The sequence below is a fragment of the Herpailurus yagouaroundi genome, unplaced genomic scaffold (genome assembly GCF_014898765.1).
Source record: "Herpailurus yagouaroundi ecotype Mexico unplaced genomic scaffold, PumYag 100, whole genome shotgun sequence".
NCBI classification, from domain to species: domain Eukaryota; kingdom Metazoa; phylum Chordata; class Mammalia; order Carnivora; family Felidae; genus Herpailurus; species Herpailurus yagouaroundi.
The window spans coordinates 62,300,953-62,361,900 of record NW_024412391.1 but is presented as its reverse complement, the minus strand read 5'-3'; the positions used below and the strand labels follow the sequence as shown (position 1 = coordinate 62,361,900).

Sequence of the window (60,948 nt, the reverse complement as noted above, 5' to 3'; positions counted from 1 at the left end):
GAAAAAAAAGAAATCCCTCTGTGGAAAAGCCGAGTGAGGAATGACAATTATTGAATAGCTAAAGAGAGGAGGAAATGCACAGTTTAGTGGTGGGTGCTGTTTAATTTTTCATTGCTTTGCCGGATAGACATTCACCAGCCTAGTTAAGTTGTGAATCCAGGATGGGATTCAAACTGAGCAAATCAAAGTTTAAAAAACTTAAAAAAAATAAAACCCAAAACTCCTTAGAGGAGTTAATCATAATTAATCCATATATACAATGAGAAAAAAAGCACTGTATCACCGCTTATATTTAATTTCCCTTGTTCGTGTATTAGGTGTTCACGTTCACATTTAGCTGTTGAAAAAGAGCTCAGGTTTTGTGAAAAACCAAAATGATATCTATTGTCACTGCACAGGATGTCAGATTAAAAACAATGAAAACACTCGCACTCCTATGGGCCCTGGATCCGCCTAGTGGTGACATATCCTAATTGCAGTTTCAGTCTTTTTGAATGACGGCTTCTTAATAACCCACCAAACTGTTAAACTCAATATATGATCACAGTAAGATTACCATATATAAATGCAGCCTTTGTGATTAGATAAAACAAAATCCCTGGCCCACACAGGCCAAAATTGGAATTTATTTTAAAAATTCTCTTTGTATTTCTAAGATAAATAATACATGAGCTTATTCAATTATATTTACTTTTGTCCAAATAAGATTTCTAACAAATACAACAGAAAACAAGTATATTTTATGCCTACACTATTCTACTTTTCATGAATGTATATTTTTAGATAGTCACTGTTATCACCCAAAACACATGCTTCTTGGTTTTGGATCTCTAGTGAACAATATTTAATCTTGCTTTATTCATCTGTTGACTTATTTTTTTTCTTATGGATAATGAAAACAATCATTATTTTAGCATGAATTAGTTCCAATACACGTGAGTAAGAGACTACTTTAAAATGTAAATAAAAACACAGGTCAAGTAGACAGAGGCCAAGGTTAAGAATAGTTCTGCAGTTTACATTTAAGTCATTAAGGGGCACCTGGGTGACTCAGTTGGTTAAGCATCTGACTCTTGATATCAGCTTGAATCATGATCTCACAGTTTGTGAGTTCGAGCCCTACCTCGGGCTCTGCACTGATGGCCCAGAGCCTGCTTGGGATTCTGTCTCTCCTTCTCTCTGCCCCTCCCCAGTTTGTGCTTGCTCTCTTGCTCTCTCAAAATAAATAAATAAACTTAAAAAAAAATAAAAGTCATTAAAAGATTCATTAAGAAGTATAACTCAAATTGATACCTAAAAAAAAAAAAAAAAAAAAAAAAAAAACAGAAGAAACTGTACAATAGGTAAATGAGTAAATAAGGAGATCCCCATTAGTTCCATGGCAGTAGCTTCCTGTAGTGGGTAACATTTCTATTTCTTCCTGTAGTACAGCCTCTGGCATCAGAAATAGATGGGGAGCCACCCCTCACTAGGTGTATGACCTTGAACACCTGTGAAATGTTAATAGTTATGTAATAACAATACCTACTCCCTCAGGACTGTAATCAGGACTCAATGAGATAATGCACATACAATTGTTGGTGCATTGTCTGCCAAATTTAAGTAACTGCCAAATAGTTTGATGACAATGATGCTGACAATGGGAAAAAAGTATGAGAGGCAAAGTGCCTTGGTAGGGTACAGTGGGTAGAAACACATGCAAGTCTCTCTCCAGGGCTTAAGATGATTTTAACCGGACATTTACTGAGTGGAAAGAACTCTCCTCTGGGAGGCAGACACCCTCGGTCCTGTCCCTAGCATTTCTAGGATTGACCGTGTGGCTGGCCCTGGATGGCTGACTTCATCTCTCCCAGTGAAGTTCACAGTGGTGTTCAAATGGGGAGGTGCCATGACCTGCCAGCTCCAACCTCTCATCTCTCCTTTGTAGGCATGTGTGCTCCCATTAAAGAAGAGAGCTGATGAAATACTCCATACTCACTGAGAATTCCAGCTGCAATATTTAGTTAATTCTTTGTTCCATTTTATTCAAAGAAGGAGCTCATTTACATTCAGCTTTCAATGAAAGAAATTAACGTTGCCATGCCTGCTGATCCCAAGGAAACCCCATAAGGAAGCGGCCACTTTCCCATTCTCCTCCTGCAGACATGCCTTGAGAATTAAACAACAGGCAAAACTTGGATTTCAGTTAGCCTTTAATCTAACTCCCAACTTGTTAATAGTATACAAAGATGTAAGTAGAAAACATCCTAATGTTATCTGTCAGTAGTTCTGAACAGTCACAGTGGTCACACTGTTGGAGCTGAGGTCACTCACATTTTAAGGAAATGCAGTCTACCCTGTTTTCAGTGGACAGGCAGAGAGATGAGGCTTATTTTGTTCAGTGTATCCAGTTGACTGGAAGCAGCTGTGTTCTCTCTCCTTTACTCAGCAGTTTTGAACACTGTCCCTTTTCCTTTTATTTTAAAAGTGCTATTAGAACTGAAGGGGGCTTTCCTTGCTAAAATAAAATTAACTATACGTGTCATACATTTCTGGGTCCGCTTTTCATGGTTAAATCCCCACAGAATTAGCAATTCATAGAAACTTAATTGTTAAAAGAAGTTAGCACACTTGTATCCCAAAAGCACAATTTAGAGTTCGCAGTACAGGGCTCTGTGGTATAAAGTGCCTATGAGCAACTTTCTATCATATACTGAGGCCACGGAACTTCCCTGGAGAACAGATCCGTTGTTGGCATAAACAGTAGTCACGGTAGGCTTCTCAGATAGAATATTCTGGATGCGGAGAACCTATTCAGGGGATACAAAAGATTAATACAGAACCACCATACACCCATGTCACTCAATCACCAATAATCCCTGTCTTCCACAATGACACAATGATTAAGAGGACATGCTGTTGAAAATAGCAGTTACCAATCTTTTTAATGTTTAAGTGAAAGTACTTTTTTTTAAACCTTCAAAGAAAGTACTTTCTTAAACCATTTAGTTGCGCATGCCAACACAGGATTTACTGTTATTATAGTAATTGAGCATTAATGGAAATATTTCCACACCAATGTGAGTACTTTCGCACTACTTTAGCAGGAACAGAAGTCATGTCATGGGGTGAGCTGACAATAAGCTAGGTATTTGAAATTGCCAGTATACCACACAAGGAGGGCACATGTCTTTATAGAAAATGCCTTTTGACCAGTTTCCACCGTAATTTAGTACATCAAAAGATTATCTTTCTGAAAGTATTTGAATAAGTGAAATTCTGCCAATTATTGGCTTACAGCACTTAGAAAATCACTGCATAAGTTTATTGAATTATTGGTTTAAAAGGGCTAAACAAACCATCCCTGTGACAATTTACTGTATTATTAGTTCAAAAGGACTTGAGTCATTAAAGTTGAAAAATTAAGGTTTAAAAAATATGAAAAACCTCTGACGACGGAGGATTATTTGGGTCATAAACGAAGAGCTTCTGGCCATTAGGATGACAGCCTACGAAGATGTCCCCCGAGGAAGGATCAATAGATAAATTATCCACTAGTGTATCCAACTTGAGTACCTTCCAAATGAAAAAACGTCAATATCTAAATGACATGAGAAACTTGATTAAATAATTTAGGGCTAACCTTTCTCGCCTCTTTACACGTGGGAAAATTATACACAGCTCCCTGCTTCCACCCTTTTAGCACCAATATTGCCTAAAATAAATTTAATAAACTGGCTTAGAGTCACTTTTCATCTTCCCTGAAATTAAGAAAGTTAGGGCGATAATCCATCTCTCTAAAAAATGGACTCCTTTTCCCTTAAAAGATGCACAATGATCAGTTAGCTCTAGGAACTCATTCAAAGCAAAATAGGAAATTCTTAATCAATCTAAAATATGTGTTGTCAAGCAGGAAGAAAATAATAATGGTGTGGAACCCAATTTCTACCTTCATTTATTATTGAAAGAGCTGACAATGTGCATAAATCTTCATTGTGGAATCCGTCTATTAGTCTTTTCAATTGTGAAAATTCTTATTGGAATTCATTGGGTACTACCAGTACTGCACGGAATGGGCTCTAAATCTGATGCAAATATCACTCCCAACCCTCTGCTGCGTGTAATCACTCAGTCCTTGTGATTGCTGGGGACAGGAGACTTGCCTGGTTTAGGCAGGAAATATTTAAAAACCCAGAATGGCAACACTGGCATCATAGTCTCTTCTAAGTGAAGCATTGTGGCAATATAGTATAACTATGTAATTACAAAGTGTAATAGATTAAGGTCTACTTATTATATGTAAAATAAGTATTTTACCTTCAATTGAGTTAAGTTCATATTAGGGTGTTTTTCCAAAACATGAATTTCATGAGCCAGTATATCAGCAACGTAGATGTACCTTCACAGAAAGGACACACTAGTTAGAGTTCTGTGCCAGTATAAAGCTTCGTTAACACAGTATGGAAGAATAAGTCTTAATAACCTGCCAAGAAGTTAATCAATGATGGGCCCTCAGGGACTACTTGATAAAGGTCAATTTTTATTTAAAAAGTACTCTTTCAAAATCAATTCATTGTTGCTACAAAAAATCCCGGAATTGCTTAAATTATTTTTCGAAAGGTTTGTAAGGGGGAAAATAATACAGGACATTATCTTGAATATAAAATCTGTGATATTTGCTGCCGAAAGGACAACAAAACAAATGTTTGACTTCCAGAAAAAAGTTTTTACATCCCACAATATAATTTGATATTTCTAGGTGTCATTTTCATGTAGAAATATACAAAGCAGGACACACTTTATTATTTATTAATAGTCATTCACATTTGATAAAATATTTATTAGCATATTGAGAATTTTAAGAGTGAGAGATAAGTATCTATTCAGAACAATCCGTCTACATCTAAGGACGGTGAATTAATGGACTCCTTTACGGTAATTTTACTCGTTGAATTGACTGTTCCATGGCAACTGTTCTATTGAGCAATTATCTTGTGTAAAGCCATGAACTCAGTATTGTGACAGACATAAAGAAGAGGCAGACTCTTCCTAAAAAGTTCATAGCATGTGGGGATGATCAGACTGGTTTGTACACATTAAACAAATAATACAACATGATCGGTACCGTGAAAAATATTTCAGGTCTAGAGACTGAAGAAATATCTAACTCCTGAGAACATAGGAGGCTTCACAAAGGAAACGCATCTGCAGTGGATATGGAAGGAGAGACCGGATTTGAGGAAATGAGGACAAAGCACCTTCTAGGCAGAAAACATGTGAGCAAAGGCACAGGGGCAAGAAGCAGAGAGGCATATTTGCAAAATAATGAGTTCTTTGTCTAAAGCAGGGAAAGTATGAAAACAGTTGAAAAGCGAAGTTGAAGCTCGCCTATTAAAGAAAGTCTAACCCTTTAGCTTGCCTTGATTTGATAAGCAATTGGGTCCCTCTGAATTTTTAGAATAACAAAGTGGCATAATAACAAATGGTCAGTTCCATTCAACAAGTACTGTGCATTTGATCTGCACCTGGCAGTGCTCAGCAGGAGAAGTCAAAGAGGAAGCACACAGAACCCCCTGTCTTGGAGGGCCTCAAAGGCTAACGGAATACAGAACAACAAAACTAACAACAATGCAAAAAATGGAAGTAGACTGAAAACAAGTTGGAAGGAAGTCTAATACGCTAGCCAGAGAGGCTGAGAACCTAAACCAGGCAGGTGTCAGAGGGAAAGAAAAGGGGACTCGAATGAGGGCAGAAGCCCCAGCGGATAGGAAGGTGAAAGAGAAGGAGTTAGAGCTGAATCCTCTTTTATTAGTATTGTTTGTAGCTTGGGTGCTGGAAAGTCTGATTCTCATAATGGAAAGATAAGAGTTGGGGAGAACAACAGATTTCACAGGAGAGTTACAAAGATTCCACATTCATTTTCTGTAATCAAAAGCAGAAATTGTGTCATGAAAAATGACATTTTAGTTGCCAAGGAATGCCAAATTTCTTTCCTGTTATATTTGTAGTAAATTGTTCAGTGTGCTCAGGGAGTAAATGGGAAAGTTAATAAAACTTACTATCCTTTCTGTATGTGATGGTTAGACACATAGAAACAGTGAGATAACTCGGTGGAGGGGGGGCGATTTGGCAAAATCTATACAAGGTAACATTTAAAGGGATCACTCCTTGAGTAAGTGGTTCTATTCTGAGGGGTTTGTTCTATAGAAACACTTGTACAAATGTGGAAAGAGGAAGGGTTCATAGCACTACATTTAGCCAGTGCCCAGCTGGCATTTGAACCCAGGTCTCTCTGTATCATCCCCAAACCTGAAGGTGGATCTTGCTGTAATGCTCACTTAGGGGGCTGTTCCTTAAAAATATCTGGAGGAATGCTGACAAAGTGCAGCCTGCTTGGGATTCTCTCTCTCTCTCCCTCTCTCTGCCCGCCCCGCCCACTCATGCTTATTCTCTCTCTCAAAATGAATAAATAAACTATAAAATAAATACTTAAAAAATAGCTAGAGAAGCTTCAGTGGTAAATGAGAAATACAAAGTACTTTTTATTTAAAAAAAAAAACAACAGAGAAAAAGCCTCCTGCATATCCATTAACAGATAATTGGTTTAATCAGTTTAGGATCATGCCTATAATGGAATAATATACAGCCAATAAAACAAAGACATATTTATTTAAAGGAAACACATACCTCATACTTTAATATGTTTATGTAAATATGGTCCCACTCCATAAAAATTTGCATTTAAAAAATTAAGTTCTACAATGATATATACCAAAATTTAGATATTGTATGTAAACACATAATACACACACACACACACACACACACACACACACATATGTATATAATATACATACATATACCATACACCGAAATAATATCAAGAAAGCTTTTTTACACTAGGGAAAAAACAAAAGCAAAGTGAAGAATTTGGCCCAGCACCACGACTAAGGAGAAATGAAGATACTCTAATAAAGAATCATACTTTTTATCAGGTGAAATATTGATCCCATTTGCTGCATCAAACCCTTCTGCTACCACTTTAACTTCATCTGGACTGTAGTAAACGACATTTGCCCAGTGTAAGTTCAAGTATGTTTCCAAATACTTTAAGAAAGGATCAGAGAAATAGTGGTCATTGGTGGCATAGAAATGTGCCGGTCCAACAGCTATGATATCATTCACACTGAAAGAGAAAAAATAATGTGTGAGAGAAAATAACAAGACAGTTGGTCTCCATACTAAAGATTAAGTCTCTAGAAGGTGTACACAATATGTGCTTCAAACTTTTTGGTACGAGCCTTCCCAGGAAAAGCTCAGCTAAAATCAAATGGCTGTAGTCACATGCAATCTACTATAATATCATTTTTTCAGAGAACAGTTTTGTATGATAACAGGTAATCTGAAGACAGGTCATTTAGCAATTATGGCAGGACTATTATAAAAGAAAAGAGAACTTGGTGCCAACAGGGTATGTTTTTTGACAGCAAGAAATGTAGGGTTTAACAACAGTATGAAAGGACACGGCTGTCTATGGTACAGAGCTGGGTAGAACCTCATTGGCTGGTGAGCTGGTTAGGCCATCAATAACATTTACCTAGCTTCCATTTACTCAGTTGCTAGATTTTCCTGTATTGCTCTGCCTAGTGATTAGTCAAAGTAAAGGCCGATTGTTCAATTTCTACCTGACTCACAAAGCTGACCTGCCGAGACTAGTGAGCACTCGATAAACACTTGCAGAGAGGCGGATGATGAAACTGCCATAGTAAAATGCTTCAGGTGAGAGATTTATACGTGAAAAACAATTACATTTTTAAAACTAGTTAGGCAAGGGTGTTATTAAATTTAAATTCCAATTACCCTATGCAAAAATTTCTGAAAGAGCCTCTTTCTTCTTTGTTAAATGGGAAACAGAGCTACAGGGAAGGTGAGTCCCCTCTTTCTGAAAGAGTACCGTGATACAGAGGCTGCCTGGACAGTATTTATGCTCCTACGTATCATGAGGTGCATTTTTGGAAGAATGATTGGAAGTTCCATGCCTAAGTCCTAGACAGGGATGGAGAAATTAAAAATATGCATCAAGTTCAGACTTAAAAGAAGCAGTAGGCTAAGGCACGCTGAGCTGGGATGATACACATGATTCTCTTTTGGCCACATTATCAACTGGCTGTATCTTCAGGAAGTAGGAGCGATGCACTCCCAGTCTGTACCCCTCCAGTTCTGTGGAGCCATTAGCCCACAGCTAGCACTACCCCTGTGAAAGCACATTGTATCAGTCCCATACAAAGCACACAGACTTCATTTAAACCAGGCCACTCCTCCTTAGCAGGACAACTATTAGTATTTGGACGATGAGTCATCTGAAATGGAAGGTGACAGCAGGAAAAACAGTGAGGTTTGTCTTCTACTCCCAAGATGGCCCTGAAGAGCATCTCCCCTGTAATCCAGTGTTTTATCATTTCTCAAGGGAATCCTCACAGAGCACTGATTATTATGAGTGCCAATGACTTTCCCTGCTCTACAAGGAAGCTACACACGCACATATTTATGTATGCGTATATATACATGTATTTTACCTCTTCTCAAGGCTGAGAAGGACCATTGTGGGGAATATATGGAAATGCCAGAGATAAATCGGAGAATGAACAAAGGGACTGAGTACCTTGGAAGAAGTTCATGTTTGATTGTTTTTAGGTGCAAAAGAGAATTTTCTTCTTCTTCAAATTTAAAAATTTCCACTGTATTCTTAAATTCTGGGTGGTTTACAACAAAGAGATAAACTGTGTCATCTAAAGAATTGAAAGAACAGAGTTAATTTACAAGACATAACCATAGGACCTCTGGGCAGACACTGACATTTAAATACCACAGGCGAGGAAAGGTTGAATGTATAAACTGTTAGACGACCTAACATCATTCTTCTTCCCCTTCTTTCCCATCACTGTCTGGCTGGTGTTATTTCTGATCGTTGGTCCCCTGACCTTTAAGAAAGAGTGTTTCCCACTCCATATACAGAATTCATGAATAATCTGTTTATAGTTTAATTCAGAAATATAGCTCTCTTTTAATGCAATAATCATAGGTCTGTGAAAAAGGTTATGAAATCTAAACATTCTCTCAGGTGTTAACTGTTAGAAATTTCAAATGTAGCCTAAGTTGCTGCTAGCTGGAGAGGCAAATGATCAACTTATTTGTATGAAGAATACAGAAATAATTCATGAGTTAATTGTTCTTCTCTTACTATAGAAATGATCCAAATCTATGTTCCACAGTCATTTGCAAACCATGATAAGTTTCTTAATGTGGGTAGCTCATCAGCTCTTACCGCGGTCTATGAAAGTGCTGATACCATGTGGATTAAACGAAGCCAAATTGAACCCACGGCTGATTCTTAATTCCAGTGCCCTCGGGTTTTCTTCTTTTAGATCCATCATTAGTATCCCTCCAGGCTTATCTGGGGAAAAGCTGTGGAGTCCTGGACACTTTAAACCCTTTTCAAAACAGAGGAAAAAGTTAAATATAGAGGCTTAAGTGTGTTTATGGGCTAAAATGGGCAGTATAAATAAAAGATAAGTAGATCCTTTGATTAAAGGTGGTGGTATTAAAGCTACAAATGGCAAGAAAGCAGCGAGGAGACAGTAGGAAAAATAGGAATTGGAGGCTGGTGAGCTGCAAGACGAACAAGAAATGATTTTTCTGAGTTGAAGCACAAGACCGGGGGTATAGTCTCTTAAGTGGATAACCACAAAGTTGGTGGCCCGGAAGATACCAGGCAGAGTTGAGGATGGGAGAAGTGAAAGTTTACATATGGACTGAAGTTTTGGTGAATGGCTGCAGTCAACACTCCCCTCCTTGTCTCACACCCCAGATCCAATCTGTCAGGAAGTCCTGTTGACTTTACCTTGAAAATATAACCCTTCATAAAGATGTGAACATTCCTCCTGACCTTTTTTTCCGTGACTGCTTTGGCCCAAACCACCACCGCAATTGTGGCAACAGTCTCACAACTGCCCTTTCTGCTTTTTTCTGGCTTTTCCCTATGGAAGACTGGTCTCCCATCAGCATCCAAGTTATGCCGAGGATGTCATGCCTCTGACCAAAACTCCATCTCACTCAGATTAAAAAGTGGACGTTCTTATGATTTACTAAAGACCCTGTATGATCTGCCCTGCTCATCCTCCTACACCTTCCTCGACCGCAAACACTCTAGGTCTCTGCTCCCATCTCCTATTGGCCACACTGGCTTCCCTGATGGTCTTTGAACAAACCAGGCACATTCTCGCCTCAGGGCCTTTATATCCATTGCTCTCTCTGCCTAGGAACGCTACCCCCCCACCCCCCACCAGATACCTAAGGCTCCTAGATTCTTTATCTCTGTTGTCAAAGGTCACTTATTGCCATTTGACATAGATACATTTTTACACGTACATAAATGGCAGCCTGACCACACCCTCAGCATGGCTGTCCCTCTCCACTGCCCCACCTTCCTTTATTTCTTGTAAAAGTACTACTACATCTGACACATATTCATTCTCTCCCCATTGGAACATGAGCCAGGACTTTGCCTCCTTTGTTTGCTGCTAGATCCCAGGGCCTGGAGCAGTGCCTGGCAGGTAGTTTGTCCTTTTCCCACTGATTGCAACTATCGCCTTTATCATGTACTAGACCCCTCTTTATATATTGATCTGTTTGGGGACTCATGCCTATTCCTGTACCAATATACCGCTTTTTAATCTCTATAGCTTTGTTTATAACATACATATATACATGACTATATATATATATATATATATATATATATATATAATTTATTTTCCTGTATAAAATTTGAAAATTAAGTTGCTATTCTGAATGGAACATTATTTTTATTTTTATGACTATTGCATTTTCTATTTGTTTTTTCCTAGTGCATGAGAAGGCGAGGAGTTTTACATGTTCATTCTGAATAGTCTGATCCAACCATTTCATTGAACTCTCTCTCCCCTTAGGTCAAACAGTCTGTTAGTTGAATCTCTTGGATTGTTTAAAAAGCAGGTAATGACAATGTCTGAAAATTATGGCAGTTTTGACTTTTTTTTCTACTTCCTATTTTTTTCTTGTTTTATTGGGTTATTAAGAATTCTAGTAGAGGGGTGCCTGGGTGGCTCAGTCAGTTAAAGCATCTGCTCTTGATTTCAGCTCAGGTCATGATCTCACAGTTTGTGAGTTCAAGCCCCGTGGGCTCTGCGCTGACAGCACAGAACCTGCTTGGGATTCTCTCTCTCTGCTTCTACCTCACTTACGTATGCTCTCTTTCCAGATAAGCAAATAAACTTAAAAAAATTGTTTCAAATTAAAAAAAATAATAAAAAGAGCTCTAGTAGATTACTGATGGTCACAGTATTTGGGGGCACTGTGTCCCTTTTTTAAACATTTATGGGAAGGTAGCACCAGTGGTAATGTTACACCACTGAGAATGATGTTTGCTGTAGGTTTCAGAGAAATTACCTTCTATGTCTAGTTTTCTGGGATCCTTCAAGCAGGAATGAACTGTTGCATTTTTATTCAGTGTTTTCTGGGGACCCCCTGAAATGACCTAGGTCTTTTCTCTTTCAAATCTTTTCAGTCATATTTTATGCAAGTTTAAAAGAGTGTACAAAAATGAAGTCCCACTTTGTGTACAAAATTGAACATAACAGGAATTCTCCCCAATTAAAAAAAAATCTATCAAAATGCTCTAACTTCAAGGCTGGCAGGCTCAGCAAGCAGAAAACTGGAATTGTACTATTGCTACATGGGAGTGCCACTTCTATTTTGGAGCACGGTCCCATAAACAAGAGCATGATTTCAATGCACAGAAAGCAGGGATGGTGATAACTATTCATGATTATTTTAATATTGCCCATCACATAAATCTGTTTTTTTCCTCTTTTTAAAAGTTTTACTTATTTTTACTTGCAGCAAAATATACGTACCAAAATTGATCACCTTCACCATTTTAAGTGTAGAGTTCAGTAGCGTTAAGTGCATTCACATTGTCATTTAAATCTTTTTTGTATTCTATTCTGTGTCATACAATTCTTCAGTAAGGGTGATGTGGGGCTGGAGGTAACCCTCAAACCCACAGCTGTGCAAAGTGTGGAACAGGATGGGTTACATGGGCTAACATGCTTGGAGGAAGAACAAACAGCTGCCAGGAGGTACACATTACTCGTTACTCATTTAGAAAGAAGTGCATTCTGAGAAATAGTAGAGACAATGCTGAGTAATTTTAAAAAAACAGCAGTTAAGTGGGATTATTTCTAAATCTGAAAAAAAGAAAAGACAGTCATATCACCAAGGAAGGACAAAAAAGCTGAAGAAATTCTGTTGACATGCCTACAAGATCATTATGACTATTCTAAGCCCCTTAGTGAAAATGGCTATAGATTTATGTGCTTGGAGACCTCACTCCTCCTAATTCAGATTTATTCCTATGGGGGCTGAGATCTTGAAACAGGTGAGTTCTGGATTACACAAATCTCTGAGAACACGTCCTTTGCAAAACAAAAAACAAAAAACAAAAAACCAACACCAACAACAAACACAAAAAACCAAAAACCAAAAAGAAACACATACACACACACACACACACACACACACACGCACACACACACCTCAACAAGTGCTTTCTACTTTCCTCAGGATTTTTGCGCCTGTAGTTATGAATAATTTTGATGAGGAATCCCAGTGTTTTCTCCTAAGCCTATAGACATATGTGCAAGCATGTGCTTCCAAACAAACAACCCAGAGACCTACTAGAAATATCATTTTACTCATTCTGTGTAGGTAATTAAATAAAACTTGTCTTTTGAAACTGTATTTTTTAAATTTCATATAAATATTAGTGTGTCTGCCAAAGCCTACAATGTTTCTTTTTTCCCTCAGTGGTAACAACCAACTGTTCAGTCTTTCACCTAAAAACTATCAGGAACCTGAAGAGTGTTCTAACCCTCACTTTCCTCTAAGCCAAGTTCTCTCAGCTTTCCCATACCTCTCACAACTGTTTTATTAGTGCTGTGACTCTTCAAAAGTCCCTCTATGGTTTCCGCATCTGAGTCTCAGAGCCTGAAAACGATGGATGCTGAGAGGGAACAGAATCATTACAGGCTGCCTTCAAATTCTGATACGTCTTGGGGCACCTGGGTGGCTCAGTCGGGTAAGCATCTGACTTCAGCTCAGGTCATGATCTCGCACTTTGTGGGTTCAAGCCCCACGTCGGGCTCTGGGCTGACAGTTCAGAGACTGGAGCCTACTTGGGATTCTGTGTCTCCCTCTCTCTCTGCCCCTCCTCTGCTTGAACTCTGTCTCTCTCTCTTTCTCTCTCTCTCAAAAATAGATAAACATTAAAAAAAATTGTTTTTAATCTGATACATCTTGCTCAAGAAAAACCAAACCCACAAAAATGCCACAGACAGTCACTGGCACCCAAGCCAGGGAAGAAGGGTGATCAGAACTTCCTCATCTCCCACTTACAAAGTTTTCCAGTTAGAGGCTACTGGTGAAGGTCAGAACACAGTCAATTTTAAAGACTTTCTACTGTATACCCAGAAACGTGACTATTTTTCATCTTCTAGGAATGAAGGCAAAAGTGAAGGTTATAAATAAACTCAGTTGATTATTTTCCACTTATGACAGGCTATTCAGCGGGAAAAGGAAAGAAACTAGAAAAAGAAAAAAGCCTTTGTCTGGGAAAGTTAGTATAGTGTTTGAAAATAAACAATAACAGCAAGAGTATAAGCTTAAAATGGAGGATCTAATGGAAAGAAAGAGATGCTTTATTTTATTTATTTATTTATTTATTTATTTTTAATGTTTATTTATTTTTGAGAGAGAGAGAGACAGCGTGAGCAGGGGAGGGACACAGAGAGAGAGGGAGACACAGAATCCAAAGCAGCTCCAGGCGCTGAGCTGTCAGCACAGAGCCCGACGTAGGGCTGGAACTCACAGACTGTGATATCATGACCTCAGCTGAAGTCAGATGCTTAACTGACTGAGCCACCCAGGCACCCTGATGGATGCTATATTTAAAAGAACGTAATGTAGTATGGAATATCCATAATAATGCCCAAAATATCCTTTTTAATAACAAACTTCTGAAACACAGATTGCATTGGAATATTTTAGTGCAATGCAGTAGGCACGTAAAGAGCAGCTCATCAACTGGCAAAGACTTGTTTATCTCTACATTTAGATAAGCTTGAAGACATTTTCCCAAACCTCGTTTACATGGTCTTTTTTGTTCAAAACACAGTTTTGAAAGTGAGGAATTAAAAAAACAAGTTCCTGTCCTGTAGGCCTCCTCAAACTCTCTTGTACGTCCTCCACTGAGACTAGGGAAAGAAGGAGATACTCACCACACTAAAGAAAGCCAGACCATTGGGAAGGATGTCAATATCATCTGCGCCAGCCTCTGGAAGTCCAAGAAAACAGATAAAGGTTATGTTCAAATTCCATTATTTGTTAGACACAGCACAACAGGGACTTTCTTTACTTTACCAGTGTCTGAATTGTTAGGAATAGTTCCAATTTTTTCTGAGGAAGCACTCTCTTTAATACACATCCATCGAAATCCCTTCCTGCAGTGAACCTCTAACTTTAAATGTTAGATATTTTATGTTTACTCAAATCAAAGTCAAGTAATCACCACACTTCCAGATATAATACAGAAAAAGCTGACATCTGTACACTCTTATGATAAACATCCAGATGTCTGTACAAAAGTAATTGACATCAGGGGAATATTACTTTCAGAGTGAAGGGCTCATAGTCATTTAGCCATGCAAATATCCTTGTCCCTTTCTCTGCTCATTCAATCTGAAGCAAACACAGACATTTCTCTCATTAACAGAGATAAAGCACCTGGGATTATATATTCCCTCTTTTAAAAACAATGTCTGCTTGTTCTCATAAGCAAAGAAAGCTTTCCATTTAATCTTTAAATTTAGGCTTTAAACTACAGAAAACAACTAGCAAAAGAAAATTAATGAAAAATACCATGCACCTAAGCCAGCTGAATCTTCTAACGGTTGTCTCTGAGCAGGCTACAATTACTATTGATTGTTTATTGATTGTCTTCAGTGCACTCCACACAGCACAGCAAATAATTAGACATAAGACCTTCCCAGTGGTCTCACTGTGTAAATTCTGCAGACAGATAATAGACCCAAACACAAGAAAAGAGGAATAAAAATGGCTTAGATTAAGCCAAATCATGACACATTCTTTGAGTCCACAAAATCCAATCTTCCCCTTTAAGACCTCTCCAAAGGATTTCTCCAAGATTATTTCTAGGTTGTCAAAAACAAACAGCATCTATGCAGCCATTTTGGTTTTGATTCATGAGTTTGCATTTGGTTGGTTGCCTCCAGTGTCGCCGGCTCTATCACAGTGGAGAAAAGCAAAAGAAAATACAAATGCCAAGAACTTCACTTTGTAAAGAAGACTGCAATCATGAATACATGCAATGCCTGCTCCTTGGCAAGAAGATATATGTGTGAGTGTATATATATATATATATATATATATGTATATACATATATATATATATATATACACTCACACATATATACATATATATGCATACACACACACACATACACATGCTTTAAGCATGGCATGATGGAGGAGTTCTTAGCCTGGTCTGTGGATTCCTAAGGAGCCACAGATGGGTTCCAGAATCTATGAACTAGTTGAAATTGTATGGAAGGCAAAATGGCACCTGGATGTATGGCTGAGAAATCCTATGAAAAGGATGAACCTTGGCTTTTAGTAGGTTGAACAAAAGGTCTTTAATAGCCCCCAAAAGTTAAGAATCACTAGACTCTAATCCCAGGGTTCTCAACTGGTAATGAGCAGGGACCAGGGGACTCTACGCCACATGTATGTATATGCAAACACAAACATACACACACACTCACATGCACATGTCAGTCCAAGTTTTGTTTTCTAGACCCATTTAGTAGGAAGCCAATTAAATAAAATTTGTTGTGGGGTGCCTGGGTGGCTCAGTTGGATAAGCATCTGACTTCGGCTCAGGTCTCATGGTTTGTGGGTTTGAGCCCCACGTTGGGCTCTGTGCTGACAGCTCAGAGTCCGAAGCCTGCTTTGGATTCTGTGTCTCCTGCTCTCTCTCTCTCTCTCGCTCTCTCTCTCTCTCTCTCTCTCCCTGCTCCTCTCTCTCAAAAATAAGTAAACATTAAAAATTTTTTTAAAATAATAAAATAAATAAATAAATAAAATTTGTTTTTCTTGAAAAATTACTTGAAACAATTTAATTTCAACATATACATGCTTATGCACATAGAACAAGAAAGGATATACAGAAAAAATTAACAATGGTTCTTTAGGTGGTAGGATTATGAATGATTTTCATTTCTTCTTTATACTTTTCTTTGTTTAAAATTTTCTACAAATAATAGTATCGTTTTAGTAATCAAGAAAAGAACAATGTTTGTGAAAGGTATTTTCATTTCAACTACATCATAACTTCTTTGTGTAATCCCATCACCTAATTCCAAGAAAAAAATAGTAAGTCTTATCTGTAGCTTTCTTTAGAATAGTTTCCAGATCTACTCCCTCCATCTTCATTTCTATATCCATTACTACAACAGGATTTTATCATTTCCTATCACCTCTTGGGTGTGATTACTGCAAGCGTAGTCAATACTGGAGAAATTTTTTTCTCCTCTAATTCAGTAATAGCAGTAGTACTAGTACTAATAATAATAGCTACTAGATATTGTGTTTACCAAGGGCTAGACTCCTCGCAAGTACTTTACATACATTATTTCACACAATTTCTATATCCCTTGGAAGCAATATTATTATCTCTTTCTTTAGAGTAAAGAATACAGAGCGTTTGAATAGTTAAGCAAATCGTTCAAGGTCACAAACTGGGAAGCTGGGACTCAAGTCTTTTCCTTCTGACTTAAAAGCACACAGAAAAGAAAATACAACGTAGCAGTGAATGAATTTTCTATGTCAGAACCATCCCCTGGTTCCTCTCTAAAGACACTTTACTTTGTAAATTTGACTGTGGTCAGTTCCACATGTTAGCTTTTTCCCAAAACGTTTTGCTTCCATTCCTCCTACCAAGATCTTCCCCAATCCATATTCGGTACTTTTTGTTAAAACCTCTTTCAAAACCCTCTTGCTCTAGAAAGTCTTCTAGCTTACTTAGCACATCAGGTTTTGATCTATTTTTTATTATATCTTTGGTAATTATCTGTGTCAGAGATGGCTAACTGCTCCCCAGTATCCATATTCCCCATCTTCCTTTTCAGCTACAGGCACATGGCAACCCAGCTAAGGACATTTTCTACCCTTTCTTGAGATACTTGTGGCCATTTGCCTAGGTTCAGGTTAACAGGATGCGAGAGTACAATATGTATGCAATATCTGGGTAAAATAAGCTAAAAATAATATCCACATAAATTTTCTTTCTATCCCTTCATGTTGGGAAATGGCAACAGTTGGAGTTGGAGTCTCCAGTTGGAGACTCAGTTGGAGAAAGCAGCAATATGTTGAAGAGACTTGTGTTGCTTCATCAACCTTTGTCCCAGATTAGCCACATGGAGCACAACCATCTAATCACCTAGGCCATTTGCTTATCTTTGGATTGGACTGCCATGTAAAAGGGAATAAATTTCTCTCTCCTCTCCTCTAGGTGTAACTTTATAACACCAAATCATCCCTTGCCATTCCCAATAGAGTATCCGATATGTAACGTAACTATTTTTCTCCACTTTTTTGGTTCACTGGTGAGGGAGGTATGTGTGTTAGTCACTCTGGGAAAAGATACTATATTGCAAAGAGAATTTGCCAAACGTCTCTGAGTCTTGGGTCCTTATCTATTATATACAGAAGAGAAAAAAGAAAAAAAATCTATTATCTCACAGTAGTGTACATTTTGTTTTCCTTTCGTAGAAGACTATAAAGTAAATGATCACAAGGGCTACCAACTTTAATGTTTTTTTTTCTTTTAAATCTCCCCAGCAGCATTTATTGTAAAGGTCTTGATTGCCAAGTGTATAAAACCACTAATTAACTCAAGAGAGACAATCCATTCAAAATTTTCTTTTAGTCCAGGACTCTGAATGCCCGCATTTTCAAAGACATTTAGAAAATGTTTTAAGCTTTTAAGTCTCTATAAATAGACTTAACTAGATCCTGTCATTATAATTTTTTTATTATTTAGATGTTGATATTAGGCCAAATCATGGGTGTGTAAGAGCCTGGTTTCTGTCCGTAAGATACAATCAGAAGGAAAACCAAAAAATAGGATAGTTGAGCTTACTTGGTGCCCCCGCAGAAGGCACACATCTGGTATGGCATGTGGTAGGTGATTATTATTTATTAAAACAGAAAGACATGAGATGATATGTATAGAGCACTCAAGAGTTGCGAAGAGTTCATTTCTAGTCACGGTGAATGCAGCACCATAGTGTGTGTGGGTGTGGGTGCTGATGGGGATGGAAGCGTAGGGAAAGTGGTCTTACCTCTTGGAGGGATAGCTGGCTTCAAGTGCGTGGCTACTACTGTTTCCCAAAGTGGAAACTGACAAAGAGAACCTTTCAACCCTTGTTGCCTACCATAAGAAGTTGCTTTTGCCTCTATGGGCATGTATATGCCCAGCACACTGTTATTCCCTATAATCAAAGACCACTGAATAAGTGACTGTTGTTAAAAACATGTAACTACATGCTATTATTAACCACTATGCATCACCAACATAGCATTCAACAAATGTTCATACAGTGTGTGCTAACCACAGAAGCAAAAACAAAAACAAAAAAACAAAAACAAAAAAAAATAGAAAGAAAAAAAGCACGATTCTAATTAGATCTAAAAATGTATCCCAAATGTGCTTCTAATCACTCATCGTCTTCGCTCTGTTGCCTTTTGAAGTGCCTCAGAGGCATTAAACACTTCACAAGAAGGGCCATAGGTGACATATTTCCTCATTCTTTCCAATTCCAGACAGCAGCTCACACACATCACAACATAAAGGTCACAAACACAGACAGACGCCTGTTCAGAATACAAATGTCTTTGGGCTTGTTTTTCTCTGAGGAGCCCTCCATCCCAGTGAGTTGTAACAGCAATACACTTGGCAGTTCATCCTGGAATGTGTCTGGCTGTGCCCTATTGTCTACTCTGGGACTTGAATTCACAGAAGGTGGGCTCCACAGAGCCAAGGGCTATTTAATAATTTGACAATTATTAACTCAGTAGCAGGAGTAACCTTCGAGATCACTGACTCACCCTCCCAACCTTGTACAACATCCCTCACAGATGCCATCTGGCTTTTGCTTAGTGGCCATTCTGAAGGGGCTCTTCATGAAAGCAGCCAGAAGGCAGGATGCAGTTGCTGAGTTTCTTGGGACTCCAGACAACCTTATTTCTAGAACTGTCTGCATTATCCAGCACAGATCTTGCCCGTGTGGTATTTGATACTGAGTTTGTATCTTCCTGCTAAGTGTGTGGGCAACGGTAAGGGCAACAAAGAGGAGAAGCCCCAGGAGCAAGAAGTCACGGAGTCCAGGCAAGGGAGATAGAACTAGGAAGGTGGACTAAAGCAACAATGGAAAATAGGACACAGGGCACATAAAAAACAGATGCGGAAAGGGAAGGCGAATAACACAACTGGAAAGAAACTTTGAAGTACAGAAGGCTGCTCTGAAAACTGATAGGTTTCATGAAAATGAAGCCTTCTTGTGTCTGATCCAGAAAAGGATCACTACTTTGTTTTTGTTCAAAGAGCACTGTGAACTCTGCCTGTAGTGAATGTGGTTATAGATATGAAGTACTTTATTAGCAATGCCAATCCAGGGCAATTTAGCAATGACTATCAAAACTTAAAACACGTCTGCTCCCTGAACAACAATCTCACCGTCAACAAGTCATCCTACAGACATACAAGAGCTACATGTACAATGATGTTCACTGATTTGTTTGTGGTTGCAAAAAACTGCAACCATCCAAATGTGCATCAAGAAGGAAATGATTAAATAAACCACGGTATGTGCAAACAGTAAAAAGAAGGAGGTAGGTCTACATGAGTTGATGTGGAAAGCTGTTCACCTTCCACTGAGAACAAAGCAGGTTGCAGAATATAATCTTATATTAAGATGCCGTTTGTGAAATATGCATGTATTTGTTTGCATTTGAGTTGGAAGTATCAGGAAAGATAAGGAAAACTTTATCTCTGGAGTTATTTCTGTGTGGGGTGGAGATTTTGTTGAGAGATTTTCATTTTCCATTTTGTAACTTCTCTTTTTTCTGACACTTTCACTAGCTGACCTCTAGGCTGACAGAGCACAGATTCCAGGGGCCACACACAGCGAAGAATATAAACTTTATAAAACGTGTTCAGAAAAGTCACTAAACAAGCAAGAAATCAAGCAACAAACATAGGATTACACAAATAATTAACAAATTGCAGGGAGAGTGGGGGACAAAAGAAATACAGGTGCATGAGATTAAAAAAAAAAAAAAAAAAAGACTGACCAAAGAGGTTTTCATTGACTTAATGTGATTTTTCCTCTGATGAACGCTAGTGGTGTGCCAAAACACTGCTAATGAGTTTTTTCGTGTTTTTGGCCAAACAATGTAAGGAGTATAACAAGCATTTTCTCATACTCACCGATTCCTTTAATGAGGTGGCAGTTTGGAAGGTCTACGGATTCTACTTCTCTGGAGGCTTTAAGTCGATTCCTGTTTAAAAAAAAAAAAAATCTATCTGTTTATGTATTCCTTGCTTTGTTGCAGACAGGGTTTAAAGAGGCTTACAGCAATACATAAAACATAGCATAAATCTAAAGCAGATGAAAGAGAAGACAGAAAAACAAGGGTAGGAACATTAAAGAGCACCAGAAATGAAGTTAAAATAAAAATGCGTATCACAAAGTTGTATGTGTGAATGTGGATCATAAAAGAAAGCCAACAACTCAACAAATAAAACTTGTAATGCAAGTTCCTGTGCAAATATAAACACAGCACCAGGTCACATTCCGCACAGCTCTGGTGTTGTGGGAAGAGCTCCAGATGTGGAGCCAGCAGCCCTGTCTTCCTACCGAGGGCCCGGAGGAGCCGGAAAATGCTCAGACCCTCTGCAAAGTGACACGGTGCCTGACAGGAGGCCAAGAGAAGATGGGTTTTCCAGAGCCAGGCACACAGAAGATACCCTACAAGCAGCTGTCAAGAACTGGGTCGAGGAGATCCCAGCCCCACACAGTGTTCATTAGGTGAGAGCTTCTCAGAACATCAATTACCTCAGCAAAACTACTTGCTGTTGCTGTTTGGCAAAAAATAAAGTGAAGAAATCATGAGAAAATGGCAAACTGTAATGAACGGTCCCCCCTCTACCAGAGAAGGCCACAAAGCAGTTTGGGCAAACAGGTGGGGGAGTTCTTCTTTTGAAGCCACATGCTATATAGGCTTTTTGCCTTCTCTTCGCTCACTCTCTCCCCTTCTCTTTCTGTTCTCTACAGTCACAAATGTTAAGAGTGCTTGCAGGGTGACTGACATTTTTCAAAGTGGGTCACATATATCACACATTTAAGAGACGACAATGGTAAGTTGCTGCTTGTCCCTCTTCCATTCATACCCTTGACAGCGTCTGACTTCTAGACACCAAATATGGGGAGGTCTACCGATCTCAGCAACATGGCAGAAAGTCGAGGCCTACCTAACTCAGAATTACCAACAGGTGGTAGCAACCATATATTTTGGCAACTCATATCATATATAGTGTTTCTGATTAAAATGTTCATCAGTCTGTTATTTTGAATCATGTAACTCAAATAGTATCCAAATTTCTTGAAACAATATAGCAATAAGGCTATAAAAATTGAAGTGAATCAAATATAAATAAAATAGAAAATTAAAATTAAAAGTAACTAAAGTAAACATATAAAATATGTAGGTGTAATGAAAATTAAACATAAAATACAATGTTAACGCAAAGCAAGACAAAATACAATAAATCTCACATTTACAAGTCCCCGGAGGGATCAAATTTTTCATTTTTTATTTAATTTTATGTTTTTTGAAGTTTATCTATTTTGAGAGACAGAGAGACAGTGAGAGCAAGAATAGGGGAGAGAACAAGGGAGAGAGAGAATCTGTCAGCGCAGAGCCCCAGGAGGGGCTCAATCCTAGGAACCATGCCATTATGACCTGAGCCGAAATCGAGTCAGAAGCCTCACCGACTGAGCCACCAAGGCCCCCCAACCCCGGAGTGATTTAAAGGGAAAATATGTATACTTGGCCTAATGTAGTAGAGTGGCAGTAATACGAGTGATAATGGGAATGCCACTGCTGATAGCCATGGGTGGTAAAAGAAAATCAATAATAAAAACAGTTAAAACTCACTGAGTCGGCCACTGTTCTATGTGATTTACTTGAATGACTTCACTGAATTGCTACAACAATCCTAAGAAGTAGGTACACTTGTCCCTACTTAGGAATGAGGGAAGTGACTCAAGAGGTGAAGCAACTTTGCTGAGGTTTGACACCTGCTGGGAAGAACCTTCCAAGGCAGTGCTCTAACCCACTCTGGTATTTTTCTCAGAAAGGAGGGAAGAGATCTGTGCTTCTGCCTTAGCAGAAAGACTGCCTGACCATCAGCAGGTTAATCTCTATGGGCATCGGTCTTCTTTATGTGTAAAACAAGGATGAGGTTAGATGACCTCTCAGGTTCAGTGGACACTGCATGACTCCAGAAACAGATGGAGATACATCAGTAGGTCTCAGCTGTGGCTTCATCAACTTTCTGTGTCATGCATTGGCTTGGGTGTCAATTTTATACAACTTACTATTATGTCCCTTTAACTCTACAAAAAGAGGAAGAGGATTATCATCTACCTATTGCCAAGATAAACTATATGGATAAAATACAATTCAGATGTGTTTGAACAATTTAGGTGGGTTATATCTTTACAGACAACTTAGGTCTGCACAAATGACTGATGATTACACACTGCTAATAGGGTAAACTTCATCAACTAGTTTGGCTGTACAATATCATCTCTAGAAATGCAGACTGCGTACTATTAAAACTGAGTTACGCAGGGGGCACCTGGGTGGCTCAGTTGGTTAATTGGTTAAGCGGCTGACTTCGGCTCAGGTCATGATCTCACAGTTCGTGAGTTTGAGCCCCGCGTCGGGCTCTGCGCTGACAGCTCAGAGCCTGGAGCCTGTTTCAGTTTCTGTGCATGTGTCTCTCTGTTCCTCCCCCGATCTCTCTCTCTCAAAAAAAAAAAAAAAAAAAAAAAAAAATGAATACACTTTAAATTAAAAAAACAAAACAAAACTGGAGTCACACAAGAGTTGTGCAGAACTTCCGGTTAATCAAATCATTTTTTCTTATCTTTCCTTTAGAAGAAAAGATAGGCTTTTGTTTCCAACCTTCGTGGCCCATCAAGACTTTCACATCCTTTCTGTAGAATACTGCTAGGCTTTTTACCTGGTAGAACTACCAGTTCCCTACCCATTAGTGAACTTCTGCATTAAGGCTGGTAGGACCTATTAGCTAACAAACCTAAAGCCATTCTCAACCCCTTTCTTCCTTGCTCCTTTCCACTGCAGACAGACAAGCCAAATATTTGCTTCCCCAGCCCCCTTTGTATTTAGACGCAATCATATGACCCAGGCTTTGGAGAAAGATATTTTTGTTCCTGATAGAAAATGCAGACACGGGGCGCCTGGGTGGCTCAGTCGGTTAAGCGGCCGACTTCGGCTCAGGTCATGATCTCGCGGTCCATGAGTTCCAGCCCCGCGTGGGGCTCTGTGCTGACCGCTCAGAGCCTGGAGCCTGTTTCGGATTCTGTGTCTCCCTCTCTCTCTGACCCTCCCCCGTTCATGCTCTGTCTCTCTCTGTCTCAAAAATAAATAAACGTTAAAAAAAATATTATAAAAAAAAAAAAGAAAATGCAGACACAAGATGAGAGCTAATTGGCATCACCCCTTCTCCCTTCTTCATGATATGACCACACGTACAGTGCTTGAGACCATACCAACCATTCAGTATCCTTAACACGACAAGTATGAGGACATAAAGCCAACAGTGAAGGATTGAAGGACAAAACTAGAAGAATCTAATTTTTTTTTTATATGACCACAGGCTTGATGGAAAAGCTATAGAATGACTTACCTACAAAGTTTTCATCATGTGAGAAAAATAAGCCTTTATTTATATATAATTAATTTGATGCATGTTATTTGCAACTGAAAACACTCCTGTTAACCAATTTAAGAAGTCTGGGGAGTATATATGAGAAAACTACACAAACCTCTTTGGACTAGGAGATCAGTCAGCTCAAATATATTTATGCCAAATTAAAAATAAATAAATAGGGAAACCTGGGTAGCTCAGTCGGTTAAGCATCTGACTTTGGCTCAAGTCATGATCTCGTGGTCCATGAGTTCGAGCTCCATGTTGGGCTCTGTGCTGACAGCTCAGAGCCTGGACCCTGCTTTGGATTCTGTGTCTCCCTCTTTCTCTGCGCCTCCCCTGCTCACACTCTGTCTCTCTCTCAAAAATAAACATTAAAAAAATTTTTAAGTAATATATTTTTAAAAATAATAAATAAATAAGTAAACAAATAAATGGTACAAACACAAATAAGTGACATTTTTGCTACAGCCTATTTGCTCCCTAACACTTTATGTCCACAGCATCCTTGTGACTGAATTAGGTCAGGGATGGCTGTCTGCTGTCCTGCAGACATTGTCAATCAATCATAGCACTCTTTTCCTTTAACCCACAGCCAGCCTCAGACATAATATTCTAGGCAACCGCTACTGCTCTAGGCTCCTTCTGCTTTTCTCACTTTCTCACTTCTTTTTCATTAAAATTTTGTTATTTTTCTTTTAGTTACAACTATACGATAGGTGTAGTGCAGCAAAGAATATACACGGTCTTCCTTCAACTGAGCCAGCAGTCTTCCCAAATGATCCCTAACAGAAACAGGTACATCAAGGTTCTTCAGCAGGGGTCCAGGGGACTTTATAGAGTCGTGGGAAAAATTCAGGGATCCATGAACATAAATGGGAAAAAAATATATATCTTTATTTAAACCTAACTGAAAGTAAGTCTCCTTCAACGATGACTGCAGGCAAGAAGCCACAGAAGTTTCTACCAGCAGTACCTATGTCTCCCTGTCAATAACAGAAATCACAGACATTGTTACATCACATTTCAGTTGCTGTAGATATCTCAAAATACCATTTATACTCACTGCAACTTCAAAATATCTATTGCTACATATTCAACTACCTTTATATCTATTTAAGGCTTTAATTAAGAAGCCCACGTTGTTGTATCACTAGATTTTTAAAATAGGCTGGTAACAGCATTTAAGTATTTAAATTAAGTATTTAGTATTTAAATATTTAAATAGTATTTAATTTTGTTTTACAGCCCTATGTATTGTATTTTATGCATTTAAAAACATGATGGACACCAACGTGTCTTATCGGTTGATGAATGGATAAAGACGTGATAGATGCGATACACACACACACACACACACACACACTCACACATACACAATGGAACAGTATTCAGCCATATAAAAGAATGAAATCTTGCCATTTGTGATGACCTGGATGGAGCTACAGACAATAATGCTAAGCAAAATAAGTCAGAGAAAGACAAATACCATATGATTTCACTCATGTATGGAATTTAAGGAAAAAAAAATGAGCAAAGGGGAAAACAGAGAAAGAGAGACAAACCAAGAAACAGACTCTTAACTATGGAGAACAAACTGATTGTTACCAGGGGGAGGTGGGTGTGGAGGGATCGGTGAAATAAGTGATAGGGATGAAGGAGGGCACTTGTGAAAAGCACAGGGTGATATATGGAAGTGTTGAATCACTATATTGTACACTTGAAACTAAAATAACACTGCAGGTTTACCAAACTGAATTAAAATAAAAACTAAAAAAAAAGAGGGGCACCACACACAAAAATTAAAAAATAAAATAAAACCATAATGTTGAGAAGGAGTCAAGACTTTACCAGACTGCCAAACAGATCTATGGCCCAAAAGTCTAAGAACCCTGCCTGAACATTGTCATTACAGGTAACTTTCAATGAGCACTTACTACGTATTTGGCATTGTTTTAGCACTTTACAAGTACAAGAATGAACTTCATGTTTTCATAGCCCCACTATGGAGTATCCTACAGATTGGGACATTGAGGCACAGAAAGGTGAAATAAAAAGCCAAGGTCCCAGGTAAATAGTGGAGCTAAGGAATGAATTCAGGCCATCTAGGCCACAGAGCATGAACCCTTAACCAACAGTCATTACCATGAAATCAATTTCTATTTCTTTCACTTAGGAAAACAGCATTAGCCATCCAGAACAGGATGAGATAGGGGCAGTTAATTATTATATTGCCTCATCTTCAGCAAACTAGGAAAACAGTGTTACTACCTGGCATTACTTTGTTCCATATCTCATGGCCTTTGAATTTACAAACCACTGATGGGGCTTTATCTTCTAAGTACAGGCTTAAATATAGACAAACAGGGGCTTTATCTTTTGTATACAGACTTGTAAAACCTCTTGGAATTTTCACCCCTTGAGTCCCCTTAATGCTGGTACTTAGTAACGAAGAATTTGTGATTAGTCATGTTAAGCTGGGAGTAAGTCATTTATTTACTCCAAAGGCAGAAAAGCTAGGAGGCTGTGGGGAAGCAGGGGGCAAATGAGAAGACCTAGTTTGGAGTTTACGTTCAGCACTTATTACCTGTTGAGCTACTAGTTGACTTCCTTCAGCCTCAGTTTTAACACGTATAATATAGGAAAGAAGACATATATGAAGACTGAATGGAGGCATAAATGTAAAAGGAAGTTCTTTCCAAATGTCAGTAAATGTACATTTTGGTTTACTATAAAGAACTTTTGACACAGTGATCAGCACACAACAGTCACACAATAAATGATAAGGAGGATGGTAGTTTAAAAATAAAACCTGAACTTTCAGAAGAGTTCAAAAGCAGACTGGATAGCTTTTTGGTGCGGCTGTCATAAAATCTATCATGCAACAAGCGGAATATTCAGATGCTTGTTTGGGGATTCCTGCTCACGCATAGGTCTCTGATGTACTCAAGTCTCATGATTCATTCAAGTATGTGTACTTTGCAGCAGGTAGCAACTGGCCCAGGGAAATTTGTGTCTTTCTATTTTCCCCTTTATTGCTCAACTAGGGAGGAGTAGAAAAGTTGGGTGTAAAATGCCATCCTCCCCTGGGAACTTTGGCCAGTTACAGTTCAGAAGGAAAGAGACAGCTTGGATTCCATTTATCCATCTGGGACATACTTATCCTAAAAAAAAAAAATAAAATAAATAAATTATTTACTGTTCATCTGAAATTCAGGTTGAAATTTAAGTGGGCGCCCTGGGGGGAGAGAAATAACTTGAGTGCCAAAGCGCCATCTCTAAAAATGGAACAATGAAATAGCTGGTACCAGATGAGAGCAAAAAAACCAAAACAAAAAGAAAAGCCTGGTTTTTGAAGGGCCTTTCCTTATGGGGAGGCAGGAACATGCTGCTTTTCAAAATAGACGCTAAGGGTCTGAAAGAAGAGATGCTATGCATTTGAGCGCCCCACCTGTGTCTGTCAAGAGCGGGCACAGTCACAGGGTTGCCAAATAAAAGACAAGATGCCCAAATTTGAATTTCAAATAAAGAATGATATTTTAGTATAATCATGCCCCAATATTGCATAGGATCCGCTTCTCCTACAAGATGGTTCGCCGGTTATCTAAAACTCAAATTTAACTGGGCATCCTGCGTTATTTTCTACATCTAGCCACCTATCACATATCCTAACATTCTCACATCAGCCGATTGAGGGCTTCAACTATCCGATGAAGTTACCACCCTAGAAAGTCACTGCTTGGTAAAATTTATTACAGTCAAATCTCTCTAAAGAAAAGATGCATTAAATTGTAAATGACCTGTAAGGTGCATTCTATGTAAATAAGCTTCATTTACTTTTTCTTAGGTTTGCAACTATAACTCATTTAAAGGGACTTAAATTTAAAACTTTAAGATTGGTAAGAAGAGAAACCCATGATTTGGGAAAACGTCAGCTTGTGGAACACTGATGGCTTGAAGTTCAGGACAATTTAATGAGCTTGTGAATTTTAGTGGTACTGCCTTTGAAACTGAGAGCTGGACAGAATGTACAAAACCATTCAATTCAAGAATGTCCTGCAGAGCAAGTTGGGCATTTATGTAACATGAAAATTAAGGCCAACACGTCCATTTCCTACCAGTAAGAATTCTTCCGTCACACACTTCCCCCAGCTTGCACCTCTTTATCAGCAGATAAAGCCCCAGCTATAGGTCAGTAGACACAGAAACCCTGGTATCACCTTTGACTTCCTCCCCCTTATCACTGGGGCTCAGGCTTGGGCCCCTGTTCTGTTATTCTCTCCAAACCACTGCAATACCTTAACTAGTTTCCCCATATCTGCTTACTCTCTATTCTACTACTTCTCAATTGTAACTGCATATTAGAATTATAAGGAGAATCTTTTAAAATAAACGCTCAGGGCGCCTGGGTGTCTCAGTCAGTGAAGCATCTGCCTTCAGTTCAGGTCGTGATCTCGCAGTTTGTGAGTTGGAGCCCACTTCAGATCTATTTCCTTCTCTCTGCCCCTCCCTCACTCACATGCTCATGTGCGCTCTCTCTCAAAAATAAATAAATATTAAAAATAATAATAAGATAAAATAAAATAAAGAACACTCATGCCTCGGCCCCACTCAGACCAACTGAATCAGAATTTTTGGGGGTGCAGCCCAGGCATCAGCCTGCCAGGAGATTCTAACATACAGCCAGGATTGAGAACTGCTCTCCTCCAATCCGTCCTTCCAGCTTTGTCTCTATGTAGCACAACTAACTATGCTTTATAACACAGCAACTGATTATGCTTTATATGGTTTAAACAGATTCCTGTTGAAACGCACACACGCGCCAACATCAATAGTTCTCCTTTGCCTATCAAAGCAGGCCCCAATTTTTGAACTCCTAGTTAACCATCTCAAAACCTTTCCTACCCTGGACCCCTTAACTCCCCTCAAGTTGGTCTACTGCTAATCTCCAAACTTCCCCACCCGTTCCCCTTTGTTCATGCTTCGTTTTTCATCTGGGATGGCCTCCTTCATCCCCACGTATGTTTCACCCATCCTTCAAGACCAATTTCAAATAGTCTCTTTCTCCTGAACTCCACCTTCAAGGGCTCCATCTTTCCTCCTTAAGCCTGCAGGGGTTGGTTTGTACCCGTCCTGGACACCCAAATTGATACATTTGTTTTACTTCTCTTCTCCCCTGTAATAGGGTGAACTTCTTAAAGGTGAGGACAGTGCCTGACTCCATTACGGGAGCCCAACACAGCACACCACACAGAATTGGTGCTCAGTATTTCTGGAATCCATCTGCACGAGGCTTATAAAATTTGAGTTGGTAACTTAGAAACTAGGATGTCTACCCATCCGTGATTTTCATTATAATTAAATTGGGACATGCACTAGGCTTGTGCTGTTTGACATTCTGGCTTCAGGGTTCCTCAGTGGAGATAAATAAGGAAGTGATGTAAGACCGGTCGCTGAATATCTCAAATATCTTTGATGCACAGCGCCAAGATTAGAAAGATGAAAAGTTTCTCAAACTTACGCAGGGGAGGGATGGTGCACAACTTTATTAAAGAAGGAGGCTGGTTTGGGCAACAAAGAGAAGCAGCACCAATGACTTGAAATAAATCTTTATAATGAAAGTTTCAGTGCATGAGTAATAGTTTTGCTTCCAAGTTTAAAGAGCTGGATTTGCCTGGGAGTGCTTGCAAAGCACTCGCTGGGGCTCCTCAACTTCCCAGAAAGTCTCGAGATTCAGCCCAAACTGCGTTGGGTTTTGCTAGAAGCTGGGGTGGGGGTGGAGGTGTTTCACAAGCTGGGTATCTGAGAACAACCCGGAGTTCTCTGCCCGGCAGCTGGAGAATCCCTGCATGGCCTGCGCCCTCTCCCGCAGCCGGCCGCCACCCGGGCCTGGGGACCCGAGCGCGGGGGAAGCTCGGGGAGGCGTTCCACAGCCGGGCCGCGCGCCGGCGCCTCGGTGCGCGAGGGCCCACCTACCTGAGCTCCAGGAGCCTCTCGCCCAGGAGCGCCAGCGCTATCCCCAGCAAGCTCAGAGCCACCAACCTCCCCATGGCTCGGGAGCCGGCGCCGCCAAGCTCTCGCTGGCCGGGGAGCACGGTGGGCGGTGCCCGCCTCCCCGCTCCGGCCGCGCTCCGCCCCGGCTCCGCCCTCGGCCCGGCCCTTGGCCTTTGTCACCACCCGCTTCCCCAGAAGCTTTCCCAGGATGCCCCAGTTTAGGTTGAGGGCGTGAAATTTGGAATTCCTTCGCCTCCTATCCCAAACAAACAACCCCAAGGACCTCAGGCAGCCCGCGTTCCTTTCTCATTTTCCTAGTCTTCAAAGACATTCCTTACTCCTTATCCCAGTAGGAAACTTCTAGATACAGTTTTAAAGATTCTTTTTCATTACAGGAAAAGATAGAGTCCTGTCTTGTGAATAACCTCATGCTGGAATCACTATTCATTATACCAGGGTGTAGACGGAAGGAAAGAGACATTCTGTTCCTGGTAATCCTTCATCTGGGCTCGAGGCCTGCAGACTTGAACACTTTTTGATCTCAGCTCAGTGTATGGGAAAACTGTTTTTTGCTTTCTTTTACTTTAAGAGCCATAACATGAAGAAAGAAAGAAAGAAAAACAAATGTAAAAGAGAAGCTTATTGGTTCAGATTGAGACAGACCAAGTATGCCTGAACTAAGCTTCCAATGGTTCCCAGGGTTTATTTGCCATCCTACAGCGTGTAGGCAGAAACCATCACAATTTCCAATCTTCAACAAACATCACTTTCTTAAACAACCTGTAAATAAAAGCAGATGCTAATTTCTCATCTGCCCCTCCCCCCACCAAAACCAAAACTCCTCTCCTTCTGTATTTGTGTTTCCCTGATTCAGTCCTACAGGATATTAGGTTATATTGAATGGTAGGGAGACAAACAGTTGTCTTTTGAAAGAACAGACATGTGTCATGGGTCCCTCTGGCACAGACAAATCTCAATTCAGGAGGAGGCTGAGACCCAACAGGTGCTGGGCCACAAAAGGAACAGTACCCCAGGATTTAGGATGGAGATATTTGCTGTAAAGAACCAGAGCTTTCAAGTTCGGCAGAACCTGCATAATCTCAATCTCAGAAAATCTTGGAGAAACTTTCGATTAATGTTATTAACACGACGAGTGAGTTCCCTGAAACTCAGTCTAATTCCCTCATCACTCTGTGTAAAAGTGCTGTATCTCCATACTCTTCTTCCTGCTGAGTGTTGTGCTGAGTGTCGCTGTCGAAAGAGTTTCTGCAGAAGTAGCCCCCATTCTTACCCCATATCCACCTCTAAGCTAAGGCTGGGAATCGCTATTTCTCACAGACAGATGGGGAAGAGAGGGATTTTCTGATCTGGAAATCAGAAGTCTATCTTCTCCATTGTAGAAGGATGGAGAAGACCGGTTACTAAATGTTGTAGTATATATCTGTTATTAAATGTTATGGTATAGTTTAGCAATCTTTTGAGATAACAGATCTCTAGGCTACACCAAGAACATAACCCTGAGTTTACGTTATTTCATGAGAAAAGTGGTTTCTGACTCTTAAATAACCAAGTTGCCCAATACAAAACAAACTTGTTCTGGAACTTGTCTGAATGCTGGCAACTCCTTACACTTGGTCTGAAGCAGTGTTTCTCAAATAATGACATGTAACTAGTTTATAATTAGAAATTTAATGGTTCTTAAGCAAAATTTCAGAAATAATAATACCTTTTATCAATGCTTCTCAAACTATGTGTGGTGAAGGACAGGTTTTTCTTCGCCTTTGTGAAGTACAATGAAAATAATTACTAGAAATGAAGTAAAAACTCAGACACAAAACACAAGCCCAAATCTTTTATTATTTGATTCAACAGACAGAAAATGAGTTTGTCAAATTTCTATAACAGTTTCTAAATGCTTGCTTTCAAATTTTCATATTTATCTCACCATGGACCAAAAACAAAGAGTTCACAGATTGAAATGGTCTTTGGAGCACACTGTAAGTGGACTGCCTTTCATGATTGTGCTTTTAACCCTTTAAAGTTCTTTGCCTGTGTTATCATGTGTAATGTCCCCGGTAATCTGCGGAATAGGTGGCTCACGATTATTGTCATTTCATACACTATGTGATGGCGAGGTGGTCCCTCCATATTCCTTTTCTTTTTCTCCCCGTCCTTACCTCTCTTTTAAAAAGGGGGTAGATCTTTTAACACAAAAATTCATTGAAGAGATGTTATAAAAGATAATTATTATCATTATTATCAGTAAAAGAAAGAATTGCTTTGTAGATGGCTTCATTCTATGGCTTCTCAGAGAAAAGTAAAGGAGACCTTTGCCTCCCAAGTCATTTTTATTGAGAATCCAATATATTAAAATATAAAGAAATGCAATGACAAAAGTCGTTTATATACCTATTTTAATATTTATAGTTAACAAAGTATAATTCTTCAATGATTAGCTTGAACAATATGAACTTGTTTTCCTTAGGGATCAAAAACACCCAAATACAAAATACAAGGTATTTGCTCCAATAATGGAGCTCAAGTTTGAAATGAATGGATTTATTCAATTGGGTTAAGGTATAGCTAGGACACATGAATAAAAAAATTCTAAGATAATGTTGAAAGTCAATAAGATAGCCTACCTGTTCCCACTAGACACGAGCCTATTTCTACAGAGGGCTGTACAGTTTCCTGCCTCTCTTCCAGGAGCAGCAGGACCCTGGAGGAAGAGGACAAAGGTGTAGAAAACACTGGGAAAGAAAAGCTGGGGAGACCAGAGGCAAAAACTCCCAGTCTCCTTCACAGGCTGACTATGTATGGCCTGAACTCTGCAGAAAAAGGAAAGACATGTTTCCCCCAGTCTAGGAAATATATGCATGTTTCTTCTCATCTAACAAGGATAATGCCTCCAGTTATCAATGAATGAACCTTGCGTGCAACCTCTTTCAGAGTGACAACCAGAGCTATTGTTTACTGAACAGTTCCTATGCCACACACTTTCTAAACACTGCCTCATTTAATTCCCATTTGAACAACCATTTGAATCAGGTACTATTATTACAGCGGTTAAGAGGTCATAGAGGTTAAGTGTCTTGCCCAAGGTTACACACCTGGAGAATGGCGAACCCAGAATCCAGTGTTAGAAAATTTGTATCAAGACCCCATTTCCACCCTTCATACATCTCTTATTAATTGTCCAATATAAAGATTTCTATACTTCTGCTATTCGTGGCAAGAAGAGAAACGAATGAGCTGGTAGTGAGAGCTGTGGAAAACCATCTCATGCCAATGGACACGAGAGGGTCTTTAAAACAAGGTTGCTTTAAAAAATTTTTTTTCATGTTTATTTATTTTTGAGAGAGAGAGAGTCGGAGTGCAAGTGGGGGAGGGTCAGAGAGAGAGGGAGACACAGAATCTGAAGCAGCCTCCAGGCTCTTGTCAGCACAGAGCCTGACGCGGGGCTTGAACTCACGAACCGCGAGATCGTGACCTGAGCCTAGTTCGGCTGCTTAACCGACTGAGCCACCCAGGCGCCCCAAAACAAGGTTGCTTTTTATACTTTCCTTTGCCTGCTTACATCACTTAACCTTTATTGAGTGTGTTCTGCATCTCTAAGCAATTACTGGGAATTCAAAATAAAGGAGGTCCACATTCCTGTCCTGGTGGTGGTCATAGGCTAGCCAGAGAGAGAGGTACCTGGACATATGCGATGTTGTGTGTCAAGCGCTAAGAACTTCAATCTTACCTTGTAAGTGACGTAAAGCCACTAAAGCCTTTTAAGGAAGGGAGAAACAGCTGTGTTTTGCAAAGGTCACTCTGATGGCTGTGGGAAGGGGAGCTGAAGTGTACTTCCCAAGTCTGCTTGAGAGAAGAGACAGATGTGAACAAGGCAGAGGCAGTGGGGAGGGAGGAGAGGGAGCAGATTTAAGGAATGTCAGAGGTTGAATGCATAGAAAGTGGTGAATGATGAGATGGGAGAAAAGGGAGGGTTGAGGATGACATGTTCCCCAGTTCAACAAGGGAAAATGGGGCTGTGCCAACTGGGACAGGAAGGTTTGAAGAGCACATCTGATGTACTCAAAGCCCTGGTGACAATTGCAGACAATTGGTGCTCAGGGATGAGGTCTTATCTGGACAAGGAGACTTTGGGATCATTAGCAGACAGTACAGCAGACTGAATCAAAGTCCGTCAAGAAGGGAAGAGGTTGTAGCCTGAAGTGAAGTGATATAGGTCAAAGTCTTTAAAACGTTTTGGTTGTATAAGTGGCTAGGAGGCAGGTCGCAATGTGAGGAGTGTTACAGAGAATTAGGAACTGAACTGAACTTCAGGGAATTACCTTAAACTAGGGAAAGCAAAGACTGGCATAGACATGGCTGTTTGCCTTTTCTCCTGAATCTGGGCATGGTCTTGAAGTTGTTCCTGCCATGGTGTTCTAGGCAGTCACTCCCTAGCCATGGAAAATGAAACCTATTTACTATTCACTTATAGGGATTGGGAACCATGTGGAAGATGGAGGTAGAAGTGGTTTGGAAAGAAATCTCCAAAGTTATTTGTGCTTGGGTAAGATGGCTCCTCCCTTGGCTTCTATACCCCCACTGGTAGGAGTAACAAGAGAGCCTTGAAACATGCTTCTGTCAAGACCTCTCTCTTTTTCAACACTCATGCCTTACCTTCAATATCTATGTAATCTCATTAGGCCTTTTATCCCTATGTTATGTGGTCACCATCTGAAGGATATCCTTCAGTAAATATCCTCTACAACTTTCTGTGTTATCTTCTTTTTTTTTTTAATGTTTATTTATTTTTGAGAAAGTGGAGGAGGGGCAGAGAGAGGGAGAGAGAGAATCCCAAGCAGGCTCTGCATTGTCAGCATACAGCCCAGGGCAGGACTCGAGCTCACAAACCATGAGATCGTGTTCTCAGCCGAAATCAAGAGTCAGACTCTTAACCCACTGAGGCATGCTGGCGCCCCTCTGTGTTATCTTCTGACCCCCAGCTGGGACACTTTCTCCCTGTCCTAGAAGGTTCTAGCTCCTGGCTCACAATCAATTCCTTCTATACTATCTGTATTCAGTTCTTAGTGATCTTAACATTCGCATCTGTGGCTTTTCCACACCCAACCTTTTAGTTCCATGACTTCTTTTCCTCCAATGACCTTGTCGTTACCCTAATCTGCCACCTACTCCTGTGGTTATAAGATTTTGCCACTACCAGCAATTACAATACTTACAAAACCTCAATTTTAAGATCTCATTTTACTGCTACTGCCTCTTATCTTTTCAGCTCATTCTCTCACTTCACTTTTGAAAAATTTTGAACCCTATTTTGATGCCTTACTTTTTGAAAGCTATTGCCTCTTACTCATACATACTCCATTTAATTTCACTTTTCACAGTGCCGATTCTGTATAAGGTGGTTTTTCACTGAAATAGCATTATATCAATCTAGAGTAGTAGACTATAACTATATACATTTTCCTAAGTTCTGAGCGTGACGGTGTGCCCTTATCTAGTAAGAACTAGTGAAAAACTATTCAGCTAATGTCTGCAAGTAGGCGTGTTTTCTGAAAAATGCATTATTTCTTCTTTTGAGTACCCTTTCCTGCCATTTACTCTTCATCCTGGTGAACAGCTTTGACTCACCCAGGCTGACAAAAGCAGTGCCATGGATGGAACTGAGCCCGCCACAGGACTCAAAAGGAGAGCTTCACAGCAGCCTTCAGCTGTAGACAGGACACTCAAAGCCCATTCAAGGAAACGTCTGAGGAGCAGTCAAGATTAGCCAGCCGACTATCAGATTCTGGAGCTAGTCCTTGACATCGTCAGGGACATCATGAACCTGACTGCAGCTTGGGAGGACAAGACAACATTTTAACAAGTGGAAGCTGAAGGCAACCACTGCCGTAGTCAGAAAAGGGACAGTGATAGGCAGTTGGAGAGGCCAAGAGCTATCTCTGTAGAGGCAATGTTATCAAGACCAGGAAAATCCTTATTCGGTTAATGCCCCCATTTCCTAGAACCCCAATTACTCTGCTGATGAACTCTGTGCGTATGGCACAGACAAGCAGAAGGAATTTAGGTTTTATTTGATATGTATTATTTTAGGAAGAGAGACATGAGGTTCTTAAGGAATTACTTTGGAGACTTATTTCATTTTCTGCCTTTCATTTATTATTCCTACAAGCAATGTTTTTTTATTATTGTCATTATTTCTTTCTAAGCCTGTTCCTTTTTTTTTTTTTTTTTTCATTGTTTTGTATTTCACAGAAGCTGTGGAGTTTGAATTTGCCTGGGTGCCTTAGGGGGAAGACGAGCTCCCTCTTGGCATGGGAGTTAGGGGCAGGCCAGTTACTTTTTTCAAGCATACATAGTGGGTCTCATATATGTTGACTTCACATTTTATGACTTAAAAACATAATGGATGTTTACATGAAGTATGATCAATTGCAGAGATGGAGGGAAGGGATACTAACTTAAGCTCTCTGAATTCTTGATAAACTTATGTTTCATTTCTAATAAACTCTTTTATATTCTTTATTATATATACATATATATATATATACACACATATATGTACATGTATATATAATGTTTTAAAAGAAAGTCTTGTCACTCTTCTTTGTGAGAAGAAATCAAAGTTATTTGAGAGTCTAAGAATGGAAAATGAAGCCAGTTCTAGCAATGTGAGACACTGCCTACAGGTCCATAAGTCACAAGAAATCACAGGAGTATGTCCAGGCAGGCCGTTGGAATAATGGAAAATTCCTAGTAAGGGAAATTGGTCAGAATTGGACAGTGGGGAACACACAGAAGGAAGACCTAAAAAAGGATCGTGGGCATGTGGGCAAGCAGCATCTGCTCAGACCAGGCCAGTGATTGTGAGCACTGACTGCTGACCCCTTTCAAGCCCAAGGGCAGCTATAGAGCAACTTGGGATTGACAGTTGTCCTAATGGCACCACAGACGATTTAGAAAAACTCACCCAGGCAATCTCCCAAATCTCTGGTAAGCCACCTCCTGCCACCAAAGAGGGAAACAGCGAGAAAAAAAAAAAAAAACAAAAAGAAAAAAATTTTTTTCTCACTCCACCCAATTTTCCTGCTTGCGTGGAAGTTTGGTTTTTGTTGGATGTAAGATGGTGTGGCCACAGACTGCACTGGTGTTTACTAATTCTACTTAGGAAAAGAAAAAAAAATTCTCAAACATTGAAAAAAACATGAAAAGGAAAATGTTATTGAGGAAAATTGAGGGTGGGCAGGTTGATAGATGAAATCTGTGATAGATGGATGAGCAGATGAATGCATAAAGAGGTAGATGGTAAATCTGAGCCCACTCGAATTCATAGACGCATTCCTTGAGCTTTTAATTTCTCCATGTCTAGTGTCCGTGACTGGGTAATCCACATGACAGAGTCCTTGATGGTCCCCAGACCACCAAACCTTGGGATTATGTTTCTCTTTAACATATTTTTTACACTTGCTCAAGCCCCATGTCACATAAGCTGTACACTAAATCTCTATAAAGATTCCTTGGCATGAAGTCAGGGGCTCATATCACCCTTCCCTCTTGTTTACTTGGAATTCCGTCTCTGCTCTGTGTCTTGTACCTTGTGTCTCTTCTCTTCCCCCCACCCTGTGGCATGCAGTTCCCCTCCATTCCCTTTCAGTATCAACTAAGAACCACTAAGGCAATTAATGTATACGTCACTGGAGATTTGGGTAGGTGGGGGTTGGAGGAGAGTAACAGCACAGCACAGTCAAATAAACAGTATGAAAGTTACTGTTACTTTACCTAATTCTACCTATCCTCGTTTTAGCTCCCAGTCATCTCCATCACTGGACTTTTCTCTCTGGTCATTATTCCGCTTTGAACTCAGTTGTCCTGCCATTTTCCTGGCCCATCAATCCATTTCTCCAGCACTTCTTTCTCCCTCTTGGCACTCTCTGTGTTTTCTTATTGTCCCAGGAACCCCTGGAGGTTGTTTCTCTGTAAATAATTTCAATGGGCCTTTCATGGATTAATTGTACCTAACATTCTGACTATGTGGGAACAGAAATGATTTTTATTGCCACCATCCTTAGAGATTGCCCTTTGGCAGGCGGAGAGCCACTGCTCACCTGGGTTAAGAGAGGGGTGGTTCTGGACCCAGGAGTTGGGTGTCTCACCTGGACAGCCTGAGACTTGCTCTTCTAAGGCTTAGCATGTAGGAGCAAAGGAAGTCTGGTCGATCTTTCAGTCCTGGCTCTAGTTTCCAGGTTAGGGTGGAGCCGTCTCCTGTCCTGGGCAAATTTTTACACACAATTTTATTGAGAAGTTTGGTAATCCTATCAGATATTACTAAAGCCTCAGCCAGGAAAGACAATATGTACTACTGATCTATTTCTTAAGAATAATAATAATAAATAAATTTTAAAACCCCATAATTTTACAAACTAATAAAATTTCTAAGCACAAGGTTTTAACAGGCAGCAGCAATTTTAATTAAACATCCCATCTTCCAAAAACCTCTGTATATGAGCTCTTTATTTTGCCTATTTGTTCTTCAAGACAGGATCACAGATGATAATTTTAAAAGGACTTCGATCCAAGGACACTCGGCTTCAATATTAGGACCTTTCCATTTTTGCCTTAGGATGAAATCTTTATGCCAAGGATTTCAGCCTTCCCTCTGTTCTGCCGTCTCTTCCAGACTATGTCTCAAAGCCTATCATTTCACTCCCAACCTGGCTGCAGGTCTTTTTGCTAGCAAACAAACAAAAGTCTTAGAGGAATTCTGCCTTTAACTCTCTGAAATAACAAGTGTTTTCTCCAGGCTATGCTTGGAAAATAAGGTCTTGTATGTCAATAACTCCCCACCCCAGAGCCCCCTTTCGAGCAAGCTTTTCTACTTCTTTTCATTCATGTTCCCTAAACCATTAGAGGATGTTTCACCTTTGCCATGATAATATTGACAAATACAACTAAACTCTCAACATTAGTACCAAAATTACATTCTGAATCTTATTTGTAGTTTTAAGTTTTACCCATTATATAAAGCCCCTCAAGTAGGAAGGTGGTTGGAAATGTTATTGCTAAGAGAGTGGCTTTATGTTGCTATAAAAGGAGCAAGAATAACTTTGTCTTAAACAGACTTATTTTAAGACAACATAGAAAGTCAGAAATATAGTGACCCTAACTATAGAACCCAAAATGGGCACACATGACTTGACAAAAGATTTCCTTTATTTTTACTTACACAAGCAATATATGAATGCTTTTTCACTGCAAACTATTCAAAGGTTACTGATAAAATTAAAATCTCCCCGACCTTCTTCTGAGGGAAAACACTATTCACACTTTCATATGTATTCTTTTCTTTGTCTATTATTTGTACCTATAGACACAAATGGTATTAATGTGTGAATGTGGATTTACTAAATAATACTGTCAGCTAATTCTTTTTTTTGGTGCCTTGAGGGTGGCTTTTTTTGTTACAGAAAACACCCTTAGAGGTTATTTTTGGTTTTGAAATAAAAGTTAATAGTTTATTAAAGTTACAGAATAGGAAACCCATTTCTTACGTTTAAAGCAGTGCTTACAAATATTATCTGTTCATAGCAAATTTCAACAATCACTTATAGGAGGTTTTCGTTAATATTAAAACCAATTTATAAAATTAGTTATTTAAATTTTTATTTCAACCTATGTTCATGAAACTAATATACTTTATTTCTTCTTAAAGTTCTACATCATCTGATTTAACAAACAAAAATTTCCCAAGTACTTAAATAACTCATATATCAAAAAAATTATAAACAGGTGATTCTTAAGTTCTCTTAATGTTTCACTAATGATTATGAAGCACAGATATTAAGTTAAAATCACAAGCCTAGAAACATTACACTGGAATCACAAGATTGTTGTTCTAGTTAGCTATTATTTCATTAGACCAAATTCTAAATATTACGGGGATATATAATGTAAATATATGCAAAAATTTTAATGCTAACTTACTGAAAACACAGATTTGTTTGTCTTGACATTTACATACTTAATTTCAAATTTTCTTAGGGTTGAGAGATGTTACCTACTAAAGAATAATAATCTTATCTTACACCATATTTGAGATTACTTTCCCATATAATTTTGGAGTTGTTTTCTTTGCTTGATGGAGTTTTACAACAGACAGAAGATACAGTGTCATATAACTGGATCACTGTGATGATGATATGCACTGATCCTTCCAAAGCCAATGACTCCATAACGATAAGAGTGGGCTGGCCACAGACGTAGTTTGCATCCCTGGATTTGAGTCCTATCCTTACTGGATTGGACTGCGAAATCTTACCCAAGTGGGAACATCACTTGATTAATTTTCCTTTCTAAGGGTAAAATAGGTAAATGTGTTTCCATTTAATTCAAAAGATCTTTGAGGTTGCATGAATCTTACCTGAATTCTTTTTACACACTGTCAATACCTCCCATCACTAAAGTCTCATAAAATTTTTATAGATATTTAAATTATATATCTGAATGTGTGTTCACCTGTGTATATTTTCCATGTTACTAGATCTCACAGCAGCACTCATTCTTTTTTTTTTTTTTTACTTTTTTTAATCTTTATTTTTTTTGAGAGAGAGAGAGACAGAGTGGGAGCAGGGGAGGAACAGAGAGAGAGGGAGACACAGAATCCGAAGCAGGCTCCAGGCTCTGAGCTCCAGGCTCCAAGCTATCAGCACAAGAGACTGACGCAGGGCTCAAACTCAGAAACCGTGAGATCATGACTTGAGCCAAAGTCTGATGCTCAACCAGCTGGGCCACCCAGGTGCCCCAACAACACTCATTCTTTGATGCATAATATTTCACTGCATAGATGTGCCATAGTTTATGTAACTGTTTCTGTATCAATAGACATTCAGATTGTTTCTAATTTTTTCCTGTCACAAATCATTCTGCAATAAATAATCTTAAAGTGCTTTCCTGTGCTAAGTACACATGTTTATATAGAGTACATGCTTTAGAAGTAGATTTGTTAAGTCTTAGAGGATGCATATATTCAGTATTAATTGATTACTGTGGAATTGCCCTTCAGAATGGCTGTACCATTTTAACACATCAGCAATATGAAAACACCTTTTCCTCTATTAATAATCAATTGATATTTGTTAAACTTTCTCCCCCCAGACTCTTGCATGAAAAAAAGTATCTCATTTTCCTCTTTATTTGCATTCCTAAGAATCTTGGTGAGGCCAAATATCTTTTTGGATATTCGCTTGTCATTTATAATTCTTCTGTAATCTGGCTTTCTTATATATTCCCGGGTCTGTTTCTGGAATCCTTGTTCTCTTCATATTGATCTATTTTTTTAGTGTGCCAATAACACACTATTTTAATCACCATAAATTCATAATATGATTACATAGATTGGACATATTTAATTGCTCCAGCCCAGTTATCTTCTTTAAAACAAAAATATCTTGGGGCGCCTGGGTGGCGCAGTCGGTTAAGCGTCCGACTTCAGCCAGGTCACGATCTCGCGGTCCATGAGTTCGAGCCCCGCGTCCGGCTCTGGGCTGATGGCTCAGAGCCTGGAGCCTGTTTCCGATTCTGTGTCTCCCTCTCTCTCTGCCCCTCCCCCGTTCATGCTCTGTCTCTCTCTGTCCCAAAAATAAATAAACGTTGAAAAAAAAATTTAAAAAAAAACAACAAAAATATCTTGGGGTGCTTGGATGGCTCAGTCACTTAAGTGTCCGACTTCAGCTCAGGTCCTGATCTCACGGTCTGTGAGTTCAATCCCTTTGTTGGGTTTTGTACTAACAGCTCAGAGCCTGGAGCCTGCTTTGGGTTCTGTATCTCCCTCTCTCTCTGCCCTTCCCCTGCTCACATTCTGTCTCTCTCTGTCTCTCAAAAAAATAAATAAGCATTAAAAAAAATTAGAAAAAAAACAAAAAACAAAAATATCTTGGTTATTCTTAAATTTTTACACTTCCATATAAACTTCATAATTAACATATAAAAGTTTATGAAAAATTCTAATGACTTCATATATGTGGCATACTGATTTTATAGATTAATTTTTGGAGGATTGATATCATTAAAATGGTGAATCATCTCATTTGTGACCTTGGTACTTGTCCATTTATTTAAGTCTTCGTTTAGCTTTTCTGTAAAAATATAAGATTTTTGTCATGAAGATTGAGTACATTTATAATTGGAATTATTCCTAGGGAATTTATAATTTTTTGTGGTATCATCAGTATTATACTAGTTTCTTAAGACTGTCATAAAAAATTACCACCAACTTGGTGGCTTAAGACAGCAGAAATTTATTCTCTCATAGTTCTGGAGTCTAGAAGTTTGAAATCACTGTATAGGCAAAGGCTTGAGGAGAGGACTCTTCCTTGCTTCTTTGAGTTTCTGCTGGCTCCTAATATTCCTTGGTTTGGGGCTGCATATTCCAATCTCTGCCTCTCTCTTTGTGTGGCCTTTGTCCCTCTATCTCCAAAACCACCCTCTCCTTTCTCTCATGACATCAGTGCTTACATGTAAGACCTCTACTAAGTTCAGGATGATTTCATCTCAAGAGCCTTAGATAATTACACCTGCAAAGATTAATTCCCAAGTAAAATCATATCCTGAGGTTCCGGATGGAGATGATTTTTAGGGGGACACTATTCAATCCACTACAAATAGGAACTTACTTTTTTCTAACATATTTTTTATTAGTTGCTAAATGATACAGGAGGGATATTAATTTTTGCATGTAGATCATACTTCTCTTCTCCCTCGCTGAAAATCCAAGAAAATATCTTGCCAGTTCCTTGGATTCACTTTAATTTTCTGAGCAATCAATATTATTGACTGCAAAAAAGACCAATTTTAAATCTTTCTTTCCACCATTTATATTTTGCTTTTTCTATATCTTTCACTGCTTAAGACTTCTAACAAAATGTTGAATTCTTTTCAATTTATCCAAGTCTTTTTTTATGTTTTTCCATAAAATTTCATAGTTTCTCCACAAAGGTATTATACAAATTTTAAACCAACTTTACTTCAAATACTTTATGATTTTGTTGCTTATGTGAAAGGGTCTTTTAAAAAATTATATTGTCGGGGCGCCTGGGTGGCGCAGTCGGTTAAGCGTCCGACTTCAGCCAGGTCACGATCTCGCGGTCCGGGAGTTCGAGCCCCGCGTCAGGCTCTGGGCTGATGGCTCAGAGCCTGGAGCCTGTTTCCGATTCTGTGTCTCCCTCTCTCTCTGCCCCTCCCCCGTTCATGCTCTGTCTCTCTCTGTCCCAAAAATAATAAACGTTAAAAAAAAAAATTATATTGTCTACTTTGTTCTTACTGATATATAGAAATATTATTTTAGAAATTAATCTTGTATTTTATGCCTAACTAAACTTTCTTTGTAATTCTAGAAGTTTGTTATTTTATCGCTCTGGATTTTCTAGCAGAAAATGGTATTTTTTACAAATAAAGAGGGTCTTTTTTCACCTTTTCTAGTATTTATATATTGTATTGCTTTTTTTATGACACTATCTAAACCCTACAAGATATATTGAATTATAGTAAAAAGAGCAAAAATGACTTTAACTGAAATGTGTCTAAAGTTCTATCATTGAATATGGCTTAGATTTTTGGCAAGTTATTTTTTTCAAGTTAATGAAGCTTAGAAATCACCATTCCATCCTTACAACAAATAAAAAGCTGAACAAACTGAAAAATATACAACTTTGTTTACATCTGTCAGAGAAGTGAAATCACCAGGTAAACACTGCGTCCCACATTGGAATGACAGACAGGAGGATGCAGAGAATTACAACTTACTGTAACAGAAACCCATAAGGAAAAACCTCTTCTGGAACCAGTGCTGTGGTAGGAAAACCTGAACTATAATTAGTGAATTGCTGTAGGCTCAATCTGGACCAGTTTGAGTGTTCAAACCTCCGGGAGGATCCAGTCCGGGGAGGGAGGTGTGGCATTCCCACATTTTCATGTGTTTTATTGCTAGGATCTCAACTAGTTTCTCACAGTGACTAGCAAAGAAAAAAACCCTCTCCTTCTGGCAGAGAGTGGGGAAAAGTAACCATTTCAAAATATGCCATTGTAGGAGGCGCCTGGGTGGCTTGGTCGGTTGAGTGAGTGACTCTTGGTCTCAGCTCATGTCATGATTCCAGAGTCATGGGATCGAGTTCCCCGTTGGGCTCTGCCCTGAGCATAGGGCCTGTTTAAGATTCTCTGTCTCTCTCTCTCTCTCTCTTTCTCCCTCTCTGCTCCTCTCCTCCATTTACTCTCCCCTCTTAAAGAAAAATAAAATAAAATAAATTATGCCATTGCATTCTATTCTTCTCAATGAAGTCTGCCCCCAGGAGAAATTATTTTACCAGAACTTAACTTGCTGGGATATTATCAGAGTCTACACTACCTGGAGGAAGGGAATCCAACTCCAGCTCCCTATCGCCATGCTATCTCACCTAAGAGGGGGAAAAAACTAAACAGTACTAAATTTCCCAGTCCAGGGACACAGGCTCACTGAAAGACTGACACCTAATTGTAGGACTATAGAACACTTTCCCTCCTCCCGCACCTAACCACATCATTGCTAAAGGTCATCTCACAACAATTCCTTTGGTTCAGTGTATCATATCTGTTATTAAGCCAAAATTTACAAGACATATCAAAACACAAAAAAACACAGTGTAAGAAGAATAAACAAGCACCAGATATGACAAGGGTGTTGGAATGATCAGACCAGAAATTTAAAACAACGATTATTAATATGCCAAGGGCTCAAATGGAAAAAAAAAATAGACAATATGCCAGATTAGATGGATAACGTAAGCAGAAAGATGGAAACTCAAGAAAGAATCAAAAGGAAATACTACTGGTCAGCAACTCTGTAACAAAACTGAGGAATACCTTCGGTGGGCTTATTAGTGGACTGGACACAGTGAGAAAAGAATCTCCAAGCTTGGGGCTATGACAATAGAAACTTCCAAAACTGAAAAGCAAAAAGGAAAAAGACTGAAAAAAGCAGAACAGAATGTCCAAGAACTGTGAGACAGTTATGGACAGCTTAATAAATGCCAAGTGGGAATACCAGAAGAAGAGAGAAGGGAACAGAAACAATATTTGAAGCAAAAATTGTTATCAGTGGGAGGGTCTGCATTGGGTGAATGGAGGTCTCCGTTCTTGGATTCCCTATTAGAAAGATTTATGTGAGGATCAGCCTTCAAGTAAATACAGCCGGAAGGAAGGTGAGAAGCACAAAGCAGTTTATTAAGGACAGGACACTCTCAGGGTAGGAAAGTGGGCAGTCCCAGAGATGGAAACGTCACTGAGGACAGGGGTGTCTTTCCTTTTTTACGTTTGCAGAAGTTATGGGGCATAGGTAGGGTGGGCTGCAATCGATGTTGTTTCCAGTCATCTAAGGGATGCCTCTTACCAGTTGTGAGGGGAAGTTTTTGGCCCTATAATGTTCTTGCCAGAAATGTCATGGCCATCTTCCCCACCTAGAGAGTGGGGATGAAGATCGGGAGGGAGGAGGGTGGAAACCAGAATGTAAATATACTATAATGAAGTTATAGGTTATCCTGGGGCAGAGTTTGAAGAGAAGAGCACTCTGGTTTTTGTTCTGTCTTCCCTGGGGTGCTGGAAGGCATAGTGCCAGGATGTTAAAAACCACAAAGTGAGTGATATTTTGAAAGGCCATCATTTTTCACAGAGCTATAACAATCTTAAAATTTATATGGAACAACAAAAAACCTCAAAGAGTCAAAGCAATCTTGAAAAAGAAGACCAAGGCTGGAGGAATCACAATTCTGGACTTCATGCTGTATTACAAAGCTGTAGTCATGAAGATGGTGTGATACTGGCACAAAAACAGATGACACATAGATCAATGGAACAGAATAGAAACCCAGAAATAAACCCACAAGTGTATGGCCAACTAATCTTTGACAAAGCGGGAGAGGATATCCAATGGAAAAAAGACAGTCCCTCAACAAACGGTTCTGGGAAAATTGGACGGCTACATGCAAAAGAGTGGAGCTGGACCACTTTCTTACATTATACACAAAAATAAATTCAAAATGGATGGAAGAACTAAATGTGAGACAGGAAACCATCAAAATCCTAGAGGAGAACATAGGCAGGAACCTCTTTGACCTTAGCAGCAGCAACTTCTTACTCAACACGTCTCCTGAGGCAAGGGAAACAAAAGCAAACATGAACCATTGGGACCTCATCAAGATAAAAAATCTTCTGCACATTGAAGAAAATAACAAAAAACTAAAAGGCAACCTTCAGAATGGAAGATATTTGCAAATCACACGTCTGGTAAAGGGTTAGTATCCAAAATCTATAAAGAACTCCTCAAATTCAACACCCCCCCCCAAAAAAAATCCAAGTAATCCAGTTTAAAAAATGGGCAGAGGACATAAATGGATATTTTTCCACAGAAGATATCCAGATGGCTAACCGATACATGAAAAGATGCTCAACATCACTCATCGTCAGGGAAATACAAATCAAAACCACAATGAGATATCACCCTACACCTGTCAGAATGGCTAAAATTAACAATGCAAGGAAACAATTGTTGGTGAGGATACAGAGAAAGGGGAACCCTTTTATACTGTTGGTTGGAATGCAAACTGGTGCAGCAACTCTGGAAAGCAGTATGGAGATTCCTCAAAAAATTAAAAATAAAACTACCCTATGATCTGTCAATTGCAGTATTTGGTATTCACCCAAAGGATACAAAAAAACTGATTCAAATGTATACCACGCAACTTAATGTTTAAAAAAGCATTATCAAAAATAGCCAAATTAAGGAAACAGCCCAAATATCCATTGGCTGATGATCAGATAAAGAAGATGTGGTATATAAATACAACGGAATATTACTCAGCCATAAAACAGAATGAAATCTTGCCATTTCCGACGATGTGGATGGAGCTAGAGTGTATTATGCTAACCAAAATAAGTCAGTCAGAGAAAGACAAATACCGTATGATTTCACTCATATATGGAATTTAAGAAACAAACAAATGAACATAAGCAGAAATAAAAAAGAGAGAGAGGCAAACCAAGAAACAGACTCTTTTTTTTTTTTTAACTTTTTTTTTTAATTTATTTTTGGGACAGAGAGAGACAGAGCATGAACGGGGGAGGGGCAGAGAGAGAGGGAGACACAGAATCGGAAACAGGCTCCAGGCTCTGAGCCATCAGCCCAGAGCCTGACGCGGGGCTAGAACTCCCGGACCGCGAGATCGTGACCTGGCTGAAGTCGGATGCTTAACTGACTGCGCCACCCAGGCGCCCCGAGACTCTTAACTATAGAGAACACACTGAGGGTTGCTGGAGGGGAGGTGGGCAAGGGGATGGGTTAAATGGATGATGGGTATTAAGGAAAGCACTTGTTCTGAAGAGCTCTGTGTGTTGTATGTAAGTGACAAATCACTAAATCCTATACCTGAAACTAATATTACACTATATGTTAACTAACTGGAATTAAAATAAAAACCTGAAACTAAATACAAATAATAAAAAGCCAAAAAACCCCCCACAAAGTCAGAATATTGTGCTCTCAGGCTTCTAACGAGTCACCTATGTATCACCACCACCTTTGTCTCCAGCTCATGTCTACTTTACCGCCTACTCTATCTATCATAATGAGGATTTCCCCCAAACTGATGTCAGACACAATCAGGAAGCTCAAAGAAAACTCAGGAAACAAACAAAAACAAACCTATACCTAGACATATATTCAAACTTCAGAAAATCAAAGATAAAGAAAAAAATTGTAAGAGAAGCCGGAGGGGGGAAAACCTATAGAGGAGCAAAGATAAGAAATATGTCAGACTTCTCCTCAGAAACCATGCAGGCAAGAAAACAGTGAAGTGAAATATTTAAAGTGTAGACGAGATCTTCCCCACCCCCACCATCTACCAACCTAGAATTCTGCACCCTTTAAAATTGACCTTTAAGGGGCACCTTGGTGGCTCGGTCAGTTGAGTGTCCAACTTCGGCTCAGGTCAGGATCTCGCAGTTTGTGAGTTCAAGCCCCGTGTCGGGCTCTGTGCTGACAGCTCAGAGCCTGGAGCCTGTTTCAGATTCTGTGTCTCCCTCTCTCTGCCCCTTCCCATCTCATGCTCTGTCTCTCAAAAATGAATAAACGTTAAAAAAAATTTTTTTAAATAAAATAAAATTAACCTTTAAAATGAAGGAGAGGGGCTCCTGGCTGGCTCAGTCAGAAGAGCATATGACTTTTGATCTGGAGGTTATAAGTTCGAGCCCTCTGTTGGATGTAGAGATTACTTAAATAAACTTGAAAAAAAAAGTGAAGGAGAAATAAGGACTTTCTCAGATGAACAAAAATTGAGAGATTTGTTTTCGCCAGTAGATCTGCCATGTAAGAGATGTTAAAATAAGTTTTTCAGAGAAAAGAAAATAGTATAGGTCAGAAACTCAAGTCTACATAAAGAAAGGAAGAGCATTGGAGAAAGGATAAATGAAGACATCAGTCACCTGAATACTGGAAAATGTGATTTCTGGATCACCGAGAACTTCTGGCTTGACCATTCTATGAAAAGCCAAGCAGGCCAAGGCTGGGACTTCACATGAAACCACACCAGTACCAGCTTCTTTCCTTTCCCTGTCCTTCCCCCATTCACTTCATGGTGTATTCTGAGAGCCTTTCCTGAATAAATCTCTTGTATCTGAAAAAATAAAATGTAAGTTTATAATGAATGTTGAAATGTTTTTTTTTTTTTTAATTTTTTTTTCAACGTTTATTTATTTTTGGGACAGAGAGAGACAGAGCATGAACGGGGGAGGGGCAGAGAGAGAGGGAGACACAGAATCGGAAACAGGCTCCAGGCTCTGAGCCATCAGCCCAGAGCCCGACGCGGGGCTCGAACTCACGGACCGTGAGATCGTGACCTGGTTGAAGTCGGACGCTTAACCGACTGCGCCACCCAGGCGCCCCATGAAATGTTTTAATTGCATCATCTAACACAATGTTGTTTCAACTTTAACCTGTTAACATGGTAAATTACATGTATAGTTTTTAAAAATAGTGAACAATGTTAATCTACAAAGATAAACTCTACTTGGTCATTTTTTTAAAATACACCGTCAGATTTGATTTGCCAGTATTTATTTAGGGATCTACATCTATGTTCTTAAGTGAAACTGGCCTCTAATGTTCTTTTTGTGTGTGTGTGTTTATTTTTGAGAGAGAGAGATAGAGTGTGAGTGGGGGAGGGACAGAGAGAGGGAGGAAGACACAGAACCTGAAGCAGGCTCCAGGCTCTGAACTGTCAGCACAGAGCCAGAAGTGGGGCTCGAACTCACAAGTTGTGGGATCATGACCTGAGCTGAAGTTGAACGCTTAACTGACTGAACCACCCAGGCGCCCTTCTAATTTTATATCTTGGGCAGTCTTTGCCTTGTTTCCATTTTGAAATTATAATAACCTTATAAAATAAACATGTATCTTGTGTCATATATGGTCAATTTTTATAATGATCCATGGATATTTGATAAGTATTTATATCTTTATTATATGCAGAGTTTAATGTTTCTTATATATTGAAGACTTTAAATAGAATTATTCTATGTTTGTATTGTTTTGAATATTGTCTCTTCTCCATTTTTCCTAAAAGGACTTTATAATAGTATCTTCTAATGCTTCTATTAGATAAAATTTGGTTCTTCTGGACGGATTTTTTGAGCCTCTGCCTTCCTTTTCTTACTTTGCCTCTTAATTGTGTGTTTGTCCTGTATTCTGGGGAAAAAATATTTGGGTTTTTCCTCCAGCTTCCTAATTTGCTCCTTTTTTGTGCCCATTGGCTCCTCTACTCATCTATTGAATGATTCATTTCAAAGAGGAAGCCTTTAATTTACATACCTGCCGATTGATTCCTTTTAAAGAATTGCTGTTTAAAATATTCTCTTGCATCTCTTGGAACATAATGTATTAATTAAGCTTTGAATAAAATCACTAGTTCTTATAACGACCTAGAATGTCCTAGATGATCAGGTTCCTGTGGATCTCTGAACTCTCCCCACCTTGCCCATTCCACTCCAGACATTTTGGTCTCCCTGCTGTTGTCAACATTTCAAACCCTCCCAATACATGTACCTGTTCCTCCTCCCTGCTCACCCTCTTCTCCCCTAGATATGTTAAGACTTACTTGCACACATTATTCAGATCTCTGCTCAAAGGTTACCTCTTCCTCGGGGAGATATTCCCTACCTACCTTATCCAAAACAGCACTTAGTGCCCTCACACATACATTCTCTTTCTCCCTCGCCCACCCTTTGCTTACTCTTTTGCTCTTTGATATTTTATTTCATTTACTTTTTTTCATGGTCTTCATCAGTAAATTGGAACGCCCATGAAGGTAGCGACCTTGCCTGTTGTGGTTACTGTCGTATTTCCAGAGGTTAAAAAAGTGACTAGTACACATTGGAGAGACCAAGAAATATGTACCACATAAAGTAATGATGGTGTTTCTAAAATCCAGTGCTGCCCACTCTATTAACTATTTCTCTGTGTTTGCATTCTTCCATGTGGTGACGCTGGTTTATCTCAACTGATAGTCATATGTGTGTCTTGTGTTTGTGATGCCCTGTGAGGCCGTTGTGGAAAAGCTCTACCCATTTACTCCAGCATGCACATGGAGTAGATTCCTGAAGTGATCCTGGCAGTGGACTGGCAGACTGCCTCCAGTCACCTGAGAGGAGTAGCAGAAGAGACTACTGATTGGGCTGTACCTGTGGTTAGTCTCTGAGATGCTCACTGCTCATTCTTTCTGACTGTGACCATTATTCTAAGGCCCTAGTCCTTCCTTTCCTAAAATTTTTTTTTACATTTATTTATTATTGAGAGACAGAGAGAGACAGAGCATGAGCAGGGGAGGGGCAGAGAGAGAAGGAGACACAGGATCCGAAGCAGGCTCCAGGCTCTGAGATGTCAGCAAGAGCCTGACTCGGGGCTTGAACTCACAAACCGTGAGATCATGACCTGAACCAAAGTCAGACGCTTAACCGGCTGAGCCATCCAGGTGCCTCATAGTCCTTCCTTTTCAATAGAGGCCGCTACATGAATTGTTGGGACCTCAATGCTGGCACCACTCTTGTCTATTGCTTGACACAGAGAGAAGTATGGAGTGCTTGATCTACTTGGCAGGTCCCACTGTGGTAACCCTGTTATCTTGCCATCAGTGGCCCAGGGCTCCCTCCTATTTCAAATCTTCCAGCCCTGTGCATGGAGCAGCTTCCTTTTCTTAAAATTATTTTCAAATGGTTTAAGGCTCACAGGTTGTTGCAAAACAGTGCAAAGAATTCCTCTATACTCTGCACTCAGTACGATGTAGGTAGTAGATTGTCAAGCCAAGAAACTCATGTTGTTACAGTACTATTAACTCAAGTATGGGCCTCATTCAGATTTCACCAGTTTTTACGTGCACTCCTTTAAGAAAAAAAAAAAAAGAGCTTTATTGAGATATGATTCATATACCATATGCCGTACAATTCATATACCGCAAAATTTGCTCATTTCAAGTTTTCAATTCAATGATTTTCACCATATTCACAGAGTTGTGCAACCATCAACACAATCTAATTTTAGGACATTTTCATTACCTCCAAAAAGGAAAATGGTATCCATTACCAGTCACTCTTGATTCTCCTCCCTCCGGTCCTAGACAATCGCTAATTTACCTTCTGTCTGTATAGATTTGCCTAATGTTTTCATCCATGTGATAGCACGTATCAGTACTTCATTCCTTTTTATTGCCAAATAACATTTCATTGTCTTCATATATAACATTTGGTGTATCCATTCATCAGTTGATGGACATTTGGGTTGTTTCCACTTTTTGGCTATTATGAATGATGCTGCTATATACTGTGTTTTTTAGGGGGAGGGTAGTTCTATGTAATTTCACCACAGAGATTCAAATGACTATCATCACAATCAGAACACAGACCTGTTTCATCATCACAAATAAAGTCCTTCATGTTATCCCTTAATGATCCCACATTTTCTGCAACCCCAATCCCTGGCTACCACTGATCTGTTTTCCATCACTAGAATTTGTCATTTTAAGAATGTTATGCAAATCAGACCATATTTAACCCCTTGAGATTGACTGTTTTTTTTTTTTTCCCCCCTCAGGATAATGCTCTTGAAATCCATCCAAGTTGTTGCATGTGTCAAGTTGTTGTGTTTTGTTTCTATTTATTGCTGAGAATTATTCCATAGTATGGATGGACCACAGTTTATTTATTCATCCATTGAAGGACATGTGGATTGTTTCCAGCTTGGGCTATTACAAATAATATTGCTATGAATATTACTTTATAGGTTTTGTGTGAACCAAGTTTTCATTTCTTGAAGATAAATGTCCAGGAGTGCAATTGCTGGGTCATATGATAATTCCATGGTTAGTTGTTTTTTTTTAAGTTTATTTTTTATTTTGAAAGAGACAGAGACAGTGCAAGTGGGGGAGAGGCCATGAGAAAGAATCCCAAGCAGGCTCCGCACTGCCAGCACAGAGCCTGATGCAGGGCTTGAACCCATGAGATCATGACCTGAGCTGAAACCAGGAATCAGATGCTTAACCGACTGAGCGACCTACGTGTTTCTCCACATTTAGTTTTTATTTTTTTTAATTTTTTTTTAAATTTTTTAACATTTATTTATTTTTGGGACAGAGAGAGACAGAGCATGAACGGGGGAGGGGCAGAGAGAGAGAGGGAGACACAGAATCGGAAACAGGATCCAGGCTCTGAACCATCAGCCCAGAGCCTGATGCGGGGCTCGAACTCACGGACCGCGAGATCGTGACCTGGCTGAAGTCGGACGCTTAACCGACTGCGCCACCCAGGCGCCCCTCCACATTTAGTTTTTAAACAAACTTTCAAACTGTTTCCTAGAGTAGCTGTACCATTTTATATTCCCGTTAGCAATTGATGAGCGATCCAATTTCTGCGTCGTCTCTAGTGTTTGCTGTTGCCAGTAATTTTTTTTTTTTTAGTGATTCTAACCATGGAGATACAGGTCACGGTTTTAATCTGCATTTTGGTAATGCCTATTTGTATTAGTTTTTTATTGCTGCCATAACAAATCACCACAACTTTAGCATCTTAAAACAACAAAGCATGTATTATTTTATAGTTCTATATGTCAGAAGTCTGATATAGGCATTCCTGGGTTAAAATCATGGCGTTGGCAAGGCTTCATTCTTGTCTGGAAGATCTAGGGGAGAATCTATTTCCTTGCCCTTGCAAGCTTCTAGAGACCACCAGCATTCTCTGGCTTGTGGCTCTCCCTCCAACTTCAAAGCCAGCAACGTGGCATTTCTCTGATCCTTATTCTGTTGTTGTGTATCTGTGACTGTAACCAGGAAAGGTTCTCATCATTTTATGATTCATATGAGTTAGACTGAGTCAATCTGGGTAACCCAGGATAATCTCCCCATCTCAAGGTCCTTAATCTTAATCACATCTGCAAAGTCCCTTTTGCCAAATAAAATAATATATTCACAGGTTTCAGGGATTAGGAGGTGGATATCTTTTGGAGGACATTATTCTGTCTACTACACTAATCATGTTAAACATTTTTTATTTTTTATTTTTTAGAGGAAGAGAGAGAGAGAGAGAGAGAGGAGAGGAGAGCAGAAGAGGGGAAGAAAGAGAATCTTAAGTAGGCTCCGTGTTGGAGCCCAACATGGGACTCATTCCCACAACCCCAGGATCATGACCTGAGCCCAAATCAAGAGCCAGACACTCAACCGACTGAGCCACCCAGGCACCCCTGAACATTTTAAAAGTACATATTAGCCATTCATAGATTTTCCTTGTTAAAGTGTTCATTCAAATCTTTTACCCATTTCTAACTGGATTGTTTGTTTCACTATTGAGTTCAGAATGTTAGCATATTTTGGATATGAATATTTTATTGAATATGTGATTTGAAAATTTGTTTATCTTATTCCCAGTCTTTGGCTAGTCTTCTCATCCTCTTAATAGAGTATTTTGTAGGGGGACCTGGGTGGCCCAGTCAGTCGGGCATTCGACATCAGCTCAGGTCATGATCTCACAGCTCCCTAGTTCAAGGTCCACATCGGGGTTGCTGCTGTCAGTGCAGATCCTGCTTTGGATCTTCTGTCCCCCTCTTTCTCTGCCCCTTTTCTGCTTGTGCTCTATCTCAAAAATAGATAAATCTTTAAAAAAACATACGGTACTTTGCAGAGCAAATATTTTAAATTCTTATGAGCTCCAATTCATTGTTTATTTCTTTTATGAATCATGCCTTTGGAGTCATACCTAGGCAATCTTTACCTAAATTTAGGTCACAAAGACTTTCTTCATGCTTTCTTCTAGAAGTTTTATAGCATTACATTTTACATTTAAATCTACCACACATATTTGTTCAGAAACAACTAGTATGTTCAAGCTTCTGTACAATCAGGGCTTTCTGAGCAAAAATTACTGGCCACGGGGCTAAAGTTTAAGCATTTTATTCTTATACATGCCCTTCTAAGTATTGCTTTAGCCATATAGAGCAGATATTGTTAACTGAAATTTTTATTGAGATAATTGTAGGTTCACTTGCAGTGGTAAGAAATAATAGAGAGAGCTCTTGTACAATCTGCCCAGTTCCCTGCAATGGTAATGTTTAAAAAAACTATAGTGTACTATCACAACTAGGATATTGACATTGAGAAAATCCATTGATTTTATTCAGATTTTACCAGTTTTACCTGTACTCATTTGGGTATGTCCGTAGTGCTGTACAATTTTATCACCTCTGCAGGTTCCTGTAACCATCACCACAGTCACGATACTGAAAAACTCCAACACCACCATCAGCCAGGGTCCCTCATGTTGCCCTTTTATATAATACCTCCCTTCTTCCACCTTTCCTTTCCCTAACCCAGGGAAACTAGGTTTGCCTTGCCTTCTTTTTCTAAAATTGCCATTTCAAAATTGTCATAAAAGTGAATCATACTGTATGTAATTTTAAGGGACTGACTTTTTTTGGTCAGCAGAATTTCCTGGAGATTCATCCAAGTTGCTGCATAGTTCATTTTTAAATAATCGCTGAGTAATTTTCCATGGTCAATGAATGTACCACAGCTAGTTAAACCATTCACCCATTGAAGGAATCTGGACTGATTCCAGCTTTTGGCTGTAACAAATAAAGCTTCTATGAACATTCATCTGTCGGGTTTTGTGTGACCATAAGCTTTCATTTTCCTAAGATAAATGCCCAGGAGTGCAATTGCTGGGTAGTATATAGTTGCGTGTTTAGTTTTTTAAGAAAGTGCCAAACTATTTTCTCTATTTCTTTCTTCCTTCCCGTAAGTTTTTGCTTTGTGTACTTTGTAGCTCTCTTGTACATTGAAGATCGTTAGTCTCTTGGTGAATTGACCCTTGTAGCATTACGTAATGTCCTGTTTTGTCTCTGGTAATTTTCTTTGTTCCTAAGTCTCCTTCATTTAATATCAACATAACCTCTTCACCTTTCTTCTGATTAGTGTTTGCATGCTCTCTTTTTTTCTATCCTTTTACCTTTAACCTATCACTACATTTGAGGCATGTTAGGTGTATACTATATATACTATATACAGTCATGTCATTTTTAAAAATCCCTCTGCCCATCCTTGTCTTTTAATTGATGTCTTTGGGCCTTTTAGATTTAAGGTAATTATTGATTTTTCAGAATTTGTGTCTGCTCTTTTATTATTTATTTGCTCCCTCTGATTTTAATTCCTCAGGTTCCCCTTTATCTTTCTGTGGGCTACTTGAGTACTTTTTTAGTATTCCATTTTGATTATCTATGGTGTTATTTATTGGGTCTGTCTCTTCATATAGTTTTTTCCTGAGTGTTTGTTCTCTGGGTTATATTAAGTATACCTCATTGTAGTCTACTGTTAAATAGCTTGCATGTGAATACATCACCACCATTTAGGTTACTTTACCCTCCCACTCTGTAATATAGTTGTCCGAAAATATTACTTCTACATACATTGAGACTGTATCAGGCGTTTTTTCTAAATGTTTATTTTTCTAAATAATTTTTTAAATTTTAAAATTTAAAAATTTTTAAATTTTTAAATTAAATTTAAATTTTAAATTTTAAATTTTCTAAATAAACATTTTTCTAAATGTTTATTGATTCATTTTTATTTTTTATTTATTTTTTGTGTTTTTTTAAATTTTATTCTTGGGGTGGGGGGCAGAGAAAGAGGGAGACACAGAATCAGAAGCAGGCTCCAGGCTCTGAGCTGTCAGCACAGAGTCTGATGTGGGGCTCAATCCCCACAAACCATGAGATCATGACCTGAGCTAGACTCAGGCCACCCAGGCTCAGTAAAAAAAACCAAAAAAACAAAAAAACAAAAGAAAAAAAGAAACCTTTTACTTTTAACTATTGAACACAATTTTTAAAAATTACAAGGGAAAAATATCCCATTGGACTTAGCAATATATTTACCCTTTAAGCTGTTCTTTCTTCATTTCTGATGTTCTTAGTTATTCTCTGGAATCATTTTGTTTCTGTATGAAGAGCTTCCTTCAGTTATTCTTTTATTTTGCTGGTGACAAATTCTTTAGCTTTTGTTTTTAATATTTGAATATATTGATTCCTCTTACTTCTGAAGTATATTTTCACTGAATATAGAATTTTGGGTTGACAATTCTTTTCTTTCCGCACTTGAAAAATTTTGACCTCTGACCTCTGGTTTCTAATTAATTATCAGCTAGTATTTAAGTCATTATTCCTCTGTAGGTAATATATTGTGTTTTTTTCCCCTAACTGCTTTCAAAAGTTTTTCTCTTGTCTTCAGTTTTCAGAATTTGGACTATGATATATTTTGGTATGGGTTTCTTTGGATTTATTTTGTTTGTGGTTCAAACAAAATGAGCTTTTGGAATCTGTGGGTTTATATCTTTTATAAAATTTGGGAAATTCTTAGCCATTATTGCTTTATTTATTTATTTATTTATTTAAATTTTTTTTTAATGTTTCTTTATTATTGAGAGACAGAGAGAGACAGAGCATGAGCATGGGAGAGGCAGAGAGATGGGAAGACACAGAATCCGAAGCAGGCTCCAGGCCCCGAGCTGTCAGCACAGAGCCAGACGCAGGGCTCAAACTCACAAACTGCTAGATCATCACCTGAGCTGAAGTAGGATGCTTAACCGACTGAGCCACCCGGGCGCCCCAGCCGTTATTGCTTTATATATTTTCTCAGTCCTGTATTCTTTTTACTTTATTCCTGGGACTTTGACAACATGAATGTTGGATTTCTTGTTATTATCCCATAGGTCCCTAGGGCTCAATTTATTTTTTAAAAAATCCTTCTTTCTTTCTTTCTTTCTTTCTTTCTTTCTTTCTTTCTTTTATTTTTGTTTGAATAATTTCTATTGACTTACCTTAAAGTTCACTAATTCTTTCCTTGTGATTTCCATTCTGTTATTGAGCCCACCCACTAGTTTTTTATTTAGATCATTGTATTTTTCAGTTCTAGAATTTCCATTTTGTTTTTCTTTACATCTTCTAATTCTTTGATGATATTTTCTAATTTTTATTTTTCTAGAAGTGTTCACATTGCTTATTGAAGCATTTTTTGACAGCTTCTTAAAAATCCTGTTCAGACAATCTGAACGTCTGTGTTATCATCTAGGTATTATCATCTGTTACTTTTCTTTTCTCATTTAAATCTACAGTTTCTTGGTTCTTCATATGATAAATTTTATACTGTAGCTTGGACATTTTGAGTATTCTGTTATAAGACCCTCGTTCCTATGGAATCTTCTTTAGTAACCTGTTTAGGTTCAGAACGCATATCTTGATATTCTTTGTGTGCTGTAGTTCAAATGTCAGTAGTCTTTCAAGCCTCTGCCATATTATTCTGATCTGCTCTGCCTGTGCTACTCAGATGACAACACTGCATGCCAAGCCTCTCAGCACTGTCTGAGTAGGTGGAGGGACACCAGCTCTATTGCAGAGGGCAGAGTTTGGAACATAAGTCTTTATCCTCTGACTTATGTGGCAATGGTCCCCTCCCAGTCACTAAAATGGGGTTATAAGTCAGAGTTCTACAGACAGGCTCTGTGCACAAGGAGCACATTTCTGTTATTGTAGAAAGACAGTCAAAGTCCAAGTTATGCCCCAAGACTCTGCAGGGAAGAGCACTACTGTTGCTGAAAAGAGCATATGGAAGTCAGAGTTCTGCCCACGAGGTCTTTGGGGAAGGGCACCTCCCCCTCATCACAAAGGGAAGGGCAAAAACAGAGCTCTGCACCCTGGCTCTGGGCTCTGGCAGGAGAGGAATGTGGTGTTTTTCACAGTGTTTACCTCAAGGACAGGAAAATATGGTTACAGTGTTTCTGTCTTGTTGGACCACCCTTTTCCTGGTCCTCTGGCTAGAGAAATCAGACTTTTCTTGGAGCTATTTTGTCTGTGACTCTTGGTGTTTCTCAATTGTGGGCCTGTCTAGCATTCAGACAGGTATTTATAAGGCAAGAAAAACTCAGAGAACTCACTGCCAGGGTGTTGCTTAAGTCCCAAGGTCTCTAGCCATTCCACTTATTTTCTCCTACTTTCAGATTCTTCTGTGTCTTACATTAGGTTTCTAAAATTTAATTGTGATTACTGGAAGGAATAAAATGGAATGTGTTTCCTCCATGTTGTCTAGAACCAGCAGGCTCCCATTAATGTTTTAGTAGTGTTTCCCCCATATTTAATTCTATATGTTTCATTAGCATCTTTCTAGGGTTCTTCCAAGGTTATTGTGGTAATAGATGTTTAAATCACACATCTTTTCTGTTATTTCTAGATATTCACTGTGAAGATAGAGGCTTCCACATGGGATCAGTCTAGAACCAGAATACAAAGAACATTTATTTCTGTGAATTTATTTTAGTTATCATTCATTAAGTCATGCTTATTGAGAATAGCAAAATCTTATGCAAAGAAATACAAACTGCAGGAAAAATATATGCATCAATTAATAAAGCTCTGAATATTTAAAATTGAGATGATTCTGGTCTTACAAATATAAAAAATACCACAGAGACACAGCTATTACATTGAGCTGAATCTGAGAAATCAGACAGCTATTGATTGGGGATCATTGCTACCGTTGACTCCATGGCAACAGTTGAGTTAAAAGGCAAATAAAAGGAGGGAAGAAGAATTTAGGTGGGAATCCCAAGGGAAACCCAGAGTGAAAGGAGGGTCTCGGAACCATTTCTAAAAAGATTTGTCAGAGGTTTAAGAAGAAGATTAGAGGACCGTTCAGGTCTATAAAACTATCTATAGAAAAAAAAATAGTACTATTTGAAAAGCAACCATAGATTAATAGTAGTTGTCTTCAATTTAATCATCCATTAGAATAATTACTGTTACTATTTTATCACTGAAATCAATATGGACAGTTAGAGAAACAAAAGTAAATGATGACAGTTGTGGGCATGTAAGAATTTTAACTGAAGTGGGAAGATGGCCTACTGCATTAGAAAGCTTAAACAAATTATTTTATCTGATGAGCGTGTGTTTAAGACAGATAAAAATTTTGCAACTTAGTAAAAAAAATTGACAGGCTTTCAACATATTTGTAAGAATGTTTCATTTACTAACTGCTTCATAGCAGTTGCATCCCTCACTATACTGTTGAGAGTATGAATTTAGAGGTTGTCTGTTAAATCTTTTTGAGTAAATGGAAAGTTAACACAAAGCCTACACCAGAAAATGAAGTTTAATTACCTTAAAAATTCTGGATTACATTATTTGAACATAAATGCGTTTATATAATTTTTAAGTAATTACAATAACATTCGTAATGAATAATAAAACATTACTGGAGATTCTGTTAGACTTAGATTAATAAATGAATTAAAATTATAATTAGCAGCTTGTGAGCAAATGGTGCTTGAAAACAACAAATGCAAATAGTGCTTGAAAACAATGCCTTAAATATCTCCCATATTTTATAATTATAAATTAGCAAACTACTTTTTTACAGATTGGATCAAGGAAAGTTTCAATGCAGCTAATGAAATTATCATAAATTTGAAATTAGTCTGGCCTGAATTATATTCTGTCTTAAAGCAAAAAGCTTGATTTACATTTTAAAATTTAAATGCTTTTCATTCTCTTTCGCTGAAACCCTTCCTCAAGTCTGACTATTTTGTTCATAGTCAACCTTTCTCTCCATGAGACACATTAATAGTAAATTGAATGAAATCAGGATTCTTTTCAAGTCTTTGAGAATTCATTTAAATGACTGGAACAGGAGTTCTATGCAGCAGCTCTGAAGACATTTTATGTTACCAATCTTGACTTAATAATGATCTCAATTTATACAAACTGGGGAAAGGCAAGAAGTTTTATGTTTTGTCAATGATACATTATTTTTCTCAATACTAAATTCTAAATTAAATCTTAAGAGGGCATCCAACAAAATCTTTAGTCCACTTACGACTGGATGCATCTTGCCTTTTAGAGTACTGCTATATGCCGCATTTTCTGTTACAGTAGAAAATTAAGTGACCCCTTACGAAAACCAGAAAAAAGATGAATACTTCTATATCAATTGTATCTCAATAAAGCTGGGGGAAAAAAGTTAATACTAGGTGGGAAAATATTTGAAAATACAGTTCTTTTCTATTCTGTTTCAAATATGATTTCATGCCTAATATTCCAATACACAAAATCATTGTTATTAGAGCCATGTTTTATTCTGGGCATACCCCAGTCACAGCAAGGTTCA

General features: G+C 38.8%; 1 protein-coding gene across 1 annotated transcript; it reads right to left on the bottom strand.

Moving 5' to 3' along the window:
- Positions 1 to 1,998: 1,998 nt before the first annotated feature.
- PON2 (paraoxonase 2) lies at positions 1,999 to 30,283 on the bottom strand. The gene is made up of 9 exons (XM_040472614.1): positions 30,152 to 30,283; positions 20,645 to 20,715; positions 14,355 to 14,410; positions 9,305 to 9,470; positions 8,642 to 8,768; positions 6,965 to 7,165; positions 4,297 to 4,378; positions 3,427 to 3,555; positions 1,999 to 2,789 (listed from the first exon to the last, which is right to left on the bottom strand). The coding sequence occupies exons 1-9, from the start codon at positions 30,223 to 30,225 to the stop codon at positions 2,631 to 2,633; spliced, it is 1,065 nt and encodes a 354-aa protein (XP_040328548.1). The 5' UTR covers positions 30,226 to 30,283; the 3' UTR covers positions 1,999 to 2,630.
- Between the last annotated feature and the right edge of the window lie 30,665 nt (positions 30,284 to 60,948).

What these genes read in the sequence shown, in the direction of transcription:
- PON2 (XM_040472614.1), bottom strand. Translation starts at nt 30,225, where the DNA reads ATGGGGAGGTTGGTGGCTCTGAGCTTGCTGGGGATAGCGCTGGCGCTC. An exon ending in TGAACTTAACTCAATTGAAG is followed by an intron (nt 3,556 to 4,296) that starts GTAAAATACTTA and finishes TTCATTTGGAAG; the next exon opens with GTACTCAAGTTGGATACACT. An exon ending in ATAATCCTCCGTCGTCAGAG is followed by an intron (nt 2,790 to 3,426) that starts GTTTTTCATATT and finishes TCCCCTGAATAG; the next exon opens with GTTCTCCGCATCCAGAATAT.